Source organism: Triticum aestivum, chromosome 1D (genome assembly GCF_018294505.1).
Source record: "Triticum aestivum cultivar Chinese Spring chromosome 1D, IWGSC CS RefSeq v2.1, whole genome shotgun sequence".
NCBI lineage: Eukaryota > Viridiplantae > Streptophyta > Magnoliopsida > Poales > Poaceae > Triticum > Triticum aestivum.
This window is the reverse complement of record NC_057796.1, coordinates 455,576,168-455,648,256: the sequence shown is the minus strand read 5'-3', so window position 1 is coordinate 455,648,256 and position 72,089 is coordinate 455,576,168. Positions and strand designations below refer to the sequence as shown.

The 72,089-nt window shown below is 45.4% G+C and overlaps 1 protein-coding gene and 2 long non-coding RNA genes across 3 annotated transcripts; 1 reads left to right on the top strand and 2 right to left on the bottom strand.

Annotated features, from left to right (window-relative positions):
* Nucleotides 1-4,850: 4,850 nt before the first annotated feature.
* Nucleotides 4,851-5,991, bottom strand: LOC123174921 (ethylene-responsive transcription factor ERF109). The gene has a single exon (XM_044590111.1). It carries the CDS (start codon nt 5,865-5,867, stop codon nt 5,052-5,054), a length of 816 nt encoding a protein of 271 aa, XP_044446046.1. The 5' UTR covers nt 5,868-5,991; the 3' UTR covers nt 4,851-5,051.
* A 15,274-nt stretch (nt 5,992-21,265) lies between these two features.
* Nucleotides 21,266-28,974, top strand: LOC123182898 (uncharacterized). The gene is made up of 5 exons (XR_006492363.1): nt 21,266-21,504; nt 22,347-22,407; nt 22,977-24,297; nt 24,369-24,497; nt 28,541-28,974. It is a non-coding gene; the product is annotated as an uncharacterized lncRNA (long non-coding RNA).
* A 31,461-nt stretch (nt 28,975-60,435) lies between these two features.
* On the bottom strand, nt 60,436-65,217 carry LOC123182897 (uncharacterized). The gene is made up of 4 exons (XR_006492362.1): nt 64,818-65,217; nt 63,943-64,335; nt 61,344-61,415; nt 60,436-61,079 (listed from the first exon to the last, which is right to left on the bottom strand). It is a non-coding gene; the product is annotated as an uncharacterized lncRNA (long non-coding RNA).
* Nucleotides 65,218-72,089: the final 6,872 nt, after the last annotated feature.

Below are 72,089 nucleotides of genomic sequence, written 5' to 3'. Positions count from 1 at the left end.
ATCTACATTATATATGAACAAAAAATACATAAACTTTACTAATAAAAAAACGACAGCGGGCCGGGGCGGCGGCAGCTCACAGCGTGGGTGGCGACGGCGATGGAGGGGGCGGGGCAGGGCGCGGGCTCTGGGGCAGGGGCGACGACGACGATGGGGGCGGGCCGGGGCAGGGGCGACGACGACGATGGGGGCGGGCCAGGGCAGGGGGCGCGCGGGACGGAGACGGCGGGGGCGGGCCGGGGCAGGGGGGCGACGGCGATGGCGACGGCGGGGGCGGGCCGGGGCAGGGGCGCGGGCGACGGCGACGGCGACGGCGGGGGCGGGCCGGGGAAGGGGCGACGGGGACGGCGACGGCGGGGGCGGGCCGGGGCACGGGCGCGGGCGACGGCGGGGGCGAGCCGGGGCAGGGGCGCGGGCGACGGCGACGGCGACGGCGACGAGAGCGACGGCGACGGCGGGGGCGGGCCGGGGCAGGGGCAGCCTGGTGATACGTCTCCAACGTATCTATAATTTTGGATTGTTCCATGCTATATTATATTCTGTTTTGGACATTATTGGACTTTATTATACACTTTTATATCACTTTTGGGACTAACCTATTAACCGGAGGCCCAGCCAGAATTGTTGTTTTTTGTCCGTTTCAGAGTTTCGCAGAAAAAGAATATCAAACGGAGTCCAAACGGAATGAAACCTTCGGGGACGTGATTTTCGGAACGAACGTGATCCAGAGGACTTGGAGTCTACGCAAAGCAACGAACAAGGAAAGCACGAGGTAGGGGGCGCGCCTACCCCCTCCCCCCAGGCGTGCCCTCCACCCTTGTGGGCCCCTCGTTGCTCCACCGACGTACTTCTTCCTCCTATATATACCTACGTACCCCCAAACTACCAGATACGGAGCCAAAAACCTAATTCCACCGCCGCAACTTTCTATACCCGAGAGATCCCATCTCGGGGCCTTTTCCGGAGCTCCGCCGGAGGGGGCATTGATCACGGAGGGCCTCCACATCATCTCCAAGGCCTCTCCGATGAAGTGTGAGTAGTTCACCTCAGACCTTTGGGTCCATAGTTATTAGCTAGATGGCTTCTTCTCTCTTTTTGGATCTCAATACAATGTTCTCCCCCTCTCTTGTGGAGATCTATTCGATGTAATCTTCTTTTGCGGTGTGTTTGTCGAGACCCGATGAATTGTGGGTTTATGATCAAGATTATGTATGAACAATATTTGAATCTCATCTGAATTCTTTTATGTATGATTGGTTATCTTTGCAAGTCTCTTCGAATTATCAGTTTGGTTTGGCCTACTAGATTGATCTTTCTTGCAATAGGAGAAGTGCTTAGCTTTGGGTTCAATCTTGCGGTGTCCTTTCCCAGTGACAGTAGGGGTAGCAAGGCACGTATTGTATTGTTGCCATCGAGGATAAAAAGATGGGGTTTATATCATATTGAATGAGTTTATCCCTCTACATCATGTCATTTTTTAATGCGTTACTCTCTTCTTCATGAACTTAATACTCTAGATGCATGCTGGATAGCGGTCGATGTGTGGAGTAATAGTAGTAGATGCAGAATCGTTTCGGTCTACTTGTCTCGGACGTGATGCCTATATACATGATCATACCTAGATATTCTCATAACTATGCTCAATTCTATCAATTGCTCGACAGTAATTTGTTTACCCATCGCAAATACTTATGCTATCTTGAGAGAAGCCACTAGTGAAACCTATGGCCCCGGGGTCTATTTTCCATCATATTAATCTTCCAATACTTTGCAATTTCTATTGCCTTTTATTTACTTTGCATCTTTATCACAAAAATACCAAAAATATTTATCTTATTATCTCTATCAGATCTCACTCTCGTAAGTGACCGTGAAGGGATTGACAACCCCTTTATCGCGTTGGTTGCGAGGTTCTTGTTTGTTTGTGTAGGTGCGAGGGACTCGTGCGTGGCCTCCTACTGGATTGATACCTTGGTTCTAAAAAACTGAGGGATATACTTACGCTGCTTTACTGCATCACCCTTTCCTCTTCAAGGAAAACCAACGCAGTGCTCTAGAGGTAGCACCTGGCGGCATCGATGTGCTCGGCGTGGTCGGGGGCAACTGGTGTGATGAACTCTGCAAAATTTCTAAGTGCCACTTATATACCAAGAGCATTGGTGCCGGTTCGTGGCACCAACCGGGACCAATGCCCCCCTTTAGTCCCGGTTCGTGCCACCAACCGGGACCAAAGGTCAGTTTTCAGCAGCCGAAAGGGCGGGAAGTGGCGGCCTTTGGTCCCGGTTGGTGGCACCAACCGGGACTAAAGGGTGGCACTGGTCTCGGTTGATTCCACCAACCGGGACCAAAGGCCTTGTGCTGCCCCGCATCAAAAGTTTAGTACCACCTCGCTAGCTGAGAGAGCTCGAGAGTGGTTTACAAGCGCTGTTGCGCCCACCCTCTCGAGCTCCTCTCAATTGCAGGCTTTCGGGCCTAACCGTACGTTGTGTGCTTGTGGGCCTACGGGGCCTCCTGCGGGCCTGAATCCTGGCCCATATTTGGGTTTCTAGTCGTATTCAGGTCGTGTGGGCCCAGTAGGTGGCACTTTTTTGTTTTTTTGTTTTCTTTGTTGCTTTATTTATTTTATTTTGTTTGTACTTACAACAAAATACTTAATGTTGCTATTTTTATTTATTTTATTAAAGTTTATTTTTAATTATTTTTCTTTTAGGTCACAAAAGTTATAAACTTTCTGTTACTGCCATTAGTTTTCAAATTTGAATAGTTAAAATTTGAATTCTTTGAAATTTGTGTGAATTACTAGTTTGTGATTAACTTTACTATAAAAATAGATTTTGGAGTGATTCTTTTTCCTGCTATTTAATATTACTGTGTTTTATGATTCTATTCAAAAACAGATTTTGTTATTTTGTTACGAAGGGATTTCATTTTTTTGAACTTATTTGAACTCCATAGTTTTTATGTGTTCAAAATGCATCATTCAAAGGCACATCATCAATTTTCAACCCTTTCTGACTTCATTTGTTATTTTTCGTGCATTTACTGATTTTTTTCAGCTATAAGACCCTGAAATTGAAAAGCACTACAAATGAACTCTGAAAAGGTTGAAAGTTGGCATGTATCATCATTTCACCCACATAGCATGTGCAAGAAAGTAGAGAGTCTTATGGCAAAAACTGGATGCACTTCATGTACAAAACGGACAATCTCTTTCGAAGTATCAGGGTTTCATACGGAAACTCGTCTGTTACAAAGGGATTTCATTTTTTTGAACTTATTTGAACTCCATTGTTTTTTGTGTTTAAAATGCACCATTCAAAGCCACATCATTAATTTTCAACCCTTTCTGACTTCATTTGTTATTTTTCATGCATTTACTGATTTTTTCCAGTTATAAGACCCTGAAATTGAAAAGCACTACAAATGAACTCTGAAAAGGTTGAAAGTTGGCATGGTATCATCATTTCACCCACATAGCATGTGCAAGAAAGTAGAGAGCCGTACGGCAAAAACTGGATGCACTTCGTGTACAAAACGGATAATCTCTTTCGAAGTATCAAGGTTTCATACGGAAACTCGTCTGTTACAAAGGGATTTCATTTTTTTAACTTATTTGAACTCCATAGTTTTTCTGTGTTCAAAATGCACCATTCAAAGCCACATCATCAATTTTCAACCCTTTCTGACTTCATTTGTTATTTTTCATGCATTTACTGATTTTTTTTGAGCTATAAGACCCTGAAATTTAAAAGCATTTCAAATAAACTCTGAAAAGGTTGAAAGTTGGCATGGTATCATCATTTCACCCACATAGCATGTGCAAGAAAGTAGAGAGGCTTACGGCCAAAACTGGATGCACTCCGTGTAGAAAACGGACAATCTCTTTCGAAGTATCAGGGTTTCATACGGAAACTCGTCTGTTACAAAGGGATTTCATTTTTTTGAACTTATTGAACTCCATAGTTTTTCTGTGTTCAAAATGCACCATTCAAAGCCACATCATCAATGATCAACCCTTTTTGACTTCATTTGTTATTTTTCATGCATTTACTGATTTTTTTAAACTATAAGACCCTGAAATTGAAAAGCACTACAAATGAACATGGATAGATAAGTGACCAAATTAATAGTAGTTCATCATCACATTAAAACCAAAGTACATACATAGTTCAAATTGAACAACATATAGCTCTCTAGAGCATCTAGTTAAACCATACATTGAAACTATGTAAAACCTTTCAATGCAAGAACAAATGCGATCATAATCACAACTAAGGTAACAATTGATCCAACGGCATAATGATACCAAGCCTCGGTATGAATGGCATATTTTCTAATCTTTCTAATCTTGAACCGCATTGCATCCATCTTGATCTTGTGATCATCGACGACATCCGCAACATGCAACTCCAATATCATCTTCTCCTCCTCAATTTTTTTTATTTTTTCCTTCAAGTAATTGTTTTCTTCTTCAACTAAATTTAACCTCTCGATAATAGGGTCAGTTGGAATTTCCGGTTCAACCACCTCCTACATAAATAAAATCTATGTCACGTTGGTCGGCATAATTGTCATAAACAATAAATGAACCAAATAGTTATAAAAAGATAATATATACCACATCCGAATCATAGACAGGACGAGGGCCGACGGGGGCGGATACCAGAACCATCGCACTATATAATAACAATGAATAATAAAAGTAAGAAAATTAGACAAGTATCTATCTCAAGTAAGATTTTTTTTTATTTCAGAAAGAAGATAAGAACAAGAGGCTCATCACGATGGTGCCGGCGACGAGATCAGCGCGGGCGATCGACAGCGGTGAACAACATCATAGTGCCAACAAATAATCTAAAAATAGCATTCGTGTTAAGTACATACTGCATGAAAGAGGAGTATGGTTCAACACAACTTTTCCGTTGATCGGGTGCCTATTTATACAGAATTACAACCAAAGCTAGTACGTGTGCTAACCACGTATTGAACAGGATCTAGAAGTCGTGTACATGCGTGTTGATTGAGAGACACGCGCGCGCACTGCCACTGGTCTAACTGCTAGCCATGATACCCCCTAGATCGGCCCCTGGTCGTCTCTTTCCCGGCGCGTGAAACATTTCCAAGGTGTTGTTGACCGCCACCGGGAACAGTAAGCAAAGCTCGCTCTCGTCTAGCTTCATCAAGTCCTGCAAGCCATCCCAGAGCTGTTCCTCTGTTTCCTCCCCGTCCGGGCTGCGTGGCGAGGGCGAGGGCGAGCACGTGTCGGACTTGGCCGTGGCATTGCCGCTGCCGCCCAGCTGCTGCTGCTGCTGCTCGGGGAATGGGAAGTTGAGCTTGGCGCGCGGGCCGCGGAACTCGACGGCGGCGCGGTCGTAGGCCCTGGCGGCGTCCTCGGCGGTGTCGAAGGTCCCGAGCCACACCCGCACGGCGCGGCGCGGGTCGCGGATCTCCGCCGCCCACTTGCCCCATGGCCGCTGCCTGATGCCGCGGTATTGGGTCTTTTTGTTCCTCCGCCTCCTCTGCGGCCCGCCCGCCGCCGCCTTCGGTGCGTCCAATGCAGCCGCCGCCGGCGGCCTGGCCTCCGCGCCGATGAACTCGCACCCGAGGCACGCATCCATCCTGCACGCCGGGCACACCTCCTTGCTCGCCGGGAAGAAGAAGTCCGGCACCGGCGTGGCGTACCCTGAGATGACGTGCAGCAGCGCGGCGACCATGGCGCTATGCTCCTGCTCGGACGAGATCGCCCTGGCCGCGAACGGCGGCGGCGGCGGCTCGACGGTCGACGGGTCCTCGAACTCGAAGTGGCCGTCGAACCGAATCATGTACTCCTGGCTCGCATCCAGTGTCGGCGATAAGCCGAAGGTCATCTCCGCGTGTGTGTTCCTGCTGCCGTTGATTGAGCTGAGGGGCTGAGAGCTGACTGTGGGTGTTGTCTGAACTCTGAAGTGGGAGCTCCACTTGAGCTGTGTGATGGCCGTGGGTGTTGTTTGAAGTGATGGGGAACAAGTGAGGCGGGGGAGAAATATATACGCTCCGGTCGACGTCGCAGGGGACGCGGCGCATGCAGAACAGCGCGCTGTTTAAGGCCAACGGGGATGGCGTGCGAAACGTGCGCGTCCAGGGGCCTCGGGTTTGTTTGCTTACGAATCCCGGTTTTGCCCTCCAGGGACGGGACATGACCGATCGGTCGGGTGAGGGTGACGCCGGTAATGACGTTAGTGGAAATGAGGGTGGGATTTGGATGGGATGGGATCTGTACAGCAGATGACGTCGGTCCGTCCGTTGGTTGAAAGGGTCAAAGCGGGTCAAGGGACGTTGGTTCTCAGGGGGTTGGCCGTGAGAGGTCGGCTAGCTGGTTTTGTTGGAAGTCTGGTTCTTCTAGATGGTTTTCCTATTTTTCGATTGACGACCAATCCATTAGCAACTTCAACGGGCGACCCAAACGGGCGGCGCATTTGTCCGCTTTTTGTCCGTTTGGATCGGCCGTCCGTCCGGCATCCGCCCAGTTTTACATTTGGATCAACAGTGCGCTCAACGCGCCGATCCATTTCATGTCCGCATTCAACCTGTAAATAAAAAAGGCCCGCGGCCGATCATGCCAGTGGCCATGTCTCATGCCGGCACCAATGCCAACGCCGGCATACAATGCCGTCCTCAGAAAATATCACCACAGTTCTTGCTGGCGCACTCGCCAACAGGCCGGCACACATGCCAGCACACAAAAAAGGATGTGACTTGAGTTCGACCACGCCATCGCGGCTCCCGTGGTCATGCCGGCACACCTGCCGGCATACAAAAAAGATGGCGCTCGCCGCCATAGATCAATCGTCGTCGAACTTGAGCATGTCGGCCTGCATCTTCTCGAACCACGGCCTCTTCCTTGGCGACACGGTGTTGAGATCCACTTTCATGTTCTCCACCCCGGTCATCATGCTCGCAAGATCCACTTCTTTCGCCTTGGTCTTGGCATTGGCGGCCTCGATCTCTAGCATCTTGCCTTGCTTCTCCGCCTCGAGCTCGAACATCTTGGCTTGCTTCTCGGCGTCTAGATCAAGCCTCCTCCTTTGGATCTCCATGAAAGCATCCATTTGCTCCGCCTTGGAACAACGGCGCTCCTCCTTCCTTGAGTCCTTCTTATTCATCATGCTGTTCACGCTTGCGATCAAGGCGTTGGTGGCCGCATCTCGCTTGTCCTCCTTCTTGGAGTTAGTCTTCCCCCGCGGCCATGCCGGCTCGCCCTTCCCAACATCCTCCACGACTTTCTTCCCCCCACGTGCCTTGAGTGCGGCATATTGCGCCTTGAACTTCTCCTCGTTCTTGATGACCCGATAGCAATGGGAGAGGTTGAAGCACTTGTCGTTGTGTTGAACCTTGAATGCCTCCAAAGCTTGAAATGCCTACAAAATATTTCCATGCAAGCATATGGGCAAGTGATATGCAAATGAACACGCAAAGGATGAACTTGATGACACAAAAGAGGGCGGCTTGCTTGCTAGCATACCATGTCTTGCATGCCGATGCCGCTCACGGGGCGGGCCTTGACGCTCTCAAGAGTGGCGCAAAACTTGTTGCACTCTTGTTGGATCACCCTCCACCGCTTGGAAATAAAGACCCACCCGCACGTGCTCACAAATTGATAAGGTGGAAACTTCTTGCGCTCATGAAACTCTCGGTGGACACAAATCCAAAAAGTTGAATGCTTTTGCTTGGCGCCCGTCTTGGGGTCTTGTCCAATGTCTCGCCAGCACTCGCAAAGAAGTTTGTCCTCGGCCGCCGTGTACGCCTTCGTGCGCTTGCTCTTGCGCTTCGGCTTAGGACCGGCGGCTTGGTTGGCGAGCTCGTCCTCGAACAAAGGCTCCACTTCGATGTCGCACTCGTCCTCTTCCTCTAGCCCGTAGTCGTCCGGGAACTCGTGGTCGAGGGGGAAGCCGTCCAGGTCGATGCCGACCTGATCACGCATGAAGGCCGCCTGATCGGGATCATAGCCAGCGGCCGGCGTGAACGCCCCGCGGCCGTCCTGACTTTGTGTCTCGTCGGGATCATAGCCAGCGGCCGGCGCACCGCCGTCGAAGATGAGGTTCTGCATGTAGTCCACGTCGACGGCGGACAGCATTTCCTCGAACAGGTTGCGGGCGTCTGGGAGCTCGCCGGCCGGCGTCTGTCCCACGCGTTTCCTCGTGCCGCCGAATGACGAGCCACCGACCACCGGGGTGGCGTTGAGGTCGATGGGCGCGGGCGCGGGCGTGAAAGGCGCGACCATGCTCACGTCGGGCGAGCACTCCCCGGAGAGGCGGGAAGCCTGCGGGTACACGTAGAAGCCGGGGATCGGGTTGCAAGCCGATGCGCGGGGCGAGTCGGGCAGCACCATCGAGGAAATGCAGACGAGCCGGTGCTGGCCGCGGCGACGGCGGCTTGGACGAGGCCGTGCTGGCTAGGGTTTAACCCTAGCATGTAGAGCGCCTCCCTCGTTGCCGCCGCGACGCGGGTGTTGGTGACCTCCTGCTGCGTGGCGGCGACGGCGGCGGCCTGCGCGGCGGCCTCATCCCTCGCGTCCGCGGCGTGCCTCCGGCCCTTCGTCTTGGCCGACTCCCTTGCCCGCTGTTCGGGCGTCAGCGCCTTTTTCGGCTTGGTCGCGGCGGCGGTCTTGCGTGGGGCACGAGGCTTGCCTTTCCCGGAGGGGGCGGCGGCGCCGGACGAGGCGAGGGAGGCGAGGTCGGCGGCGGCGTCGAGGTCGATGACATCGTCCATGGCTGGTTGGGGACGGGAGCGCGCGCGGGCGGGAGTGTTTTTGGGGGAAAATGGGGGGGGGAATGGTGGTGGCTCCCACCGACCGGCGGGCCCGGGGAGAGGAATAGGCGCGCGCGCGTCCGTCTCGTGTCCGCGCCGACGCAAATCCGGTTCAAAATTGGGCCGGGAATGGGTCACCCGCGGACGAAAAACGGATGCGCGTCCATTTGGGTCGGCGTGTTGGGCCGACTTTTCTGTCCATAACGACCTAAACAGACGGCGGCGGACGAAATGGGTCACCCCATTAAAGTTGCTCTTAAGAACCTGTTCCGAACGAAGATATACAAAGAAATTAGGGAGTAGCAATAAAACTTACAGTATGAATGAGATTACACAAGAAACCATAGAGGAAACTGGAGGATGAAGCGTTCACATCAATGCGAAAACACACAGGAAAAGAAAAAAATCAATTTTTTATTTGGCTAAGCGGTATTCTTCTTTCGTCTACAACCTCAAGCGTCTTCTCTTGGTGATCTTCTTGCGTCTACAACCTCAAGTGTCTTCTCTTGCTGAATAACATTGGCTCGTGGCTGATTTTTTTTCAATCCTATGGAATCACCCGAAATCTGTATGGCCAAGGAAATCTCTACCTCCCTCGCAAAAAAGAAGGAAATCTTTACCGAATAATAAAGGGATATTGCTTCTGTCAGCACGTCACCGAAATTTCCCCAAAGTTTGCAAAATATTACCCATCTATGCCACCTATGCCGGCCCGTACAGTAGGAATGTTTTATACTACGCTCTGCGTGCTTGGAGAAGACACGGCACCCCTGTTTGGGCCAGCCCATGTCAAGGCGGCCTATTTTTATTTTTATTTTCTATTTTCTTCTTTCAACTTTAAATAATTTTGGGACTTAAAAAAAATTCCAAGAATAAAAAAATACGAATTTTAAAACAAAATATTTAATAATTCATAAATATTTGTGGATTCAGAAAGTGTGCATGATTTTTCTAAAAAATTCGAATATTAAAAAATGATCGTAATTTTGAAAGAAAATGTTCGTGAAATAAAAAAATGTTCATGATTTTATAAAAGTTCATTTATTAAAAATTGTTAATCAAATTGAATAAAATTTCGCCAATCGAAAAAATGTTCATGAACTGAAAAATATCCTAAAATTAAAAAGTTGTCCGTGACATACAAAATAGTTTATTTATTTATAAAATATTCACGAATTCAAAAAATGATCATGCATTTCAAAAAAATCATTAAATAATAAAATGTGTGGATTTGAAAAATTGTTCCCGCAATTTCCAAAAAAATGTTTGTCGATTCTAGAATTGTTCACCTATTCAAGAAAAATATTTTAAAAATGTTCACAATTTGTTTTAAAATGTTTGAAAAATATAAAATGTTCATAAATATAATGTTTCATGATTCTTAGAAAATGTTCGAAAATCTGTAAAAATGTTGACGAATTTGAAAAATATTCATGATTTCAGATATGCTCACGAGTTTAAAAAAATGTCATGATTTTCAGAAATTGGTGACGGTTCATGAAAATGAGAGTAATAGTGTTTCTCGGTGATGTGGCAATTTGCGGTCATGGTCATTGAAGATTATGATTTTTTTTTCTCCCGTTACAACGCACGGGTGGTTTTGCTAGTTTCCTTCAAAACATTGTTCATCTTTTATTGGTTCCGAACACCATGAAAGGGAAACTTTCGAGAGGACTGACTTTCCTATGAGACTCCTACGAATATCCTTTGAACGGAACGGGGCCTAATGTTCTAATTGAGAAAAGGCAATCTTGAACAGGCATATCAAAAAGCTCAAAGTGTGGATCCTTCCTATAAAGCTGTTGTGGAATATCTTGCCATTGTATTGACCATGGCGCTCGGCTGTGCTCCTGCTCGGGCGAGATGGCCCGAACGACGAATGGCTGCTGCGGCGGCTCGGCGGTCGATGAGTCCTCAAACTCGAAGTGGCCGTCGAACTGAATCATGCACTCCTGGCTCGCATCCATCATCGCCGATAAGCTGAAGGTCATCTGCGCGCGCGTGAGTGTGTGCCCGCTGCCGCTGAGAGCTGAGCGTGGGTGTGGTCTGAAGTGAGAGCGCTGCTGAGCTCCTCGTCTCTGTGTTGAGCTGGGTGATGTCCGTGGGTGTTGTTTGAAGTGATGGACTGATGGGGAACAAGTTAGGCGGAGGAGAAATATACCTCCTCCATTTTTGTATACAAGGCCACAAACTCGGATTACAGATATCAATGTAAAATTTGATGCTTACTTTACAAGTCAACTTTTCTTTCTGTTTACTGGGATCATTAATACTTCGCATGCATGCAAAGAAACTGAGTGGAGGAAGTAGTTGTCTGTCATTATGACTGCATGCATGCAAGTATTAAACAGGTTGCTAGTACGAGAAAATATCATTAATTTTGCCTCGATTACTATTGGTGACCTTGTATGGATACAAAATGTATATTTCAAAGTGGCCTTGTATATAAAAATGGAGGGAGTATATGCGAGTTGACGACGCATGGGACGCGGCGCATGCAAACCAGAGGTCACCGACATGCTCTCGTGCAGTTGTTTTGGATGGGGGCTAGCCGGCTCATCAAGAGCTGTCTAATAAGAAGGCTAACGGGGTTGGCGTGGGAAACGTGCGTGTTCGGGGGCCTCAGCCTCGGGGTTAGTTTGTTTGTTTATCCAGGTATCGCCCTCCCGGGACGGGACAACCACGGCGGCAACCTGTGGGCGTGACGGATCGGTCGGGTGACAGTAACGCCGGTAATGACGTTAGTGAAGTTATTATCAGGGAGTGAATCCGAAAATAAATCGATACGATCCACCTCACAATCCGTATTGGATTCTCAAATTTATTAAACAAAAAAGAGTAGTTCAAGAATTAGAGAAAGATATGCAAAAGGAAATTAAATCTGTAAACCGGAGACTTAATATTTCTATCGAAAAAGTTAAAGAACCTTATGATAGCCTAACATTCGTGCGGAATATATAGCTTTCCAATTTACAAAATAGAGTTTCATTCGAAAATGGTGGGGTCTGGACAGCAGATGAGGTCAGTCAGTCCGCCCCTCCCTTGAAAGGGTCAAAGCAGGTCAAGGGACGCTTTGGTTGTGTCAGCTCTAGCCGACATTAGCGTCGTGGAGTCACCTCCGCTCTAGAGCGGATGTGACCGACATGAATGTGCGGCAACTGATTCGCGTGAAGAGGGTTGTTGCAGTTGTAGCACTTTACTTTGAAGATGTCGCGCTTGCTGTTGTCCGTGCCGTCACGCACGCTGAAGATGCCATCACAGCTCCATCTGTTACCCGGTGCACGGAAGTCGTTGTCGTGCCTCTGTTTTTGCGGCTTCGGCCGCCAACGGTTCTAGCCATTTCCGCTGCCGCCCGAGCTTTGTCCCTTCTCGCACTCCCAATGGTGTGGATCCCACTGTTGCTATGTGAGGAAAAGCTGCCCGCCGCTGGGCTGAGGCATGTCAACCCCACAACACTCCTTCGGGTGTCCACAGGCGGCCAATCAGCTCCTCCACGGACACCGTGATTAGGTCCAGGAGGGTCTCGACCGCCACTGTGATTTGTGCATAATGGGAAGGAACGACTCGCGGAACTTTCAGTACCACACGTACCTCCTAAACGGTGAACCCAAGCGCGTGCAACTGGGTCACCAGACTCGTGATACGCATGTTGAATGCTCCGAGCATCTGCTCGAACTCCGTGCACAGATGTTGGCTTACACCTGTGCGCATGACCTTCAAGTTCTCCCACGCTTCCTTGTATGTCTTCTTGACAACGAGAGCGTTGAGCATCTCTGGCGGGACAACGCGCAGGATCACCAAGTGGGCCTCCTTGTCGTCGCGCACATTCAGCTGATTCCCCCAACAGCGTCCCAGAGCCCCCATGACTCTAGTGGACCTACATCACCAACAACCATTGGATGTAATTGGCCGAGATGAGTGTCGGGAACGAGGTGCCGGAGCCAGGCACTATCGACGTGCGGTCCTGGACCACCATCTCATGGACAACTACCTGATTGTCCCGACGGATGCGACTCCGCCCATGGCAATGCTGCCGTGTCCGCGACAAGGTGTGGGAGCGGGCAGGTGCACCCTCGACTGCTTTGAGGGTTGCCGTCGACGTGTGCTCTCCGGCGTCCGACATGGTCGCCGTTGAGCTAAAGGACTAACTCGCTCGTCACCACCTCGGCAAGCTGGGGTGGCGTGAGCGGTGGGACCACAACCCTTGTCCGGCGCCTCGCTCCGCCGCCTCAGAGTCGGACGCGTAGATCACCAAGGACCGCTCCACCTCTGGCAAGGAATAATATTTTTGAAAGATAGTAGTGAGCTGGCTGCAAGGATAGAGCATAGGGGGGCAAAGCACCCCCCCCCCCCCTCGCGCATTCCATATATTTCAATGAAACCAGAGCAACGAAGGAAGAAGAAGAAGAGGGGGTAGTAAGATACCCGCTAATTGATTGATGAAAGGATGCATATCCGCGATACGGGGTCGCAAGAGTTATGGTACGTAGTGAGTTACTCCGGTTAGGAATGGTACGCGATTTAGAATATTAGTTATCATATACCTACGGGAAGAGAGATAGTGCTCCTGGTTTATAATCAACAGGTTTTACATATTTGGTGGTCAATTAATCTGCGAGATTTGTTACCACACGTGGTATATGCCTGGTTAGCAACCTAAAAATAAACCATGCCGAGATATGATATGGTCCAGGTCAAGAAAAAAGGAGTTAAAGTGTGCGAGATTTGTTATCATACATGTATGGTCTCGGTGCACCAGGGTGGGATAGTCCCATGCGTGCAATCTGCCAGGTTAAACAGTTTTGCTAAATCATGTCTATATGTGCTCTAAGTATTGCACATCTAAGTCCGAAGCCATCGATCTTAGGCGAAGATTCATACGGCTATTTTATTTTCTACTTTTCTATCTTATTTAGTCTACTTGAGTCACTTTGATGTGCAATTGAATGTACCGTTAACAGACCCTTACTTTAGATCCTGATACTGATCGATGAGATTAGTTACCATCCACAAAGACAACTCATTGGGCCCAAAAAAGGAGGGAAGCTCAACAACCCCGCAATTATAAAAGACTAGTAGAACGTCCGTGCGTTGCTACGGGCTACAATGCATATATTTTAGGAAGCATTTCTGGTTTGAACTCTTAACCCAATTATGTTCCTCAATCTAGTCTGCTACACCTACTACTGCTTTGCAATGGGCTTTTTAAATTTTGATACATCTTCTAGTGATTCAACATCAATATTATGCTACATATATCTTACATCCACTATACTCTTGATGTTGCTAACATTTAATTTGATTTGAGTATGGACAGGGGAAAGCATGTAAAGTTTATTTAGTCAAGATTTTGGTAAGATCTGATTTGATTGAGTTAATGCAGGACATGATTTTGGAAATTTTTATTTTTATTTGTGCAACATGGGTTGGGATTACAAAAACCCAATTGAAAACCAAAGGGGGAGGGGGGCGTGGGGAGAAAAAACCCGAGAAGAAGGGGAGGCAACGGACAAAATCGCCTTACACATTCTTCCCCTATAAGGGCAATCAACTCAAGTCACCAAGTTTCTTTTCTCGCCACACACGCAAACATAATGCACATGGAAATTCACATGCATACAAGTATAGTCATATACTCCCTCCGTCCGGAAATACTTGTCATCAATATGAATAAAAGAGGATGTATCTAGATGTATTTTAGTTTTAGATACATCCCTTTTTGTCTATTTTGATGACAAGTATTTTCGGACGGAGGGAGTAGTATTCTAAACCAATAAGATCCCATTTCGACTTAAAATGTATTTCGACTACAACTATATCTCAACATCGTACAAGTAAAAAACACAACTAATTTTCTGTTATTACACGAGACATTCATTCACGATCAACTTGACAATTAAACAATTACTTTATTTTTGTTGTTGAACAGATTTGCAAATATGAGCATCATACAAAATAATAACTTCTCTTTCCAGAGCACACCGAGCAACTTCTTACCACTTGGTGGATGTGATGAAGATGTTGTCACGTCTTTGTCCTCCAGCCGCAGGTCCCTACCGCCATCCTCCCCTCTTACATCCTATTGCTACTGCCCTTTTTCCGCTCGCCGACCTCTTTCTCCGACAGCTAAACAAATGGAGTCAGAACCTGAACAATGGAAATTTGTTCAGAAATTGTGACACAAACTCATCTAATTACTGTCATAATTCTTTCCATATGTAATAGTACACTTGGTGTAGAACATCAGCTATTTCGAGAACACCTTCAACAACAAAACCATAATGTATCTTCGACAACTCCATTATTATCTTCCATCCCGAGTCACGCAACTCCTTCCAGAATTTGTGCAAGGTGTGTGAAAAAATTACTTAGTTAACCACTAATGATAATATAATATAGCATGTAATGAGGGGGTTTTAAATGACTATATGAAAATCAATCTAATACAGTATGCCATGATATTTTGAGGAGCACTTTTACTTGTATCAATTCCATGGACGTTTGGGGATTCATGTGTAGCTAACACGGTCAAATTAGCTATGGCAGGGCTTTTTCTTCCGAGGATGAGAGGTTCATGCTTTTATTGAGCTGGGATCAAGACCACTGATCAAGACACTAAGTATGGCAGCTAGTAGGCAGAGAGCAAAGGAAGCTCTTGGAAGCACACACGAGACTCAAGCATGTTCATTTTCTTTCTCCGTCGGTTGACCCCCACATAATTTGTTCTTGGAATCGTGCATGAAAACATGAGCGATACTTATTAATTACTTATGCTTCTCAAGGTGAATATAAGACAACACCGGGACACACTTAAGATGGAACGAAACAACTCTTGTCTAACACACACATCCAATAACTGAACTCTAAGTTATTACTGTATTTAATATGGAAAAAGTGAAAAAATCTGTCCGAAACATAATTCACACATGAATAAGCATGGTGAATTATATATCTTGAGAAAGAGGCCATGCCTCCAAACAGTAACAGGCCTATGTTCTTCGTTCGGCATAGCAAAAAGTCGCAAACTTGCAATCAGTTATCACATTCACTTCTGACCGCAATATGTTAACCAATCTAGAGAGAGAGAGAACTCGCCACACATATATCTCTACTCTTATAAAAAGCAGAGTTTGTGATGATGGTGTACCTGCCATCCTGCAATATAGCCTGTTCGATCTATATCTAACGGATAGGAAGAAAACTATGACAATTTACCCACACTCCTCTTCACATTTGTAGATAAGACCTTCCCTCATTTATCATTTTCTCCCACAAAATAAACTACTCATACAAATGCATCTTGATGTTCCGTGCAACGCACGGGCATCTTGCTAGTTTGGTAATAAAAACATCATTACATCCCAGTCAACAAAATTTGTACGTTCGTCGAGTCTAGCACATAAAGCCAATGACAAACATATAATCCAATTTTGTTTGACCTTTGAAATGAACTGTGAAGGGAGAACCTAGAAGAACAATATTTTTTTGGGTGAGCTAGCATATCGTATTAGCTAGCAGGAATGCCGTATGCTTCACGCAAATGATCTATAGTTCTATACTGAGATGGCTTGGAGATGATGCATGCGTGAGCATGTTGTATCCTTTCCGCTGTGTTAAAAAACATAGGGTCCAAACTAAAATATATTTGGAAGGGCTATGGATGTTATATAGGATAATTTAGAATGAAAAATTGTGGCTACAAAAAAATACAAATTACAATACACAACAAGAACTACATTTAAAATATAGGAGTATTAAATATATTAGGCAGTCAAAAACCATACTTGTGATGGATATGTTTGGACTAAGCACAATGTAGTGTCAGAGTAGTATAGGAGTACCTAGAATCCTCATCCTGCTTATATGCATGGCCCCTGTAAATCTGTAATCAACCGACACCCGTGAGTTGAATCAATAAAGAAATCAAAGGCTCGAGCCTTTGGCGACCTGGCCTGATCGTGTTCGTGTGTATGCGTGTGTTGCTAGCTATAGTAGATTGATCTATAGTGTGTGTTAGCCTGTTGGCTAGCTTTTGTACGTGAGATAGCTTCAGACAAAGCACCGGACAGTAGCGGATCAATCAGCAAACAAGTCGAGCCAGCTTTGCTTAGTCCTTGGAACTAATCGACATGGCCAACATGAATAGATGATGCACCATTGCTTTTCTTTGTTACTCCAACTGAAGAAGTACACATGGCGCATGGTGTACCTCACCAATTACAATGAATCTGAATTGCGATAGTGTGGGAGAGCTGCACGATGCCGATGGCCATGAGGCCTCGACCAAGAGAGACAAGGATGGCGGTCATCATCGCCACGAGAGCATGGCCCTAGATCGTCCATCAGCGCCAGAGGCGACCAGAAAACATGGCAGGTTGTTCATGCCAATCTTGGCATAGATGAGGCTGCAGCCACGCCGCCGTGCTGCTCCACCTCCTACGCAACTGCGCCATCGCGAAGCTGGCGTCCACCCGACGACAAAGCCATGTAGTGCTCGCCGGCGTTCGTGAAAGAGATCATGAGGAAGATGAAGGTGCGGAGAGTGTGTAGAGAGAGCGTTCCGCTAAGAAATTTTGAGAATTATAGATCGAGCATATTGGGCGCAAGAAATTTCGAGAGGAAGAGATTGATTTGGTGGGATAGCATGCAGAAAATTGGCGTCCTTAAATTATGTGATCTTCCCCGCAAAGAAAAATAATTTATGTGATCTGGCATCGTATGGCAGGAAAAATCGCTAATAAAAAACCAGATACCGGAGAAGGTGGGGTTTCTTATCTTAGGATAAAAATCGGTGCGGTGGAGGGACGTACAAACTCCCCTACTAGGAGTAGAGACATGTTGCATTCTACCTGTATATACTCCATATAGTAGTAGGACCCATGAATGTATATATCTATTTTAAAGAAATTAAACCTGAATTTATTAGATCTATCTTTGGAATCGATTCCTGCGTATGCCATCAACCCCTTTTTATCTTTTTGTAGCGGCTTGCTTCTTGCAACCAATTCTTTTATGGGAAGGCTAGCTTTATTAAAATCACACCAAAATTAGGATCAGCTGTTCTTATGATAAAGTTCCGCCTGTTCAGGAAATCACACCAAAATTGCAGCGAAATTATGAAATTCAGTGCTAGAGCATGCAATGGTAGAGCCGCCTGTTCAGGAATTTGTACCGGCTCCCTCGAACCAACTGCCTTCTCTGCCACCATATAAACCAGCATGTAGTCGCTAATAGTTAAGGGAGTTCCACTGGTTCCATGAATAAGGCTGGAAAGACTTATCACATAGGAAAAATTCAATAACTGCGGAGCCAACTCGGTTAACTAGAACAGCATCCGCCACTTCTTTCCCTGCACCGAGAGCCTCCCAGATAGATTTTGCGCGAGGGCACTTAAATAGTGCATGCATAATATCTTCAGCTCCACATGAACATATTGAGCACTAAGAATTGTTTCGCATGTGGCGATGTGCAAGGACAGATAACCATGGTATGGCATTTGGCAAGCAGCGCCATCGATTTTTTTTTTATCTTCCCTGGAAGTTTGAGGTTCCACAATCTCCTCCACACTGGGTGCAATGATCCACCATACCCAACAGTGCGCGGGTCCGCAACATAGGTTTCTTCCCACTGTTTGTAATACGCTGATCGAATAGAGAATACGCCATTCTTTGTCAAGTGCCAGGCTATATAATCTTCTGCCTCCGGATGGTGTATAGGGATCTGAAGAATACGATTAGCATCTATAGGCTAGGAATTCCCTTGAATAAGATCTTTGTCCCGCTCCCCCTAGGTGGGGCCAATCAACTCATTCACTCTTGAAGTAATCCGTTCCCACACACCGTTATAATCTTGCTTGATAAACTATTTGGAATCCAGCAATCATCCCAAATATCAATCTTCGTGCTATCACCGACTCTCCAGATGCTACCCTTCTTAAAAGTTTGAATTCCCGCCCATATACGTTGCCACACATAGGATGTTCCCTTCTTCAGCTCATAGTTTAATATATCTCCAGGAGGGTAGTATCTTGATCTCAACACTCTAGCACAGAGAGTCGTCACTATCAATGAGCCTCCAACATTGATTTGCAAGCATCGCTAAGTTGAAACTGTGAATATCGCCGAAGCCCATCCCACCTCTATCTTTGGGGATATATACACATCTTCCACCAAGCAAACCAGTGCACCCGCATTGGTTTTCATCATCATCCCACCAATATTGTGACACTCATCATCATCAGAGATCCCCTTACAAACTTTTTTCGGGAAATTGAAAACACTCATCGCATATGTTCGAATGGCTTAGGCCACCGCATTTAGCAAGACTTCTTTACCTCCATAAGATAGGGTTCTTTCCTTCCAACCATTGAACAAAATCTGAATTCTCTCAATGAGATGTCTAAAACAGTCTACCCTGTCCACTCCAATCATAGACGGGCCCCAAGTATTTATCCGAGAGGGATTTAGTCATAATATTGAAAACCCGACACATCTCTGCTTTCACCGCAACATCGATATTCGGACTAAAAAATATTGAATATTTGGCTCACTCACCATTGGCCTGATGCAGCCGAATACTAATCTAGTATTGTTCTCAAAGTATTAGCGTTTGCTATATCTGCTCTCATCAAAATTAGAGAATTGTCTACAAACAATAATTGTAATTTTTTTGGGGAATCTAGACACACTTGTATGCCGACCAGATTCCCTGTTGTTTCCTCATGGAAAGGGCATATAGACCTTCAACACAAAGAAGGAATAGGTACGGGGACAAGGAATCCCTTCATTATAATCGAATCTAACTTTGTACTTAATCTCTAAAAAGGTTTATATTTAGAAACGGAGGGAGTACTCAGTAGATGTCACCCATGACATAATAAGATGAATCCATACGTACGGGACCATGATGCTCGCTGCCTCACCGTTTTTGCAATGAGCACATGAGACTCGTGGCAGCTCGTGTTTCCCTCTCCGTGTGGACAATTCTAGTTACGTACTCCACGGTGGAACAGGAGCTGCGCCCGGCAACATGCATCTCGATCTTAGCTCGACCGGCCTCTGTGTCCATGCAGCAGCACGTGCATTTTTCTGCACGAAGAGTTGGCGCGACTTCTCGGCCGCATTTTGGCTCGGCCTGTTTTAAGGCGGCGCACGTCGGCGCACGACTATGTCTCGCTGCAAGCGAGAGAGAGTCAGCCCTCGCTGAAGGTGCCGGCCTAAATGGGCCGGCCCATCTCGTACGAGGCCACTGCCTTTTTTGTTTGTTTGTTTGAATTTTGTTTCTCTTTACTTCTTTAAAAAATTTCAACCATGTATTAGAAAAATATTAATCTTGTATTTTAAATTTTTAATAAAGCATTTGAAAACTTTAATCAAGCATTTTTAATCTTGTACAATTTTTTTAATCTTTTATTTAAAAATATTAATCAAGCATTTTAAAATTGTTAAGTGTTTATAGGAAAATGTTTACCATGTAATAAAAATATGTTGACCGTTTATTTGAAAAAGTGTTCAAATACAAGTATTTAAGAGAAATGCATATCATGTATTTTAAAAATGTTCGATGTGTATCAATAAAATGTCTCATGCGGACACTAAAAATGCATGTACACTGAGAAATCCTACATGAAACAATAGAAAAATGAAGAAAACCAAAATAAAACAAATTGAAGAAGCAAGTAAACCCAAGTCAAACGAAAAAAACAAAGAAAACCATTCAAAAATAAGAAAGTGAATTATAATGAAGAAAACTGATGGAAGAACAAAGAAAATGTAGTATGTGGAAGAAGAAAAACGATGAAGAAATAAAGAAAAATAGAAGAAAAGGAAAAAAGAAAAAGAAAACCAAAGTGAAGAACAACCGAAGGAAACCAAAGTAAAAGGCAAAAACAACTAGTGTAGAAAATCAATAGAAAATCCAAAAAACGTGAAGAAATAAAGGCAAACAAAAAAAGAGAAAAAAAAATGAGCGAGGCGAGCGAACCAGCGAACTTGCTCGATCGAACGAACTCAGCGAAGTAAAAATAAGGACAAAACGGGCTGGTTCAGTAGCTGCAGTACTGGATAAAAGCCTTCAGCGGGAGTATCTTCCATCTCGCATAACTGGTTTGCTACCAACATTTGGCATTGCCAATATTTGGCAAGTCAACATTTGGCAAAATCAAAAAATGCCAATGTTTGACAATTTTTTATGAGATTGACAGTGAGAATTAGCAAGCAACCAATCTCTAGTCAATATTTAGCAGTTGCCACATCAAACCAATTATGCTCATAGTTCTCGCGCGCACCTTGTCCTGCGGCGTCCAGGCCGGACAACCTGGGCCTTGGCCGGGAAAACATGCCACCCGCACGGCCTGCTCAGCCCGATGCAGCGGCGGACGCGTACGAGCCGTCCATCGCCGATCCGAGGGCTACCCCGAGTGCGCACGCGCAGCTTTGACCTGCGTGAGGCTCCGTCGGGCTGTGCCCGCCGTGGAGGAGGAAGGCAGTGGCGCCGGCGAGTGCCTTTCGCCGGAGTCCCGTGCGGCTTTGACCTGCGCGAGGCTCCGTCGAGCTGTGCTCGTCCGTGCCCTTTGCGAGGCTGGCGTGCGCGTGCGGGACGGCGACGACGACGAACGTGCGAGGGGGCATGGCCACCGGCCGGTGCGGCGGACGGCGAGGCCGCCCGAGCTGGCTCGCGGACGTTAGATGGTTGCCACGGCGGTGCCACAGCCCCAAGGTAAATGTCCGCCGCCCTCACGCTCTTTGATTTCATGGGTAAATTAGGGATTTGGCCTTCCAGGGTTTCGGATTTGGGGAAAAACTTAGGATTTGCAAAAATTTGGCTTATTCCCCTTCTCACACATACTTAAACGGAGAACCCTGTGGCACTTTAGCATGGTTTTGACAGAAAATAAGATAAATAGGGCTATTACTTAGGTACTTCAAGGCTAAAACATGAACATGAACAGCTTAAACATGAGCATGACTTCGAGCTTGCACAGACATGAACATGCTTGTAAGGAAAAGCATACAGGACACATGCTTAACAAAAACTCATAACCTTATAAAACTTGATGCATATGCCCGAAAACATTTAAGCATGAAAGGATCATGAAGGGTTCAATATTAGAGCTAGGTGGCTCTGATGCCATTTTGAGATGTTCTCAGGATCATCTAGCTCACTACTGAACCACTCTAGAGATGGGATTAGACACATACCTTCACTGGATGAATCTGCCATCTCTTCTTCCTTGGGCTTCTAGGACCTGCAGGTGTGATCTCCCGATGCTGCAGTGCTCTATGTGCTCAGATTTTTTAGGCAGAGAGCTGTTCCAGTTTGGACCTCTCCTTATATATATGTATGTATATATTGTTATTTTGTTAGACCCATCGGACAGTGATAGCTTGAGTGTTCTATATGCCTTCTTGTCTGAGGTTTCGCCCAAAACACGCTTGCTAGTATGTGTAGACTTGTTCGTCGAGAATGTAATAACAGGATAATTATTAATTAGCGGTCACAACCATTAGAACTGAAGAGGGTTAAATTACTGAGAACAAATCCTCTTTAAATGATTTCAGACTTGAGGAAATGTCGCCCGCAGGTTGTGTATGCTGGGAAGGCTGGTGATGCAAGATATCAGTAAGTAGTATTTCTTAAACCAAGTGTTGCAGACTTGCATGTCCATTTTGTGCTTTATATGTCCTGATGGAAACTAAGCTGAAGAAAAAAAAATCCTTGCAGCAATCCATCCTACTGTTACTGTGGACTTGCAGCAATTTTCGTAGTGCATACCTTGTTACTTCTAGTCTTCTACTACACAATCTTGTAGAGCATCATGATGCTCTGTCTTATATATTTTGTACTTAACTATTTCTGGAGAATCAACATTGTACACTGTTCGGTCAACAATAACTAAGGGTATATCATCCTGTTGAGTCCATCAAATTATTTTCATCTTGTTCAGTTTGTCGGACGTTTTTTTGCCATTTTGTACTCTCTACTATGCATTTCTTTTGTGTACCTTTGCGAAATTTAGGTATCAGAGTATTGCAATTTGGACTGCTTTCTTATCTGAAACACAATAGTGGTGATACCTGCTGCTAAATATGTTTCGTGCTTGCTTACTATGTGCTAATGTTTTCCACCAGTGTAATTTGTAGTACTATCAGGTTTCGTCTGATCAAAAGTACGGATGTTTTCTGATGCAGGGCGAATCCTCAGACCTCTTCTTATGGTTTAAATAAAATTTGAAAATGGAAGGGCTGTCTGTACTCATTTCAAGCACCAATGCAACAAGAAATAATCGACTTCATTGGTGTTGAAGAGGAGGTAGATATATCAGGCAGCTATTTAAGAGCAGTGGAAAGGAGGTTTCTGGTTATACTCACTGTGAGCTGTATCTTTCTTTTTTATTGGGATTAAGTTGTGGCCTTATCCCTTTTGCAAATCTCAATTTTGCTTGAGGAGTGATTGACCTGTCGGAAAACACTCGCAGCAAGCTATTGGATTCTCCACAATAAATCCACTTATCAGAGGTTATACTCTTTCCCATGAACTTTACTTCGCTCAGAGGCCCCTTTCCAAAATAGTTACAGCTAATGGCATTGGCAGATCAGATTATACTTTTGGAAGTAAAGATGACTTTGCTAGGCCTGAATATTTCAATGGACACGATGCGATAGTGGCAGTCAATGTTCATCAGGGATTTAACAAAGAGGATTCCCTGATCATGAAGAGTTTCTCTTGAATGGTGCATGTTTAGATTGAACTCATGCGGAGCTATAAGGCAGAAGTAGAGACCAAATGGCCCAAATAACGACTGGCAATGAAGGAAAATTTAGACTTTGGTAGAATTTAAAGCAAGGGACGAAGAGTTGACAATCTTGATGACGATGGATCACCACATGTGGGTGCAATCCTCAGAGTGGTGACACTGTCATTGGGGAAGTGGCAGAATCTGGTGAAGACCATAGGCTGATTCTTTTTCTTATGTGAGTGATATGGTAGAGAGAGGTGCATTCACTCGTACGCATGTTTGATCTCATGTTTGCGAGGCGCAATGGGCTAGTAGTTTTAAACCAACCGAACAGCAAAAACTTGCAAACATATTATAATAATACTTAGTTCTGGATATGTGGGTACTAAAGGGACGTGTTACCCTGTTATATTTTCCTCTTGAATATAGTGAATTGCCAAGGAACATCATGAATGATGTTTTTTCTACTCCTAGAAAACTGCATCGTATCATGTAGGATTGGAAATGGACAAAAATAGCATGAGAACAGAAATTCTGAGATGGATGTATACAGAACTCAACACATCTTTGATTTAATACACAGCCTAAGGGTTCCTGACACTAAAAGCCCCAACATGAGATCAAAGGCTGTGCCTCTGGTTCTATATTAACCATGTCTTTATATTTTGCATTTTTGTCAGTGACTAACCTGTGTGTGCTTTGGCTGGAAGAGTCATTGTCCAGTCCTAGTGCTTGATATGAGATGTCGGTTATCCGAAAGTCTGTAATGCCAGGTATATGCTTGTTGCCTGTCTGTTGCAGAGTCAAAATAGTACATTTTCTGAATGATTCTATTTTTTTTCAGAGAACAAATGAGTTTTCGTTGAAATATTTCTCAAGGCAGCTGGGCAACTGTTTCGTTTGGAGAAAACAATGCTGTCAACTGGAAAGGAAAAGCCACACAGACACACCGTCAACATATTGTGCATTGATGGTAAATCAGATACTTGTATTATGACACTTCATAATCTGGCAGTGTGGTCGAATACAAAATTCTATATTGGTATACAAGCGGCTCATGCTATTCTTGATTTACATAGATACACATCATAGTTTTGCATCCAACAATAAGTATACATGCTGCATGCTATGTGGAATATCACTCCTTTTTTAGTTCGTAGTGTAATGCTTCATAATGCCTAATGCTACAGATAAACCAGCATCCTAATATTTGTAGCATGTAATTGGTGCTGGTTTATTTAGCTGGTTTACTGTCCTCATCTACCGAAACAAGCATCTGCACAACATTTTCCATGGTAGGCCTTTTCCTACTATCTTTTTCTACGCATGAAACAGCCAACTTGACCATCATTTTTGCTTGCAAGTTATTGAACTGCCTGTTCAATCTGGAGTCAATGAAGTCAGCGATCCATAACTGTTCGCTGCCCTCCAACATCAGATTTTCTGCAAGCATCTTAATGACCCTTCGAAGGACCATCTCCAGTTCCTCGTCTTCATTTGGTGCCCAGTCTGAAACACGAGCCCCCTTGAGTAGCTCTAGGAGAACCACTCCGAAGCTGTAGACATCAACCTTTGCTGTTATTGGGAGTCCAGAAACCCACTCAGGAGCTATATAACCTCTAGTTCCATGGATCCGCGATACATTTTTATTTGACCCGCCTCTATTTAGAAGTTTTGCAAGACCAAAGTCGGTGATCTTTGGCTCTAAGTTCTCATCCAACAGTATGTTCTCTGGCTTCAGGTCACAGTGGATAACCCACTCCAAGCACTCGTGATGAAGGTAGGCCAATCCTTTTGCCACTCCTAGAGCAATCTGAAATCTTTTATTCCATTCAAGTAATATCTGTGAGTCTCTGCTAAACAGTATTTTATCCAACGATCCATTCTCAACATACTCTAAAACCAACATCCTGTGTGGTCCATCAGAACAGAATCCCCAAACCCTCACCAGATTCATATGGTAAATCTTTCCAATCACACTCAGTTCATGCTGGAATTCTTCTTCACCTTGGTTTATCTCTGCCAACCTTTTCACAGCTACTGCCCTCCTGTCTTTCAAGATTCCCTTGTATACGAGACCAGATGCCCCCCTCCCAATCAGATCCTTGAACTCCCGAGTAGCTCTCCGCAACTCATTGTAAGTGTATCTGCGGAAATGATTAGTTATCATTTCATAGCCAACCTCAGCCGGCCATACTCCTGTTAACTGCCTGTGCTCCCTTATCAAAATAAACCAGCATCCTAATGCTACAAATATCACCTCGACACAAAATATCGCTGATAAGAATCCGTAGAAATACGAATACTGTGATCCACTCTGACTGCTCTTACGCTTATCCAGAAAATCTACAGTGACATATTTGTTCTTTGCACTACAGTTAGGACCATATCTAGGGCCAGAAGGTTGCGAGTGAGGAATCGAGGACTTTGAGACTTGCAATGTCTTGGGAAGCTTGAGATAGATAGAACCAGGTAATTGTGGGTTGGCTACACCACCAACAAGGGATGACTTTGGGTAACAGCTTCCATCTCCTTGCCAGTATGAGAAACCATTGCATGTGCAGTCACTCAAGCATATCCGCTTGCAAGCAGGAAGAGAAACTGACTCAATCTTACGATCATAGCCTAGAAAGTCCGTGGAAGGTAGCTTCAAAAAGTACATCTCCTGCCCATGCCCACCACAACTGAGGTTGAACTTTGGCTTGCAACCTTTGCTCCGGTCACTTGGGTCGATGATCTCATGTCCAGGGGCACATGCACAAGCAGGCCTAGGTGTATACACACATATCCCATTCATACCACACAAACCACGTACAAAGCAGGTCTGCGGAAATGCCATCCATGTGACCGACCATCTTCCATTTGGCTTATTTAGACTGTATAATCTAAGGTTGCCATCATAATCCAGTGTTAGCCTTCGCATAACCCTGAGACCCCAATCAGCAGCCTTTATAGTTAAATTATCACTTCCAAGGAAAAAACCCCAGCTATCAAGGACCCCAATTGTGGTGGTATTAAATGAGTGTCTTTGCTTTGTCCAGATATTAATGAAAGGGTTTGGCCAATAGATAAAAGAGACACCCTTCTGATCATCAAACAGTGTAAGTAAAAGCTCATCATCAAAATGGAAGCTGTAGTGCCCAGGAACAAGTAGCCTATTACTAGATTCCAACCTTGAACCAGCAGTTATATTCTGATTGGGTAGCAATGTATCAGTAGGAGAATCAAAGCTTTGCCATAGAACTATATCACCTTGGCCCTTCACGATGAGATTTCCTGTGTCCAACAACTGAGCTTGTTCGGCATTTGATGAAGTGTTCACACCATTTTCCCAGACGGGCTGGCCATCATAATCTTTTACCACCATTCGGCCATCCCTCTCTAGCATGACTTGGGATCCCCAGGAGTACACGGGGTGAAGATGATTTGCGCTCCAGACGACAGTCTTTTCAGCTGTGTTAGAGAATCAAATAGAGAAGACAAAGGCATTTTGAGAAATGTTGTTGAAGCCACAGCTGAAAGTACCATCAGGTGAATGGAGCCTGTCCGAGCTATCCTCTACAGAGAGAAAGGAGCCCGGCGATAGGAATTCACGAGCCGAGGAGCGCAGAAGCAGATGAATCAAAGTTAGTAGAAGCAGAGAGGTAGAGTATGCAACCATATTTGCTGGAAGCTTGGGGCACTCTAGTTGATCTTTAGAATGATCGCAATTGTACACTATTATAGGAACCAACTAGTGGTAACACCCAAGATAAAGAAATATGCTTCTATAATATTATAAGAAATTGGTAGGTGCTTGTCCTTTTCTTGAGAGTGATAGTTTGCTCTGTTTCGTCAACAATTCAATCAATAGTTAGCTGTAAAGTCGCCTTTTCAAGTTTAAGTGTGGTAGAATTGTCTCTTGTTTAGCTGGCTGATGTGTACCCCTGAAATAAGTCTACAGACTAAGGCATTATTCAGTTTTGACCACTCGTGTGTGCATCATAGTCATCCATCACACAACAGATAAGTGAGAAAAATACTTGACTATTCCAATTGTGTGGTGAAAACGGTATACATAAGTAACAAATTTTGCTATTTCCTACAAAAGTTGCCGGGTCCAAACTTTTCGAGGAAAGAAGGGTCAACTTTGCATCATGGATTTCATTGTCGACATAGCCTTCTCTCGATAACTTCTTGTCCTTTTGTTGGGTGGTAAATTGTTCTATTCATACTATTCTGTGATGTCTTTGTCTTTCAAGGTCCAGCGCTGTAGAATTGTCCTTCGTTTCAGGCTTTCAACTGGTTAAAACAGTACCTGAAAAATCTAAACGTTGAACATGCAGACAGAAAAACAACAGTTTTTGGCTTAATGCATCATGGTATATGATTCAAACTGAACACACAACTGTCTATCCATTTGGGTTCCAGATGGATAATTATCAGAAGACTGGAGATTGGAGATTTAGCAAATTTATCTTCAGTCTACTGGTGGACTGAACTGAAACTACTGCAACAAGTTTTCCAATCACAATGCTACGTACCTGGTAGTACATGGCAAAGTAGGAGCTTCACCATGTGAATCCTCTAAAGCAACCTTGTGTATGTAGCATGCTACTTCCTAGACGTGTAACATGTCAGGCCCAATTTTCTAGCTACTCTTGCATTATAGGTATTCAGGTGGCACTGAAGGATACTAACCTAGGTTCCAGTAACTTGTTCTTAAATTCTTTGAAGCTTCAGCCACAGTAGTAGAGTTGTCATGTCTGTCAACTTATGGAGTAACAAGTATTTTGTTTGTTTGTTTGTGTATTTCCACTTTTGTGTGACGTGTTGGCATCATCCGCATGTCCAACAAAGCACTAGAAATTTGCTTGACATGTTTACATACACTAAATCAACTGGGGATTTAAATACATTATTTGTTAGTTGGCTTTAGAGTGTAGATAGATAGTCTAGCCAAATTCGCCTAACTTGTTATGGCATTGTACACATATCCTCTCAAAATTAACTAGTGGAGAATTATTGGCGACACAGGTTGGCATATTTGGCGGAACGCAGGCGGCACACACAAGATGTTACAGCAAAAAAGTTTCTGATATGTGCAAAGAAGAAGCGGGGCATCAATGTTTCAATAGACATTGCTGGACTCCACCTCCAGGCATGGTGCTACTCATTCTCAGGCTGACTTTTCTGAAAGATCATGTTAACAGCTTGACCTCTAACTCATCTCCATTAAGATGGCAAGGGGAATTGGGACACGCATTAAGGTGTATGGTAACATTGTTCGTTAGATTTATGTGAATAATTGTATTTACCCTTTTTTTCATTGTTGTTAAGAAGCATTATCTATCACTTCAAAAAAGAGAGGAAGCATCAATTATGTGTGGTAACAATGAGGTTTAATGAAGTTACACGTCAGGAGGAGCACCCCAGCCACCAGTCCATTTTATTCTCTTTATATTAAGTTATCTCCGTTGGTTATTAGCTGTTATGAGGTTGTTAACGGTCCATCTTGTAGCTAAGCTTGCTCTCCTGATGATGTGGTTGATCTCTGAGGAAGATGGATAGATGCTACAACGAGTTCCTATATTTGCAGCAGCTCATAGAGGATGAACTTGGTAAATATTTTTTTTACCGCTGGTGGCCGCTGTTGGAGGAGCAGGAGGAAGACAAGACAAGACCCATGGTCGTAAGAAACTCTTATCATGCCCACTGTTGGTAAGTTTCTCTTTACGGCTGGTGGTCACTATTGGCGCTGTGGTGGTTGCCAATTTTGTACAAAAAGCTCATTGGATCATGAATCAACCTGTTTGAGCAAGCTAGTGATGGTGCTGCTGTGGTGCTTTTATCATGCGAGAAAAGAGTTTGACGACCCTAATTCACTGCTGGAACGTCTCCATCATAAGGATGAACTGGATCATTCGAGCACTTCAGTTGGTAATGCTGCTAACTTTTGGTTGAATCGATTTATAGATCCGTTTGATAATCAGGTGACCCAAGTTCTTGAGGATTCATCCTCTGTTAATCCTGTTCGGAAATCTGTACGTGAAGAGCCCTCTGGTTCAGTTTGTTCATATCCATGCGTTCCCTGGTGATCCGATCGTTTTTTGGAAACTTGGAATTCCGTTAGAGTGCCTATTGTGATACAGCGGCATAAGGGCATCTCTAATCGAACCATCAACTCTCCAAACGCCCCCTCAAACCTTAACTCCTCATTGAACCCTTTAACTCACCAAACGCCTCCTCAAGCACCTTCAATTATAGAGTTAAAAAACCTGAACCTAACTAACTCCTTACAACTTAGTAACTCCCTAAAAGAATTTTGCACACAAATTCATTTAGGGCACACTTCACTAGTTCATACAAAAGACATTTTTTTGATATAGATACAAAAGACATTTAGGGCAATGGCAACATGGTATCTCTTGAAACAGGCACTACTACAAAAACAGCTATAGCCAATATGGACACGAATGGCGCACTATGCATGTGGTGCGCCATTACTAAATAGTAATGGCGCACCATGTGTTGGTGCGCCATTAGTGTGCAAATACTAATGGCGCACCACATCCACGGTGCGCCATTAGTAATTTTTTTTATTTTTTCAAAACTACTAATGGCGCACCAGAGATAGTGCGCCATTACTATTTAAACTAGTAATGGCGCACCACTCCCACGGTGCGCCATTAGTAAATATGTTTCAATTTTTTTTTCAAATTTTTATTTTATTTTATTTTTTAAACTACTAATGGCGCACCACACCCACGGTGTGCCATTAGTAATTTGGCCCAAACATTCCCCCGAATGCACACACCACCACCCCCCCCCCCCGCCCCCCCGACCGCCTTTTCAGTTTAAAAGAAAATGATAGAAATGTAAAAAAAAAGAAAATAAGATTCCCATGTGATATGTGGTCTAGTTGTTAGCAAAATTTACAAACATGAATTTTCGACTTTTTTGCAAAATCTCTCGAGAATTTGTAAAATGGGTATAACTTTTGCATACGAATTCGGATGAAAACGTTTTTTATATGAAAAATCATCTACTCGAAAAGTTCCGAATTTAACCGGGGGTACCCCGTTAAACATTTTCAAAATCCTAAAAAACCTAACAGAAAAAAGATGCGGGGCTTTTAAGATCTGGAGAGGCAAAAAAATTCAAAAAAAAAATTCAAACTTACTAATGGCCCACCTGCCCATGGTGCGCCATTACTATCTTCCCGCCTTCAAAATTCAAAATAAATCAAAAAAATAAAAAAAAGTTAGTAATGGCGCACCTGCCCACGGTCCGCCATTACTATGCCGTATATATGGCTGGGCGTGGTCCTCTCCTCCTTACCTCTTCATTCTTCTCCTCCACTCCACCTCTCCTCCACTCCATCTCCTCCTCTCCTCCACTCCATCTCCCCTTCTCTCCTCCACCATACTCCGCTCCTCCTCTCCGGTGACCTCCTCCTCCCTCCTCTCCTCCCCTCCCCTCACGGTTTCTCCTCCCTCCTCTCCGGTGATCTCCTCCTCCCTCCTCTCCGGTGAGCTCCTCCTCCCTCCTCTCCTCCCCTCCCCTCACGGTTTCTCCTTCCTCCTCTCCGGTGCTCCGGTGAACTCCTCTCCGGCGACCTCCTCCTCCTCTCCGGCGATGTAGGCGAGCGCCTCTCCGGTGACCTCCTCCTCCTCCTCTCCGGTGACCTCGGCCCTCCTCTCCGGCAAAAGAACACGGCAAAAGAACGTACAAGATCCAAAAACGAGAACAAAATTTGAAAAAATTTCATGCAAAAAAAAAAGCAAAAAATGGGCAAAAAAACCGCGATCCAGATCCAAATTCAAAATTCAAAAATAGCAATGGCGCACGGTGGGGGTTAGACGGTGCGGCACTACTATTTTCCCGCCTTCAAAATTTAAAAATACTAATGACGCACCGTGGCCTATACTAATGGCGCACCAGTGGCCTACACTAATGGCGCACCGTGACCTATACTAATGGCGCACCAGTGGTGCGCCATTAGTATTTAATACTAGTGGCGCACCAGTAGTGCGCCATTAGTAGGCAAAACTGGTGCGCCACTAGTAGGCCTTTTCCTAGTAGTGAGGCTTCCGCCTCGCTTTATATACTACTCCCCGTTTTAAAATAAGTGTCTGAACCTTAGTACAACTTTGTATTAAAGTTAGTATAAAGTTGAGACACTTAGTTTGAGACGGAGGGAGTATAAAGCAACAATCGAACAAAGTACTATATGGCAACATAGTGTGACAGGTGATTTCGTAGGACCAATGATTTCGATCTTGACGGCGCATAGTTGTCGCATTTTGATCAATTGGATGTAGATGGTCAAGATAAGGAATTTGAGCAGTTCCATCCCTCCGGTTTGTCGAGGAAGAAAGTGTTTCGGGCCTCAAACTACACTAGGATGACATTATTGCTCTTAGAGAAAAATTCACATTACAACCCTGAACTAATCACGTGGTTTAATATTTAACCTCAAGCTTCAAAACCGGTCATTCTACACCCCCGAACTAACCACATGGTTTACAATAAACCCTCCTCTCAATTTTGACTCAGTCAATCGGATTTGACCGGGCTGACTGCTGACTGGGCACTGCCATCAGCCATGTCACCTCTTTTTGAAAAGAAAAAAAAACGCAGTCCTGCACTCCTGCTCCCAAATCCCAATCCCGCCAGAGACTACGCCTCTGTCTGCCGCCGGTGACGCTTCACTCCTCCTCAGCGCGGTCTCCATCGACTGCGCTGCCATGAGCTGCTCAGGCAAGTCGTGCACACACACCCTAGCGACACCTGACACCGGCAGCCGTGTCCGTGCTCACTCCCCCTAGCGACACTGGCATCATGCAGCACGCCAGCCTGCCTAACAGAGTGGGCCGCATGTAGAAGCACTGCCCGGACGAGCTGGCTCCGCGCAGCAAGAGCTCGCTCCGAACGGGACCCGCAAGCGCCGCCGCCGGGCACTGGTACGCGGACAGGCGGGAGGCCACGGGCGGCGACCTCGGATGCGACTGCCCGGGAGAACATGGTGAATGAGCCAGCGACGGAGGAGGGGTGGCACGTACGTAGCGCTGGACGTGTGCGCGCGCTTCAATCTGGCGACGCCCTTGCTCATCGAGGAGCACCACTCTATGCGCTGATGAGCAACCCAGTACCTCGTAGCACTGTGTGGCCGTGGAATGGCTGGATCCGATGAGGCTCTGTGAGGACGGTGACTACGCGGCCATGGAAATGCAGGCAAATCGTGGCCAACAACAACGGTGGCCACGAGACGGCTAGCACGCCGGCAGCCACCAGGTCCTCGCCCGTATGACTTTTGCGATGTTTTTAGGGCACCACTGCTCACCGTGCTGCTGAGCAGCTTCTATGCCACCGCCGCCGCTCACTACCACCATGCTGGACTTCGCGCTGACCCACTGTGTTCAGGCGCAGTGCTCATGCCGGTGACGTCCATGAGAATGGCGAGGGAGAGGGAGCAGTAGTCGATCGAGGGAGGCCGCGCTGGGGTGGGGTGGAGCGGAGCGTCAGTGCCGGCAGACGGAGGCGTGGTCTCCAGCGGTAGCGGGATTGAGATTTGGGAACAACGAGAGAGGGGAAACCAGTTGAGTGTTTTTTTTCTTTTCAAAAGGTGACATGGCAATGTCTAGTCAGCAGTGAACCCGGTCAAACCGGTTGACTGGGTCAAAACCAAGAGGAGGGTTGATTTCTAACCACATGGTTAGTTTGGGGGTATAGAACGAGCGGTTTTGAAGTTCAAGGTTTAATATTAAACCATATGGTTAATTCAGGGTTGTAATATGAACTTTCTCTTTCTTGTGAGGGGATGGCAAGATATCACTCTCAATGCGGAATCTAGGAAAGATGAAACGAGTGCAAAGTATTGGAAGCGCATCGAGGTAAGTTTCAAACATCGCCTTGGGAGTCAAATCGAACTATACCCTCAAATCCCACAAGCCGATGGGGTTCGAGTCGAGAGATGTGCAACCGTTGGGCGAGTCCTTTGGACCAAGTGTAGCACGCTCCTCCTAGCAGTGTCGCCATTATCAATATGCAAGCAATCTTGTTGTCTTTTGATTGCCACATTTGCATCATTCTTTCGCATTTATATGTTTTAGAATAATATAGCCCAAGAGAGGCACCGACAAATGGTCAAGTCGAAGCGAAAATCGTTTGACCTCCAACATTGTTGTTGGAATCTGTTGGAAGGTAACGAGAAATGAAAATCGAGGAATGATGAGGCTCCTCCAAAAAAATGGCAAGTGGAGCAATTCATCTCCGGGAGATGGACGGCGACAAAAAAGATGATAGTGATTGAGAGGAAAGGGTGTCGAAGTTGAGAAAAAGGGTTCCCCGCTTTATATTATAAAGCAACGAACCAAGCATCCAACACATCAGTACACAGTACGAACAAGGGACACTGTCATGCTGGGGGCACAGCGGAACAAGCCCCAAAGAAAGCTAAAAGAGAGCTAATCCGGCTCGGGGGGTGGTGGTGGTGGAGGTGGCGGTGGAGCGAAAGCCGATGCCGCGGAACGAAGACCTGCCATGATGTTGTCGATGGCGCCATGATCATGCCGCTTGCTAAGCGGTCTCCAGAGCTGTAAGAAGCCACATATTTTATAGATTACATCAGTCACACGGCACGAAATGACACGCTCGATGACTAGTTTATTGCGGGAACACCAAAGGGTCCAAGCAAGGGTACCCAAAGCCACCCAAATTGGGGGGCGGCTAGGACCGGGGAGCCTAAGGACCTCCCCAAATAGGTCCGGCAGGTTGTCGTGGCACCAATTGCCGCCAACTACCTCCCGGAAGCAGCTCCATAAGAACTGCGCTACAGGGCACCGGAAGAAGATGTGGTTACAGTCTTCCGGGACCAAACAGATGGGACAGAGGCCATCCCCTGGGCCATTACGTTTTCTAACCTCCGTTCCCGACGGGAGACGGCCTCGGACCCATTGCCAGAGAAAGATGCGTATCTTCAAGGGGAGTTTGATCTCCCAGAGGACCGATAGTTCCACCAGGCCAGGGGTGGGAACAATCGCCTGGTAAAGAGATTTAGTCGAGAATTTGCCATTTGGCTCGAGGCGCCAAGATAGCGAGTCGGGCTCAAGGGCAATACTCTCGAGAATTTCGTCCCATTGTTCAAGCTCCACCGCCCCGAAGGTACGGCGGAAGGCAATGACGCCTAAGTCAACTAAAGCCACAGCTACAGAGAGCTGTGGGCGGACACAGATCGAGAATAACGCGTAGAAATGTTCCTCAAATGGGCGAGCCCCAGCCCACCGATCTAGCCAGAATAATGTGCCGGCCCCGGAGCCCACTGTAATAGAGGTCCCAATCCGTAAGACCGGCATCAAATGGATCACCGACTGCCAAAATTGGGAACCTCTAGACCTGGGAGCAAAGGCCAGTGGCTGACCGCGAAGATATTTTGCGTGGATCATCTCAAGCCACAGGCCTCCCGCATCGGTCTGAATACGCCAGAGCCATTTGGAAAGTAGGGCAATATTCATCCGCTTGGATGAGAGGACTCCCAGGCCGCCTTGGTCCTTAGGCTTGCAGATTTTGGACCACTTCATCATGTGGTACTTCTGTTTATTGTTTTCTTCCACCCAGAAGAATCTAGACAGGAGTTTAGTGACCTCATGATGGAGGGATTCATGCAAATTATAGAATCCCATTATGTACATCAAAAGGCTAATAAGGGAGGAAAGGGTGTCGAAGTCCACCACTCAATTCAAAGTTCATTCGGGCATGTTACATACATATACCAAACCACAAAAGGCATTGCCGAAATTGTGCACGCAGCCTGCCCACCACTCAATTATTCACTGCCTAGTCATGCACTGACTTGAACTAGCCGCTAGATGGAAGGCTGGAACGATTCAAAGTTCATTCACTGCTCCCGACCAATCGCACTCTGCCGCATGCTGTAAAGCCATGCATGCATTTAGAGTTCTCGTTCTCTTGTAGTGCTAGTCTTTATATATATACATTTCAAAAGTTCAATTATATTATAAAAGTTTGTGGGAACTTGTATTTCAACTTTTTGAAACAAAATTTGAGGTCTTCGATTTTTATTGTTGATGAAAATTAATTTGAAAATCATTGAGGTAATATTATTCATTTTTAACGGGTGGCTTTGGTCTATCAATACCAAATACATTTGGCACATATAAATTGTATTGGGATATTGCTAAAGTAGTCACCAATCTTAAAGCATATGTGAATGGGCGTTCCTACCAATACTAAATAGCAGAACCGTTAGAGATCTGAGTTATGTGCTATTTTATTTTTACTTTTTAAAGCCGAAAAGACCCACTGATTCTTTAAATGTCGTGTCAAAAGGATTCAGGTCTACAATAAAGGTTCACGAGAAGTACAAACGAAAGATAATCAAAATTAAATCGAGGTCCCTGAACCACTGACCGACCACTATCACAGCCAGAACGGGCCGCCGATGCGCTCATAAGGACTGGGAGCTCTCGTGCATGTGCCCTTAAGGACCAACGCCATTAAGCCTTTGTCATCCCGTTGAACCCTTAATCGATATGAAGAATTGGACATCAAATCTCGTGATCGCGTAAGCACGACGAGAAACCTTAACCTCGCTACCCCAAGGATCTGGTAGGAATCTATGCCGGAGCTTTGTCAAATCCGTTCTGACGGACAAACTCGAGGAGGAACGAAGCCCGAAAGACCGACTCGAAGATGAAGCGCCCCCATCCGCCTGATCGTCGCCCTTGCAAGGACTAAAATCCTAACATATCTATTAGATGGAGCCGAAGCACCAAGATCCCCTGTCAATGACCGTTGGAGCGACATGTGGAAGGGAGGCGAATCCATAGTCTCGTCGGCGGAGATCGAGGAGAGGAATGCTTTGCCCTAGTCGCCTTGCAATAAGGAAATAAAAAGATAAACTTTTCTGCCCCTTGATACATTGTAAGCAACAAAGCATAATTTCACAATGACAACACTAGAGGTCGTAACTAGTGTAGCAACCAGTTTTCAGCGATACATGCGAATGAGTGGCAACAAAGAACAATAACAAGCCTAGAGATGAGTAAAACCTAGATCCAAAACGAGCTAGTGTGACCCCCCCCCCCCCCCCCCCCCCCCCAAAAAAAAGTTTTGAAAGAGGGCTTACATGAAAAAATTGGCCTTTGGCCTCCCCTGTCCCCCAACACTCATGGTTTTCTTTTGCCCTTACAGAATACGCACTTTCTCATCCCGTCCCCTACGCAGCCATTGGGGTTCAGTATCATTCCCCACATCTACCAGAATTACATGCAGAAACAGAACAGGAATCCAAAACTGAAACTGTCTTACGACCACCCACAATACTCACATACCTAAACTTAGGCAAGATCAGCTCGTCGCGTATGACTTGAGCACTGTTGCGCTTCACGCAGCTAGCAGCAATTTTCAGTTGTGATTTTCGTTTCCCCCGGCCACATTTTGTAGTTATCTTCTTCGCGTAGATGAAAGCATCACCTAGCGTTGTCAGCCGCCGACCAACCAACTCCTGCTCCAAATCATCTTCAGCAAGATCATCCTCATCTTCATCCAAATGATCCAGTGCTAGTACTTGTGCGGGGACATGCTGGTACTTGTCCTAATGCTAAATTGTGCAATGAAAAGTAGTACTAATTTGAGTGCAACAAGACCAATAAATCGTTCGTTGCCAGCTTGCGATTAACTGGGTGACACGGCTCGTAGTAGTAAATGTTTCTTCCACCGGCACCGGCCGCGCATAATTAAACCGGTTCTAAATAAACAACTCAAATGCTTAAAAGTGCAGCTGCACTATTCCGTGAAACCGAGCGCATGCACAAGAGTCGTCTGATGTGTGCATGTACTGACGCATGTGACTACTTAACATAAGATGGTGCCAGTGTGTGTGGACCACGCCTGTGTGCATGAGGATAGCCATCGCATGTGCGCATGCATGTGCTGACGTCGTCTATTTATTCCATTACATTTTTTTTCAAGAAGCTACAACTTTCGAACCGAGTGTCAGAATCAAGAACCATTTTCATCGTTGGGTTCCTCGTGACGAGCTCTTCAAAACTAGATCCCATATGTATATGCTTTAATGATTATTTTCAAAAGCAACTTTGATGATAGATGAGGCAACTTTAGTACTAAACATGAGCAACTTTGATGCTGGATGAATTGCATTGTGTGCTATGAAGCACCGATACGGCGACACCAATACGGCGATACGAGTACGGCAATACGGGATATGGCAATTTCTAGAAACGTCAATACGCTGATACGGCGAGTATATATACATAATTAATAAAATGGCATGTAATAAAGATAAAACATACTAATATAATGCGTGAGATGAGAACAAAATGCTGCCCCATTGGTTGCCTCATGCATCTTTTCATGTCGTGAATGGTCATCGATGTCCTCGATCCTCGTCCATTAGCTTGCTGTCATGCCACCTCCCGCAGATTACATGGTGATTTGAGTATTTCCCTCTGTGCCAGTAGGCAGTAGCAGGAACATCAGCAAGCACCAAGCACATACGGCAAGCGCGCGCACACACACACATAGCAGCAAGCAGCCAAGCACATACGTGGGCCTCTAATGGGCTCGAGGCTGCATGGCCGTGTCCTGCCCGTATCCCGAGCGTGTCCCCAGCGTATCGTCATTTTTTCCTTTTCTTTTTAATCGGAAATCCTGATACGCCTGGGATACGAGTATCGCGGCTGTATCATGTGTATCGCCGTATCGGCGACGTGCGATACGCGGACACGCCAACTTTTGACGTATTGGTGCTTCATAGGTTGTGTGTATAAGTCAATTCGTCTAATAGCCTCCTAATTAGTTGTGTGCAGCAGTATAATAGGTGGTTGCCATGGTTTCTAAATTGCATACATTAGAAACTAAGTTGCAGATAGTTTAGTTGCCTATCATACTATGAAAGTTGCTCACCGTAGAGTGAAAACTTGTCTAACATGACTCCTAAGTTGTCTATCCTCGAAACTAAGTTGCGTACGTCACTACGAAGTTGCCTATGAGTGATACTCAATTGCTTATATTACTATTGAAGTTATCCATTAAGGGACCTAAGTTGCATACAATGTCAAAAAATTGTTGTGGGATCAAAGTATTCTATCATGATTTCAATTATTTTTAATTGATGATTTAAAATTTCGAAACTATGTGCAGATGGAGGTTATGAGATTCGTGTGCTTTACTTTTCTAGGGGAGTCTTCCCACCAACGCTACCAAGCAAGCGGGTGTTGGCGAGCCAGGTCGCGGCGAGCTCTTCAAAACTAAACCCTACATGGATATATTTCGATGATTTTTTCCTTTCAAAAAGCAACTTTGATGCTAGATGACACAACTTTAGTGTTAAACACAAGCAACTTCACTCCAATTAAAGTAACTAATTACCAACAATAAGCTACTAGCTAGTAATAGAGAACAACTTTAAAACAGAGATAGATAACATCACATCACCTTCATAAGCAACTTACTTTCTACTAGAGGCAACTTTAGTGCTAAAATTAAGCAACTTCACTACATTTTTTGTTCTGGTTAATTTTGTCTAACATTCTCCTAACTTCCTCACATATACTTTGAAGTTGCCTATTTTTCATGCACATACATCGTTGTTTATAAATTGCCTATAATATTATGAAGTCGTCTACCGTTGATACTCTTGTGTCTGCTATTTCTAGTTATGGTAGCAACTTGGTGGTGAATCTAGGCAACTTAAGAGTGTTTGTAGGCAACTTAAGAGTGTTTGTAGGTAGCTTAGAAAAACAATGGTAAACCACTTCAAAATATTGTAGGCTTGCAAAGTTAGGCCACCGAGTATCAATCATAGGCAACTAATTACCAATAACAGACAACTGGCCATCAATGTTAGGCAGTTTATAGTATTTATAGGCAACTGAATATCAACCGTAGGCAACTAACCATTAAATAATAGGCAGCTGAGCAACTATGATAGACAAGTTAGGATAATGTTAGCGAAATTCATAGGTATACATAGTACAGTGAAGTTGCTTTGTATGTAGCACTAAAGGGGTCTTATGTTCTGGGTGATTTTTTCGTTTTTACGCAAACCAACCTAATAGGCAACCCTACTAGGACAAAAAGAAGAAGTTGCTTCCCTTTAGCATGATAGTTGCCTCCGTCACACCCAAAGTTGCCCTCAATTTTTTTTGACAAAACATACTAATATGAGATCTAGTTCTGAGGAACTCGTCGTGAGAAACCCAACCGTGAAAACGGAACTGGATTTCGACGCTTGAATCAAAAGCTATGGCTTTTAAGATTTTTGAAACCATAAATAAATGCACGTGAGGATAAGATCTACACATAATCGCGTAACATGATCACATGACCAAGGAAAGGTGGTGGCAGGGACCAGGGACCTTCCTTTTTTTTGAAGGAACACAACGCATTCCATTAATATATTAAAACGCTGGACATATCGCCAGCTACAACATCTGATACAAACTTGGGAAATTGGCCTAGCCAATTTTCAGAACATCCAGCTTCCATACAAACACCCTGTGCTGCTAAAGTGTGAGCCGCTATATTACATTCCTGTTTACAATGTACTATGGAAACATCACTTAAGCCCACATGTAGGAGAAATTTAATCTCTTTAAACAATGTGCCCCGAGTTGATAGGTCATATTCATCACTAAGCAAAGCTTGCATCAACACCATGCAGTCTGTTTCAAACATCACTTTTTGGCAGCCCATTTGAATAGCAGCATGCACAGCTTGTTGAAAAGCTAAGAGTTCAGCATGTAATGGTTCTGAAACATACTCGAGGTTACCTGCTCCTGCTGCCAGCAACACGCCTTGGTCATTCCTAAGTGTGAAGCCCCATCCACCTGATTTTGTTGCTTCAATGAAGGCCCCATCAGTATTTATTTTCAGGATTCCTGCTGGTGGCGCCTTCCACTTTTGGTCTGCTTCCTTTGCATGGTGGTTGCTCGCCTTTTTTACCTTCAAGCAATATGACAAATGATAATCAATAGAGGAAACTATGTCTGATATATTTCTCATCATATCCTCATTATTTACTTTGTTCCGTTCGTGCCACCATAACCATAAAAGAAGGTACACTTTCAGACACTCCTCCAGTTTTAGTTTAAAAATTTCTTCTAACACCATTTTTGAATCAGAGCATAGGAGAAGTTTTAGTCTAACATGTTCCAGTAAAGATATTCTCCATAATGCCTTGACTCTTTTGCATTTAAGAAAAATATGCCCTTCATCTTCATCTAATCTAAAACACATGGGGCATCTAGTATCCACGGAAATACCTTTTCTTTTAAGCTTCGTTCGCACCGGGAGACTATTTGGGGCCAGCCTCCATAGAAAATGCAATACTTTATTTGGAAGAGGGAGCGCCCAAAGTTTCTTTCATTTGAAATCTGACATCTCCCCCTCTGCATTAGAAGATGATGTTAGTCCGGAGGATGATTCTCTGGCTGCATTGTCAATTGCCACCTTATATGCAGATTTAACAGAAAATAGGCCTTTTTTTTTATCAAAATGCCATGCAAGGAAATCACCTGTATCGTCTTGGAGAGGAATCTGAAGAATAACCTTTGCATCATCGGCCCAGAAGGTTTGCTGAATCAGATCTTCATCCCACTGATTTGTTATGGGGTTAATTAGTTCAGACACCTTGGAGAGCAAGTTGTTTCCTTTTGATGATATTATTCGCCTTGTACTACCTCTCGGGATCCAAGGATCCAAGGGACCTTCCTTTTTTGAAAGCGTGTATAAAGAGACCAGTTGCATTTTTCATATATGGTAGGGGCGCTGGATGGCACGGACAGACGCCCGAGCGCCCGCTAGCCACGTCCAACAAACAAATTGAGAATGCCTGCTAATCCCATCGTTTTTCTAAATGGGAGACCATCGGTTGTGTTTTCATAGCTGTTACAAATATGGTAGTGTTGTACTCGTATTTACCAGTTCCCCCATCCGAAAAAAGATTCTTCTTCTCGGCCTCCTTGATCTTAATTATGGCCTGCCTGAGATTAAGTGCAACGGAATGTCTGTACTCTCAGTGGGCTGGCCTGTGCATACGTAAACAACATATACTCCGCCGCTCGTTGCATGGGCTGGCCTGTTTTTCATTTTTAACACTTTTTTCGTTGTTTTGTGTTTGTCTTTTCTGGCTGCGTTGTAAGAATTCAAAGAGGTAGTCCGCTTTTATTGCCCAGACATTCGACATCTCAATTTTTGCTGTCCCGTTTTTATCTTCTTCTTTTCATACTTCTTTTTATTTTCCAATTCACGATTTTTTAGTATGTGAAACACTTTTGGAAGTGTGCGAACACTTATTAAAATCCACCAATTTTTTTGGAAATAGTGAGTTGTATTAATTAAGTAGAGAAAACATAGTTCATACAATCGCACAAGGCTACGCTCAACACGCAGGTTGGCACTGTACCTTGCATAACCCCACCACGCAACTCTCTACACCTCAACTGGGCAAGACTATAAGCTAACCTATTGTCCCTTCCATCTACTTTGCAAACTCTAAATTCTCTGTTCCCTTTGATGGCTTGAAACTCCTTTGCAATTGCTCCAACTTCTGATCTATCAATAGACGAGAGGATGAGCGCCTTTGTCACCAACACTACTGGAATCAACTACTTTGCCGTCTGCCACGGCAGACGGCAAAGGCAAGGATGGCGGACGGCAAAAGGCTCCGGCAAAGTAGGCATCGGCAAAGAGCTTCTTTGTCGTCAGCTTTTTGAAGCGGACGGCAAAGGGGCCTTTGCCATCAGCGGCGGACGGCAAAGAAAGCCGAGGGCAATAAACTCGATGTTAGTCCGTTAGGCGTCTAACGGCAGCCTTTGCCGTCCGCCGCTGACGGCAAAGAGCATCAAGTCTTTGCCGTCTGCCACTGTAGGCAAACTGACCAAATGGGTCAGCTGCCAGGAAGCACAGGTGGTTGCCACGTGGCTTCTTTGCCGTCCGCCGCGGACGGCAAAGAGCCTGCATTGCCTCTTTTTTCTGTTTTTTCTTATACCCAACCATTTTCACAGCAAATAGATGATACATATATATTTTTCACATGGTAAGTTCACAGCAAACATATGAGATATCCAACACATATAATTTCATCATACATGCATAGTTTCATCAACCATACATAGCAAGTTCCACATACATGCATCCAACCATACATATTACAATAGTGTCATCCTACCATACATACATAGTTCATCGATACAAAAGAAACAAAGTTCATCCAAACAAGCACTCCATCTATGCAAGCTTCCGTGAAGCGAATGAATTCTGCAAAATGAGAAATAAGAAAGTTAGAAGAAGAAGAAGAAGAAGAAAATGAAGAAGAAGAAGAATATATGACATTTATGAGCTAATTTAGGTGAAATTGATCGTTTGTGAGCTAACCTAGGTGAAATGGATCATTTTAGAGCTAACCTAGGTAAGATGGGTCATTTTGGAGCTAACCTAGGTAAAATGGGTAATTTTAGTGCTAACATAGGTAAAATGGATCATTTTGGAGCTAGTCTAGGTAAAATGGGTCATTTTAGAGCTAACTTGGGTAAAATTGATCATTTATGAGCTAACTAAGGTAAAATGGGTCATTTTAGAGCTAACTTGGGTAAAATGGATTGTTTATGAGCTAACTAATTATGAGCTAATCTAGGTAAAATGGGTCATTTTAGAGCTAACTTGGGTAAAATGCATCATTTTGGAGCTAACCTAGGTAAGATGGGTCATTTTGGAGCTAACCTAGGTAAAATGGGTAATTTTAGTGCTAACATAGGTAAAATGGATCATTTTGGAGCTAGTCTAGGTAAAATGGGTCATTTTAGAGCTAACTTGGGTAAAATTGATCATTTATGAGCTAACTAAGGTAAAATGGGTCATTTTAGAGCTAACTTGGGTAAAATGGATTGTTTATGAGCTAACTAAGCTAATTATGCTAAGTCCAGGTCATTGTGGTAAGCATATTGGAGGAAATAAGGCTAAGTCTAGGTCTTTATGCATTTGTTAAGCAAAACACTAGAGAAACTTACCATGATCATGGAGGTGTAGGAGCGGGCTGGCTCGTGCCGGTAGCTGGAGAAGGATCGTGCGATGCTTGTCTGGAGTTACGCTGCACCAAAGATCATTTCCAATGTCTCGTTAGTATGATGACACTCAAATGTTAAGACTAGCAAGTAATGTCCATTCAAATTAAACTCACCGTGGTCCCAGGAGCAATCACTGGCATCGGCGGAGCGGTCTGACCGATCTTCTCGCACACAGACTGCACATTTGGTTTTGACGACCCAGTCATACTAGTTAGTAATGAGACAAACACTACATGAATGTTTTGGCTAATCTGCAGAAGAAACTTACCACAAGGAGCTCGTACATGGCCCTTGCCTGCATGTCATTCCGTGCCCTCTCCTTCTCCAACATCTTTGTCGTCCTCTCCTCCAACTCCCGCTGCCTCTCCGCCGCCTCCGCCAGAAGATTCTCCGTTCTATCTCTCTCACTCTGTATAGCATCCTGCAACACCACTCCTCGTTACCATTTGTAATCATTGATGGAAGCACACACAATGTAATGGAGAAAGATAGTTGAGTACGTATAACTAACCTTGATGGCGAGTTGGACTGGCCGTTCACGAGGCCTTATCTCAGGAGCGGAGCTCGAATGGCGCGCCTTGATCTCCGGGAGAGTGCTAGGACAACGGATAAGTCCATCTCCAATGGCTATGGAGCCAAGGGACCTCCCGCCACCAGATATCATCACCAGCTCTGGATCAATGGGACCCTGGCTCGGGTTAAAGTCCTCCCCTTTCCTCGCCTTCCCCTCATCTCTATATTTCACGAGCTTGTCGTGGGAGGAGATGTTGGTGAAGTTTTTTGCATCATCGAGGTCAGACGGAGAGAATGCCTTGACTTTCTTGAAAGAGGCAGTGTGGGCCATGGCATACAGGTCGTACACCTCTGGCACCTTATTCTCCTTATTGTAGCGTGCCTGAAAGAGAGAAACAAAGTAAATTAGTAATTAAAGGGCTCAAGCTAGCATGATGAATGAATTGCATGAATCATGAAGCAAACCACATACCCAGTTCCGCCCGAACTGATATAAGTTGGAGCTGCCTTGATGGTGTGGCACACCTTCCATTTGGGCACGTTTGTCCTTGGCCGCGTTGTGGACGGCTAGCCATTTTTTTGAGCACCACTCATTGACCAACACCTCCCAACAATCCATCCGATCCGCACACCATCTCGGAGGCGCCTAAGTTAGCAAATAGAAACTTGAGCGCTACGGCTATGAATTACTAAATGAAGGAAGTAAGTACAAGGCCTTAAGAATTACCTTCAAGTACTGCTCCTTACTTAGGAACTTATCGCGGCACGCCGGCTTGGGCTTCTTGATACCACGCAAGGCGTAGTAGTCTCGAGCAGCCTGCACCCGAGCCTCGTGCCGTAAGTTCTATAGTAGGCGCTTGCAGACGTTCTCGATAACATTTGTCGCCTCCTCCTCGTATCCCTCCTCACACCTGTAGAATGTCTGCAATCAAATGAGACAATATTGATTAGTACAATTAATAACTAGCTAGTTGAAGATTTTTAAATGTGTAAAGGAGAAATTACCCAGAACTTTCTGATCACCACGTCTGCCCTCGTGCCGCACAAGACACCATCGATAATCTCACCCGGCGGGGCCGGGGCAGCCAAGTAGTGCTCCCAGCTCAATCCAAGCTCTGGAAGCCGACCCTCACCAGGCAACGTGACAAACCCCGGGAAGTTTTGCCGGCAAAGCACTCCAAGGACGGAGTTGGGCCGGCGGACACTATGATGGTGGTCCCAACCCCTACAGCATGACAAGGCCAACGCATTAGATATTTGAAGAAACGTGAATGCAGAAGGTACAAAAAGATTAAATGCACTTACCTCTCCCCATCAGGTAAATCAACCACCTCTGCTCGCGGGTCGCCGGCACGGACGGGAGCCGTGTACAACCACGCTGGTAGACGGTGCCCCCCTCCTCCTCAATATCAGTCGGCTCCCCGCCATCACAGCATGGCCACTCGGCCCCTCAGGCTCATCCGGCCAGGTACCCCATCCAGACGTGTGCTCCTCCGGGGTCTCGTGGGCCGAAGGCCCGTCGACCCGAGGCTCGTGGACCGGAGTCCGTGTAGCCTCCTCCTCGGACGAGTCCACCCTAGCAGTCACGTGCTCGGGTGAAACAGCTGGGGGTGGCGGCGAGGAAGGCGCCCTAGCAGTCACCCTACCTCCTCTCCCGCGACCACGTGCTCCTCTCTTCTTCCCTCCCTTACCTCGTCCCCTGCTGGGCACCGCTGTCGACGAAGAAGGGCCCGGCGGTGTCGCCATACTGTCCAGCAACGCTCGGCGGAGAGGTGCGTGTGGAATGGAAGACCTCCCACCACGCGCTGACGAAGAAGGGGCCTCGGAGCGCTCCCGACCAGCGCCCACCATCTTTCAACACCTGCCATGACAAAGAGTAAATGAAATTAGTACAACATAAAAAAAATACCGACATGAATAATAATATATGATGTTTTTCATAACAAAATCAAAAAATATATATGATGTTTAAATCTACCCGATCAACACAATTATATATGATGTTTCTCATAATAAAATCGAAAAATATATGATGTCAGGGTGTCGGGGGTCGGGGTCAGGGTATCGTGCCGGGGTGTCGGGGTGCCGTGTCGGGGTCGGGGTGCTGTTTCGGGGTCTGGGGGTCGGGGGTCGGGGTTATGCATACTGATGATTCAAGACAGATATATAGCTAGCTATCAAGTTTCATCGGCACGAACACCGGAAGAGAGCAAATAATTAAGGGGGGAGGAGGACATGTCATTTGTGCTCACCCACAAACGAAGGGGCAGAGCTCGTCAAACGCACGGGGAGGTCGTCGAACACCAAACCTCGCAGCGATGAAACAACTGCACATTTAAATCTACCCGATCAACACAATTATATATGATGTTTTTCATAACAAAATCGAAAAATATATGACCTAACTCATAATTCACAAATATATGACCCCGTCGGCCTCTAGAAGGCCAAAGAGCACCTTTTTGGGAGGTGTCGGGGGTCAGGGTGTCGTGTCGGTGTCGGGGTGCCGTGTCGGGGTCGGGGTGCTGTTTCAGGGTCGGGGTGTCGTGTCGGGGTCAGGGTGTCGGGGTGTGGTGTCGGGGTCGGGGTGTCGGGGTCAGGGGGTCGGGGTGTCGGGGTCAGGGTGTCGGGGTCAGGGGGTCGGGGTGTCGGGGTGTGGTGTCGGGGTCGGGGTGTCGGGGTCAGGGGGTCACGGGGTCGGGGTGTTTCCTTCTCTCCTTCTTCTTCTCTCCTTCTCTTCTTCTTCTTCTTCTTCTTCTTCTTCTTCTTCTTCTTCTTCTTTCCTTTCTTCTTTTTCTTTTTTCCTTCTCTTCTTCTTCTTTTATTTCTTCCTTATTTTCCTTTTTCCTCTTCTTCTCATCTTCTCCTCTTTTTCTTCTTCTTCTTCTCCTCCTCCTTCTCCTCTTCTTCTTCTTCTTCTTCTTCTTCTTCTTCCCCCTTCTACATATTCTTCTTTTCTTCTTCTTCTTTTTGCATCTTTTTTCTACTTCTTATAATTATATAACTAATTAACTAAAACCCATGCAGTAGTCTAATCTAATATAATCCAGCACTAAATCTAACACTAACACATATCTAGTCTAATCTAACAATTAAACAGCAAAAGAGAAAAAACAGAAAAAAAAACTCACCGGAGATGGCGTTGGCCGGGGCTTCGCAGCGGCAGGGTGGCGGTGGCGACGGGGGCCGCAGGGCTTCGGGGGCGACGGTGGCGCTGGGCAGGTGGTGGGGGCGGCGGGGCGCCGCGGCGGTGGGCTGTTCGTGCGGTGGGGCGGCGGGGCGCCGCGACTGTGGGCCGTTCGGGCGGCGGGGCGACGGGGCGGCGGGGGCGACGGGGCAAGGGGGCGGCGGCGGGTGGTGGGTCAAGGGGGGGCGGCGGGTGGTCGGGGCGACGGAGCGAGGGGCGATGGGTGGGCGGGTGGCGGGGCAAGGGGGCGACGGCGGGTGCTGGGGGCGGCGGCGGGGGCGGCGGGTGGCGGGTGGCGGGGCAAGGGTGCGGCGGCGGGTGGCGGTGGTTGTCGGGGAGGAGACAGAAACAGAGAGATGAAGGGGCGGGGTGGGGCTCGGCCGATAGTTAGGTTAGCTCTTTGCCGTCCGCCCCACCTTTGCCATCCGCTTTTTTTCTCTTTGCCGTCTGCTGGCAGACGGCAAAGAAGGGGGCCCGTTAAGTTTTTTATGATCAGCTCGTTAGCGGGGGGCACCTCTCTCTTTGCCGTCTGCCAGCTGACGGCAAAGATTCTTTGCTGTCCGCTAGCAGACGGCAAAGAATTGGCCTATGGCAAAGACCTTCTTTGCCATCAGCCAGTTCGTTGCCGTCCGTTTTCCTGAAGCGGACGGCAAAGACCTTCTTTGCCGTCAGCCAGCAGACAGCAAAGAACTGTGAGACGGCAAATAAGCTAATTCCAGTAGTGCAAGCTACAATCTGTCTCGATGGTTAAGGGTAGATCCGTCCCCGACATTACCTTCCGTAGTCCTTCTACGCAAGCCATGGCTTCCGCGCAGTCCGCTCCATTGCACCGCGGTATATAATCCCAAGCTGATAAGATAATTCTTCCATCATGGTCTCGAATCACAGCGCACCAGGATCCACTCCTACTTTCCTCCAGAAAACTTCCATCAACATTGACCTTAGCCCATCCGAGCTCTGGCTTTTGCCATCCTTTTTCCCTTGTATTATCATGTTGTTGCACAGTTAGTAATTTAACCATCGGACTTTTCCCTTTTCGATCTATCTCAAAAGTTCCGTCCACAATCAAGCGGAGGTTTACAAGGTAGTTTTGCAGAAAATGAGGAGAGTGAGAAATGTCCGCTTTACCTTTTGCGAAGATCGCGTCATTTCTATGGTGCCAAACACGCCACCAAAATAGCATAAATTTGTTTCATATCTTCACTCACCTTATCTAGTAGGATCAGGACCCAATCCCTTCCAGTGTATTCTATTTCATGCTCAGGGGAAGGTTCCATACATCCTTGCGTTCATGCCACATGGCCCTTGCAAATGTGCATCGTTGTGCCATATGGAAACATGTTTCATCACCTAGCCTGAATCAGTAATTTATGACCATATGTACTTCAGCTATACATCAAGATAATGTTTGTGTATATTGGAGGTACCATTTTTTATGTATAAGAAGAAATACCAATAGGTATTCCCATTTGTTGCATTTTTTTTGTCTTACTGGTGACTAACTTGCATTCATGACATAGCAATTGAAAAACATTTTCTCAGCCTTAGCCAACCAAAAGTAGACACATTTCACTGAGCTTTTAGACTGGTCATTAACTTACAACATTAAGAGGGAAAAAACATATACAACAATAAGAAACATAGCTAGTGCGATGGGAACATACCACACAAAGAAAAAGCACAGTGATCGTAGTATAAACCAAGTAGACCGTGCATACAAATCTTGATTCGTGAACTAAGTTTTTTTTCTCTCCAAAATATGCACTCGGAGAGAAAAGTAAGCTTTCGAAATCATATACTGGGAGAAAAATGTAAGATGCCTGTGTAAAGTTGGTGTGCTACAGAAAATAATGAATACTGAAAATGGCAACTCACAACAACACATTGGATTATCGTGTTGACATGGTGAGCATTTTAACAGCTAGAACATGATAGTACAAACTTTGCATTTTTCATATGAGTAAAATCTGGCTCCGAACCTAAAATATGCAGCAGGTCAAGAGGGCCATTAAAATACATTGTGTTGTTCACCTTCACAAAAAATAGATGAGAGGATGAGTGCCTTTGTCACCGAGCTGCAATCCGTCTCGATGATTAAGGGTAGATCCGTCCCCAACATTGCCTTCCGTAGTCCTTCTAGGAATGCCATGGCTTCCACGCAGTCCGTTCAATTGCACCGCGGTATATAATCCCAAGCTGATAAGATAATTCTTCCATCATGGTCTCGAATCACAGCGCCCCAGGCTCCACTCCTACTTTCCTCCAGAAAACTTCCATCAACATTGACCTTAGCCCATCCGAGCTCTGGCTTTTGCCATCCTTTTTCCCTTGTATTATCATGATGTTGCACAGTTGGTAATTTAACCATCGGACTTTTCCCTTTTCGATCTATCTCAGAAGTTCCGTCCACAATCAAGCGGAGGTTTACAAGGTAGTTTTGCAGAAAACGAGCATAGTGGGAAATGTTCGCTTTACCTTTTGCGAAGATCGCGTCATTTCTATGGTGCAAAACACGCCACCAAAATAGCATACATTTTTGTTTCATATCTTCACTCACCTTATCTAGCAGGATCAGGACCCAATCCCTTCCAGTGTATTCTATTTCATGCTCAGGAGGAAGGTTCCATACATCCTTGAGTTCGTGTTCTTTTTAGTTGCCTTATATAGATTTTTTTAAGGCATTTTGATGAAACGCCTCGAAAAAGCAAAGGTTTTTCTCACATGCCTTAAGTGAATGGAGGTGTTTTGGCATTTTAGAAAATATCTCCACGGATGGCAGGAATCCTACATTTGATAATTTTATATACTTATAGAAGGTTGAAGTCATAAAGGTTATTTCCCCTCCTGTAACCATAAACTATTGTCTAGCTGGTCGCCAAGTTTTTTACAAGCTCTATTATTCAGCAAACCTTTTTCTTGAGATGTCCAGATTGATGGGCTGATGGACCGGTCTTGCGCATCGGCCTGGTATGTTCTTATATAGTTTGTGCTATTTTTGGACAAGGTGAAGAGTTCGATTTCTTGTGCGTACAATCTCTCTTTTCGAGGATTTTTACATCCTGCTTTGTTGAATGGCAAGTGGCCTAGCGCCTGGTGGGCCGGCCCAGTTGTGCGTGGGTGCTTGCGTGCCACGTACCAAAGGTCTCGGACAACGTACTTTCAAAAAAGACCATCATACCCATCCTTATGAAGGGGTATAGGATAATCACGGTCGTTGATGTGTTTAAGGGGGTCTACGGAAGCGAAAGTGTTTTGTCTGATGATTATGGGTGTTGTTTTACCTCAGGACCACCTTGTTTGTGGCTTATAAAAAGTGAAATATTCTCATTTTCAGGCGGAAATAGTTGTATGATGTATATATGTTTTTCTATGTTATGTATGTTCTTCAGAGAAGCCCCCGTTTCAGCTTCGTCGGTTGACTTGCATTTACCAGTGTCTCGGCAGACTAATAGGAAGACAAGCCCTCGAGCATCCCTAGCTATCCCCTGTTTCTTGGATGTAGGAGGCGTCAGAGTTGATTTTCAGCCAGCCCTGCGCCGGAGCAGCCCACTGCCCAACTCTTCCACCCATTTGGCTCGCTCGGTTCAGGGATGTGTTTCCACATAACTCAAAAACTCTATCAGTGGCACTAGCAATTGTTCCTCTGCTTCTTAATGCATTCTGTTTAGCAGTGAGGGGCTGAGTAGCTACACGCCATCCAAAAATGATGTCCCAAATAGGTCTCTCGCCCGGCCGCGTCGTTCCCCGTGGAGGATGCAGCAGCAGCAGTCCTCCTGTTGATCATATCGGCTAGATTATAAGCATTTTTAATTGTGAATTAACCAGCGGATATACAGATCTGCTTGCACACTCAGATTCCTCGCAACGTTCAGGCTTACGTCGATGACGTCGTTGTGAAATCGGCTAAGGGACTCGATCTCTTAACTGGCCTTGATGAGACGTTTGCTAACCTCAGAAATTACAACTTCCGACTGAACCCGAACAAGTGCGTCTTCGGAGTTCCTGCGCGAATGCTTCTCGGATTCCTCGTGTCTGCATGAGGGATCGAGGCAAACCCAAAGAAGATTGACACGATTCTCAATACAAAGAAGGCGAAGGAACTGAAAGATGTCCAAAGACTGATCGGATGCTAGGCAGCACTCAGTCAATTTATTTCCAGACTCGGGGAGAAAGCTCTTCCTCTCTACTGACTAATGAAAAGTCAAATTCTTCTGAGCGGACACCCGAAGCTCAGTCAGCCTTTGACGATTTGAAGCCTTCCGAATGACCTGAAGTACTCAAGCCCTCGCTGATTTTGTTGTGGAATGGACAGAATACCAAGACCCTCCTACACAGCAACACTCGGATAGTTGGACCATGTACTTCGATGGATCTAACTAGCATAGCTCGCGCGGCGACACGCCGCTCCTGTCGATACGTTGTATCCAAATGAAGTGTGTTTACTATTTACAACAAATGTTACTTGACTAAGATAAAAGAACCCTGCACGAGGAAGATAAAGTGAAAAGAGGCATATTATTGGCATCATGCATGCTACATGTTGCTATAAACGGGGGAAATACACATTAGTACATCTCTAATAAGTCTCGTTTATTCTCACCATGCCATTCTATAAGACAAAGGGTATGCTATGATGGTAACTTTCTTTCATTAGTTTCAGTATATGAAGGCACTCATTTAAAAAGAAAAGTATATGAAGGCACCATTAGCCGAGGGAGTGTCATATAAGTAGTTAACATGATAGAGTTCATACATGGGGCAAACAATGTGCTTGAACCTATGCCTGAATCAGTAATTTATGACCATATAGACTTCAGCTATACATCAAGATAATGTTTGTATATATTGGAGGTACCAATTTTTATGTATACGAAGAAATACCAATAGGTACTCCCATTTGTTGCAGTTTTTTTGTCTTACTGGTGACTAACTTGCATTCATGACATAGCAATTGAAAAACATTTTCTCAGCCTTAGCCAGCCAAAAGTAGACACATTTCACTGAGGCTTTTGACTGGTCATTATCTTACAACATTAAGAGGAAAAATATATACAACAATAAGAAACATAGCTAGTGCGATGGGAACATACCACACAGAGAAAAAGCACAATGATCGTAGTATAAACCAAGTAGACCGTGCATACAAATCTTGATTCGTGAACTAAGTATTTTTTTTTCTCTCCAAAATATGCACTCGGAGAGAAAAAAAAAGTAAGCTTTCGAAATCATATACTGGGAGAAAAATGTAAGATGTTTGTGTAAAGTTGGTGTGCTGCAGAAAAGAATGGATACTGCAAATGACAACTCACAACAACACATTGCATTATCGTGTTGACATGGTAAGCATTTTAACAGCTAGAACATGATAGTACAAACTTTACATTTTTCATATCAGTAAAATCTGGCTCAACCTGAACCTAAAATATGCAGCAAGTCAAGAGGGCCATTAAAATACATTGTGTTGTTCACCTTCACTAAAAATTAGGGTGGTCCAATCGATATAAAAATATATTTACATCACAAATACAACATATGAACATACTAGCAGAGGCAGAGTTATGTGTTAAGATGAGGGGGTCAATGCCACCCCCCCCCCCCCCACACACACACACACACCAAGGAGACGGGCAAGGAGATCGTGCGGATGCATAGGCATACTGGGGCAGGAGGGACCGAAGGCTCGTTGGTGTTCCCCTTGTCCGAGGCGGCGGGCACCGGAAGCTCCTCGGGGATCTTCAACTCCGAGGCGGCGGGCACCGCGGTGATTTCCGACGCCGAGGCGGAGTGGGGCGGTGGAGCGCACCGGACGAAGGGCGTTGTTCCGCCGCTCACGCCACCTCGGCTGGCCGAGGGTGTGCCGGGCGAGATAGTCCTCCATCTCGCGCCGCTGCCGCTCCTCATCACGTCGCCGTCGCAGCGCGAGGCGGCGGCGCACGCAGCCGGCTACCGTATAAGTAGCACCGTCGGCTACGAGCAGGCTGAGGCCGGCGAGCCCCGCGACTTCCCATCCGTCGACCATTGCTCGATCGGGTGTCACGGGAGCAGGGGCGAGGCGCGAGATGAGAATGAGAGGGGAGGAAGATGAGAGTGAGAGGGGAGGAAGATAGGGCAGTTGGACGATGACGAGTGGGCTCCAGTAGCATGCAGGATTATTTGAATTTGATTCAAGTCAAAGCCAAAGCCAGTTCAAGTTCATGCAGACTGAGTACATGTACGTCTACCCCGCAAAAAAAAGTGTACATGCAGTGGCGGAGCTACACAAAAATAGTTGGGCGGGCCACGCAAACGAGTGCACATATTTTTTCAAAATTACAATGAATCGGCTACCTTATTCGGCATTAGTCAGTGCCCAACAATTTTTTTTAACTAGATCAACAGATTTATATTGTCGGTGCTCGCACGGCAAGGTGTTGACCCCTTGGCTGTGCGATGGATCATGCTGGCTAGCTTTTGGGTACTGTTGCGCTGCTTGCTGTGCCGCTGCTGCTCGGCTGCACCTTGTGGCACATAACTAGTGTTCCATGATTGGCGTCGTGTGAATCTCTCATACTGAATCAAGCTTAAAGGAGATTAGGTGCGTTGGTGGTGGTGTTTGCTAGTGAACTGGGGTAAATTATGGCCTAGCGATGCATATAAGGAAAAAACACACAGATCCTGGGCGGGCCACGGCCAGTTCGGCCTTGCCGTAGTTCCGCCAGTGAGCATATGTACATCTGCACCGTCTAAAGTATATTGTGTCCTCGGTACTATTTTGTCTACGTACCGAGTAAACTACTCCCTCCATTCCACAACGTAGTGCGTTCGCGATTTTTAAAATCTAAGTTTGACCATAAATTTAACCAACGAGACCCACTACAATCGGAGCAAAAATTATAGCATTAAATTCTATTTTCAATATGAATTCAGTGGCATAATTTTTGCTCCCGCCGCAGTCGATCTTATTGGTTAAATATATGGTTAAACTTCAATCTCAAAAAGCACATGCACACTACATTGTAGAATGAAGGAAGTAATTAACTACAGTCTCTGCACCGTCTAGAGTATATGTACGTAGACTGAGCGTTGATTTTTTTTTTCTTTCAAAAAAACAAAGTTGGCGTGGGAGATTGGGAGATTGATCGTTGCAACAAACCGAGTAACAAAATTTTACTGAGAGAGATGCAGCCAGCGTACGAACGTGGAGGCCTCATGCCCGGCCATTGCCTTGCATAATTGCGTTGCCATTTAGGGCGCTGCCTTCTTTTCTATTAAGAAGTAATCACTGGCAGTCATATAACTTGCGCTTAATATTCAGTTTAGTGCTAAAACTTTAAAGAGGTAATTACACCACAGGTGTCTGAACTTGTGATGGATGTTCACTTTAGTAGCTGAACTTGAAAAATACATTGAACTAGTTTCATAATTTGGCATGGACGTGCACATACGGTTCAAATCATAAATGAAGAAATTTATTCTAGGAAAATAATTGTCAGGACAATGATTCGAAATGCACCCTAGGCTATTCATCGGCCAAGATGCCAGTCCAACCCATGACATATAATATTACAAAGGATAAATATCTTTTTTTAGGATCTGTAAACCTTTATTAAATCTTAATGTTCATAACGATACCGAACAAAGGATAAATATCTGTTCATAACATGGTGAGCTCGTGTAGGTAAAACGGACCACAGTGCGGCCCATCTTTAATGTGTTAGTTTTTCCAATTTTAAATATTTGTAAATATACGTAAATTATAATCGTGTGTTGTAAATAATATAGAAATAACTAAAAAATATAAATTTTATAAAATATGCACACAATAATTTAACAGAAATAAAATCATTAAATTATCAATTATGAAAATATTTTACAATTTTAGAAAGTTCTCGCATTTTTAATAAAATATTAAAGTAATTTAGAAAGTTTTATATATTTAAATAACTCTTATATAAGTTTATCATTTTCCATGTTTTTAATAAAATATACATGTAGTACATAAATGTATTCCGTCTGGTGTATATAAATAATATGAATCCTTTCATCCTACTCCCTCCGTTTCTAAATATTTGTCTTTCTAGACATTTCAAATGACTGCCACATACGGATGTATATAGACATATTTTAGAGTGTAGATTCACTCAGTTTGCTCCGTATGTAGTCACTTGTTGAAATGCCTAGAAAGACAAGTATTTAGTAACGGAGGGAGTAGCATATTTCAATCGGTCGACTGACTAGCAACGCGTGCATGCCAAAAGCTGGTCGCGTGTTCGAACACCCACCAGACCACTAGTTTTCATTTTTATTATACTATATAAATGTGTGTTGTTTCTCTTTGAGGTCCTACTTGTAAGAAAACATTATTACAGGGGCTTTTATGAAAAACCTGGCCACACGCCAACTTTTCTGGCGACCAGTCACTGACAGCAGACCCCATGCCACGCTGGAAACACCTCATCAGCCACTAGGAGAAAACGGAGTTTTAAAACCGGTTCGTAAGGGCCTTCAGTGCCGGTTCTGCAACCGGCACTAAAGGGTGGAGACTAAAGACCCCCCTTTAATACCGGTTCGGCACGAACCGCCACTGAAGGCCTTTTTGGAAAATTTTGGAGAAAAAATTTGATTTTTTTTCGATTTTCAATTTTCTGAATTGAATTATTTGATGATTTAGTCTCTAATGACCCCTCTTAACTGCTCAAGTGTGGATCACTCATTTCAAATCGTCTAACTTCCCGGCCGGTCACCCATCCTCTCACTCCCCCAACCTGAGCACGCTTAACTTCGGAGTTTTATTCCCCCTACTTTCCAAGTCTGCACTTGTTGTTTTCCTGACAAATGTAAGCTGTCAATCCTATTAACCCTCAGCAGTTTAGGTTGAGCATTAGGTCACACGTTTCACCGTTTGAGTTTGAAACTATTATTCTAAAAAACAGTAATTATTTCGTAACACTAATATTTCTTGAATAAGTTTGACCATAGTTTGACCAGATTTGACCAAAATTCAAAAAATTGAAATAATTAGTTAGTAACACTAATATTCTTGAATAATTATGTAGTAACATTAATACTTCTTGAATAAGTAGTTTGACCGTAGTTTGACCAAAATTAAAAAAAATGAAATTTGAGCATATCTTTTTTTCCTTTTGGAATTTGAGGATTCTAAAAAATTGCAAACATGCCATAGGCTGTCAAAATCGGATGCGGATTTTCGTGCTGAATTTTTTGATATATTATACGTTATTTCCGGATATCGTATGCAAAAGTTATAGCCGTTTTACATTTTCCCTACACTTTTTGCAAAACATATCCAAATTTAAGTTTTCAAAATTTCCTATCTAGTAGATGTAGTAATATAACTACCTCTCGAAGGATTTTATTTTCTGAAGTTTTTATCATTTTCTTTTGATTTTTTTCAAAACTGAAATGATGATACGCGGCGGGGGGGGGGGGGGGGGGTTGGTGGTGGTGGTGTTAAGGCGCGCACCACGTGAACCACCTCGACAAATGACATCTGATGTTTGGATAACTACAATTTACTAGTAAGCAGGCATGTGCAAATGCACGTCTTAACTAATATTACAAACATATGTGAGAATCAACATACACTAGAAGATATTTTGATTGTGCTGAGAAGTTTGCATGTGCAACGCACGTCTCGCTAATGTATAAATCTAAAATTTGTTAAAATAATTGCAAATAACTCATATCTAATTATCAAGCAAATAATCATATATTTCTGAATTATTTTCATCTAGCTTATCGGAAAATATTATTCCCTTACTTTGATGTTAGCAAGACACTGGTGCTAATTAAAATATGGTTTTCAGATCCTTTGCATAGTGGGGCTTCTGAGAGCTGAAAAACCACAGCGGTTAACCATTGAACATACGATGCATGCATAGACAAAACATCAAAAGGTTGGCCTTCGATGCTTGATATGCAGGCCACTCTGTCACTACTAGAAGCTTATCCCCAATATCTTTACCAGTGGCGCACCATGATGAGAATCAGGTGCGACATTGCTATGTTTTTACTAATGGCGCACTACATGAGCAGTGCATCATTGCTATTTTTTTGAGGTCCATCCCCCCTCCCCCACCAGACATAGCAATGGCGCACCACACCTAGGTGCGCCACTGCTATGCACATAGTAGTGGCGCACCTAGATGTGGTGCGCCATTGCTATGTCTGGTGGGGGTGTGCCTGTGTGTATGTGAGACGTTAGTAATGGCGCACCCTCCCTGGTGCGCCATTGCTACCCTAGCAATGGCGCACCAGGGAGGGTGCGCCATTACTAACGTCTCACACACACAAACACCCTTGGATCGCCTTTTAGGTTTTAAAAAAATAAAAGATTCAAATTTTTTTTATATAAACATGAATTTTGAATTTTTTATAATTGTGTGAGACGTTAGAAAAATTAACAAACATGAATTTTGAATTTTTTTGCAAAAGGCCGTCGTGTTTCGGTAAAATGGCCGTAACTTTTGCATACGACCTCCGGTGAAAAAGTTTTTTATATGAAAAATCATCTACTCGAAAAGTTACATCCGAATTTGACAGGCTATGCCCGTTATCGATTTTCTAGAATCCTCAAAAACCTAATAGAAAAAATGTTACGATGCTTTTAAGATCTGAAGGCAAAAAAATAAAAAAAATTAGTAGTGGCACATCGTGGGTGTGGTGCGCCATTAGTAATTTTCCCGCCTTCCAAATTCAAAAAAATAAACAAAGTTAGTAGTGGCGCACCATGGGTGTGTTTTCAAAACTAGTAATGGCGCACCACACCCATGGTGCGCCACTACTAAGTCTGTAACGCCACAACCACTATATATATTACCTCTTCTTCCTCTTCCTCCTCCCCTCCATCACTTCTTCCCTTTTCTACCTACCTCTTCCTCCTCCTCCTCCCCTCCTCCATGCCCCTCCCTCCTCCTCATGGCTCTCCGATGACCTCCTCCCTCCTCCTCACGGCTCTCCGGCGACCTCCTCCTCCTCTCCGGCGACCTCCTCCTCCTCTCCGGCGACCTCCTCCTCCCTCCTCCCTCCTCCTCACGGTCTCTCCTCCCTCCTCCTCCTCCCTCTCTCCTCTCTCCTCCCTCCTCCTCCCTCCTCTCCTCCTCTCCTCTCTCCTCCCTCCTACTCCCTCCTCTACTCTACTTCCAGCCACATGTGGAGCACCCCGGCACAAAGAACGTACCAGATCCAGAACAAAATTCGAAAAAAATTGCAAAAAAAAATCAGCCCAAATCCAGATCCAGATTTCAAAATTTTAGTAGTGGCGCACCTGTTCATCTTACCAGTGGCGCACATGTATGGTTAGTAATGGCGCACCAGGTGGTGCGCCACTACTATCTGGATTACTAATGGCGCACCAGAGGTGCGCCATTACTATTTGTTACTAGTGGCGTGTTAATAGTGACGCACCATGGATGCGCCATTAATAGCAAAAACAGGTGCGCCACTAACAGCCTTTTTTCTAGTAGTGTGTCCAGGTAGAAAATCATCTGGAAATGTCAACCTCATTAGTGAAATCCTAAAGAATAAAAATTGCACCACATGAACCATCACATTTTGTGTTGTGCCTATATGGTCACGCTTACAACAGAGCATAGTTAGCTGCTTGAGCTAAAAGATTGCAAAATCCTAAGCATGTTGACAGAAAAAATACTAAGAGCAACTCTAGCAGACCCCGCATCCCGTCCCGACCCAGAAAATAACCACCAAAATGCGGGTCGGGGCGGAAAAACCTGCCAGATCAGACCCCGCATCCCGCCCCGGCCCGCATAAAATTTTGAGGGGCGCGACAAAATCCTGACCCCAACCCGGGAAAACGCGGGTTTCCCCCTCGCGGCTGCGGTGCCCTGCATATAAGCGGAAGCGGTTGGTGGGGGGACATTTCAGCCCGCGCTTTGCCCCACCAACCACCTCCACTCCCCCCTCGCGCCGCCGCCACCCCGCCGCCCAAGATTCCGGCGAAAGCAGCCGGCAGCAGCTCGCCGAAAGGCCGCCACACACACGAGGCCTCCTCCCCCCTCCCCCTGCGCCGGCGCGCCGCCCGATTTGCGGATCTGCGGACCTTCACCGCGGGGCCGCCGGATTTGGCTTTTCCGGCCACCGGTGGCTGCCAAGCGATGGAGTGGTCGGGGAGCATCTCCCGCAGCCTCGGCAAGGGCGCATCGCCGCATGCATGTACGGGCTCGTCCTCCCGGCACCGCCGACGATTTGCGGGCATGGATTCGTCCGGCCGTCCACCGGGCTCGGCGCTCGCGCAGCGGCTCTGTGGCTCGCCGTTGCCGCTCATACAGTGCGACGACTGCCCGCGGACAGTGCTGCACCTAACTTCGGGCACGCCGAAGCACCCCGGATGGGTGTTCTTCAAATGCGAAAACGACGGGGTATGTGCACTTGCGGTAGCTCATTTTATAGCTCATTCTTTGGTTCAACTAGAGGATCCTCATTTCAAACATGCTCATTCATGTATGTAGGAAGATGGATGCTTATTTTGGTTTTGGGAAGGCGAATACATTGATTTATTGATAGAAAGAAACTTAATAGACGCCCGTGCATTCCTTAGTAGAATCGAAGGCAATGATGCGGCTGCATTTGCAACTAGAGGGGAAGCAACGTCTACTTCTTTTGAACCAAAGATGAAGAATGAAGAATGCAAGATCAAGAATCCGTAGATCAACAATGAGTGCATGGAGAAGACATTGCATCAACTAGTAAGATCAGTTATGAAAGTTGGAAATCTTCTAAAATGCATACTTGTGGTTCTTGTTTTCTTTGGTCTTGCTATTCTAGCAAAGATTTGGTGATGTCTTATGTATCCAATGTTGTTGAAAAAGCAAAAAAATTGCATTATACTAGATCAAATTAAAATGCAAATTTAGGTTTTCTGGGCTGGGAGGAGCTGCGCCACAGACCCCGCAAAGCCGATCCGCAAAAAAGCATATTCCGCGAATATCCTTTTTCACGGGTCCATTATGCGGGGTCTGCATCTGCGGCCGTGCGCGTAGGCCCGCAAACGCGTTTTTCCGCAAACTGCAAACACGTTTTGCGGGCCGGATGGATGCAGGGTCTGCTAGAGTTGCTCTGACACATCGAACCGGAGATAAAGGGGGCAATGAGGGTGACAGACGACAACTCCAAAGGCATTGGCCGATCTTTATTAAGATAGAAAAGGAGAGTTACAGGAAGCTCCGCCACACGGAGATGATGTTGCTGACGACTACAAATACAACAGGAGCAGAAATTACACAAACTGATAGAAACAGCCAGCAGCTAGGCACATCCTAAAATCCTATAGAATGACTTCAAAGACCTTCTGAACAGAGCTAGAGACACCATTAAAGATCCTCGTGTTTCTCTCTTTCCACAACCTCTAGTGCACCAGGATCGTCATTAGTGTCGAAATCCTTCCTCAAAGGCTTTGGGCGCAGCCTTTCTTGCTTTGATCCACCACTTCTCCGTGCTAGTGAAACCGCCCCCTGGAATTGGAAAATCAGCATTCGCCCAGCCACGCAGTCGGGGATGTCCGGCGAAGTGATCACCTCTGCGATAACGTCCCAGAGGAAATATTGGGCCAACGCCGGCTCAGAGAGGCCTTGATGTCTCTGATATACAGTTTTTGTTGGACAGGACGTAGGCCACCGTGCGACATCTCTTGGGCACAAAATTGAGCAGTGTTGGTGCCAGGTCCTAGACGGAACGCCCACCCGGCAACCATTTGTCCTCCCAGAAATTGGCCGTCGTCCCGTCACCCAGCTTTATGTAGGAGCAGGCTCTGAAAAGGTCGAATGCCACACCGTCAGGATCAGCCGGCACCAAATGCCATGGGTATTATCATATTTCTCCAAAATTAAGTGAAATGGTGCACTGGGATCCATACATGTTCAGAGCCAAGCGCATTTTCAAAAAGCAATTTTTGGTATGCTTTCTAGATCACAACAATGTGTGAATGAAACTGACAAAGTTGAAAGTGTCTTTTCACTAATCGAAGTTCAAGTCCAGGAGACGTATTCATATATGCATATGTATTGTTGACTACCTCAGACTTAACTTTCAGGAAAACTGCATGCACCTCCATCTTGAGTGATTGACACAGTGGATGTTTTGTTTCCTGGAAACCATGAAACCAATGAGAAGTTGAGAACTAAAGTGGATGTTTTATTTTGTAGAGACCATGAAACCAATGAGAATTCAACAAAGCATGCTTGAAACAGAATCGAGATTCAAGTAAAGTAAGATTTCAGTACAAGTATGAAACTGCATAAGTGATAATCCTGCATCATACTCATAAAGGAAACTATGTTTTCCCTCTTTCATTCTCACCAAGCATCACAAAATTCTCAGAATAAGTGAATTCATCATTGTGCTCACTTGTGCTCCTGGTTAGCTAAGACCCTAAATGTACTTTCAGTCTGAAGTATGGCAGGACCAGTGAAATTTAATCCTAATGGCTTTTAGTCTGAAGTATGGGCTGGCAGCTCTCTGTTTCCCTTTATCTAGTGGTTCATATGTACAACAGAGCAACAACAAGCTTGTCATTACTCATTGTCCTCATCTTTACATTTCAGAACTCGTACACCTGATAGATTTGTTTTCGAAACGAGGCAAAAGATTTGCCATTTTCATTGATTAAGAAGAAGGGAATTGCCTGGTTAATTGACGGAAAACCGGGCTAAAACCGATACAAACTCAACCCACATGGCATGGGCACCACCGGCCAACCTGGCCACCGACATGGGACAAAGCCACGACGGCACGTGCCACCGGATGGCCACATGCGCAAGCAACCGACAGCTCCGACTTTGACGACGAGCCTCACCAATGAAATATGCAGGACTTGCGCCGACCGTGCCCTAAGAGCACCTCGGACACGCCGGGAAGAACCGACTACCGAAGTCCACGCCGCGACCCGAGCTCCTCTTGACGCCATCATCGTTGCCAAACAGAAACCAGCGCCCCGCCTCAGCAAACCACACGGCGAAGATGCCGCCATCCACGGCGAAGATGCCGCCATCCACCAGTCTCTCAGTCGTAGCCGGCTCCGAGACGATGCCCCCAAGGAGGAGAAAGACGCGAAGACGCCTCCATCGCCCGATCCAGCAGATCTGAGGTTTCCCTCCGAAGCCCAAGCCGTGGGGAGGAGCATACCTCCACGACGACGCTTCCAAGAAAGATCACGGCACCCGCGGGCGCCGCCGTCGCCGGCTCCGAAGAAGGCCGGAGCAAAGATTTCTCCCGGAGATGCGCCGACCACCTGCCACCACCGACCGCCGCCCACCCGCCACCACCTGCTAAGGCCGACCTCATTCTGGCCGCGGGATCCCACGATCCACCGCGACCAGACACGCACCACCCCCTGGCCGAAGCCGCCGTCCACCACCGCAGCACCACCGTAGCCACCACCACCGCAGCGACCAAAGCCACATCGCGAAGCGCAGCATCCAGATCGATGCACCTCGCATCAGATCCAATCGGAGTTGCACAGGCGAAGCAGCAGAGCAGCGAGCAGGAAGTCCCTCCACAGCACACCTCGCACCCTAGAGAAGCCCACCCGCCACGCTCAGCGATCACTGCGCCCGCCGCGCGCCTGCCGTCGTCGCGCCTGGCCGGTCACCGCGCCCCACGCGCACTAGCCGGATCCGAGCCGCCACCGGGCGTACGCACGCCGTCCACGCCCAAGCCACGCTGGAGCCCGGGCCGAGGCCGCCGCCCCGGCGTCCCTTCCGCCGTCCGCAGCCGACGCCAGATGCGCGCTGCCGAGCCATCACCCCACGGCGCCAGAGCCGCCGCTGCAGGCCGGCCACGCCTGCACACCACCAGATCTGGGCGCGAAGGCCCCGGATCCGTCGCCCCCGCCGGAGCAGACGAGCTCCAGCCCGCCGGCGTAGAGCTCGCGACGACCATGCGCTGGCGCCGCACGAGCCAGCCACAGGCCACCCGCGCCCTGGAGAAGAAGCCCCGCCGCCGCCGCTGCCACACAGGCTTTGCCCGGCGGTGCATTCCGGCGGCGGCGAGGGGGGGAGACAACGGCGGAAGCGGCTGTCGGTGGTGGTTTGGGTCGCCGCCCGTGTCGCTCGTGCGGAGCGACGCGGGGGCCGTTTGGTTTGTCCCCACACCTGATAGATTTGTTATGCCTTGTGCTAATAACGAACCCAATTACTTCTATCACATGTGAGATAGTAGAGGCGATAAAGTATACCTTCCCTCTACTCTACGACAAGCTCCATCTCTAGCAGGCCCCTACTCCGGCTTAAACTCTGATGCTTATGCGCTGGGTATAGTAAAACAAATTGAAAGGAAGGCATATCAAGTTGGAAGTTGGAACCAGCAGTTTCACCTAAAAAGGTAGAACCATTATTCAAGAAAAACAACCTCGAGAAATTTCAGAAAATGCAAATTAAATCATCACTTCCTTTTTTAGAACTGTAACAAGGGCACAGGGCAATACCATTAAAATATTGCTTAGTTACCATGTCAAACCATCCTACTAAAATATAAAAGAACATGCCAGTCTGAGGCACGATGAACCAAAATCCAACTACAATATACAAGTTTTGGGAATATTGCACGGAGGTAATAATGATCTATATATAAAATTAAAATAAAAATCTGAAAGATAAGATGAAATTAACATGTACCTTAGTCCTTATCACTGTAGTTCTCAAGGATGCATTATACCTTCTTGGCTGCAAAGAGAAAAATTAAATAAAAGAAGACAGTACCAGATACATCCATCTTCCTTCCTTTGTAAAAGATTCTAGTTGTGGCACACATCAGTTCAGAATTCCCCAAAAAAAGTTATGTACATCAACTTTGTCCAGCTCAAAACGGGTCAATCCCACATAGTTGGACCAATTTAGGATGTTCGTTGGTATAATCCATGGCTCCATGTCCATGACCAGGAGATCAAAATACTGCCCCTTTCCAAATCCTCGATGACTGAATAATGTTAATTTCCTCAATCCTCATAATTGAATGTCATGTGTCAGTATGTCGCTCGACTCCCTCCCTAGCCAGCAGAGCAGCAACATCTGCAGCTCAGCAGCAGCAAGCAACAACGTCAATATAGAACAAGGATTACCTGCATACAAGATACATACACTATACAAAAATATACAGCAAAGCAGCAGCATCAGGCCATCAACAGCCGAGCACCCAGCAGCAAGCCAGGCACGCACGCACGCACACCGTTGGGCATGTGGGCATGTGCACGCACGCACGAACACACGCTGGCTAGTCGGGCATGTGGAAGGTGACACATAGTTGCCCCTTGCCCCAATTCCTTTCATGGCCGATCTTATACTTTGTATAGAGATAATGTGTCAGAAATCACTACTCAACATCCTGAAGATAACCGGGAAGCATGCGAATTGTATTAAGCTAACAACCGAAGATGCAAAACAAATGAGTAGCGTTATGCCTAATGGCACTGTGACAATCGAGAGGCCCTCTACTCAATCTTGTATAGATGAATATAGACGAGGAAAAATAATAAGAGACCAAGATGGCTGACCGGAGAATTCAGTTTGCGTGTCCAGCAGGCAGCAACATCTGGACCGGAGGCCTCGCCGTCGGAGTCGGCAGTAAGCAACCCCAACACCAACCCCAGGGCACCGCCGGCAATCCCAGGCCGAGGCGTCGGTCGGTCGTGGGCGTGCTGCCGCGGCCAGGCCCCCCTGCGGGAGGCGCCGCTCGGCCGTCGGCGCCGGTCGGGGGCGTCCCGAGCCTCTGCGCACGGCGGCGTGGAGGGTGTCGGGGGCGTGAAGGGGCAGCGGCGGAGGCGGGGCGGAGCAGGCGCGGCCGCAGCAGGTGCGGCGACGGGGCGGAGGGCAGGCGCGGAGCGTGAAGGGGCGGCGGCGGGGTCGAGCGGTTGGGGGAGAAGGGGCGTGCGTGCGGTTTTTCTTTTTGTGAGAGTTTCGTTAGCCAGGGGGGATCGAGCGAGGGAGAATTCAGTTTTTGTTTACGGTGATTTTAGGCCTTTAGAGCGTAGATTAGACGGCTAATATGCTGAGTTGGATTTGCCTTCTATTTTTTTACAGGGGTAGTAGATTCTTTTTTTTTTGTGAGACAATCTTGCGAAGCTTTTATTAAATTGTCACAATGTTTACGCGGACGAAAGAAAGATTTTCAGGATGGCCTAACCAAACATAACGGCCAACCTCTAGTGAAAGTGCATGCTTCGCTAAATTGTGAGCCTCAAAATTTGAGCTCCTAAATTCATGGCTAAACTTACAAGAATCAAAAGACGACGAGTGATCTATTATTTCATCAACATTGTATCTTCTGTGCTGAGGTACAGTAGCATCAACATTTACTTTTGCACTGTTTGCGACCGGCGGCTGCTAAACAGTAGGTCTTGGGGCCTTCGTTAGCACCGGCCTCGACGACACTGTATTCAACACTTATAGTTCGGTCAAGTATCGTGTGATGAAGCTGTGGATTGACAATGGTGACTGGAAAATATCCTCATGGATTGCTTTCCTTCTCGCTCCTCAGATTGCTCATGAGGTGACAACAAGCCGTACAAATTCTTCCTTATTAGTATCTCATGTAGTGCAAAAAGCCAGTCCTTCGGGCTCTCCTCTTGTCGATCAACCAGATGTTGCACAAGCTGTTCAGGAGCCAACGTCCAAACACTGCTGGACATCGGGCAAGTAAGTAGCGCATGCCTCCATGTGTCCCTTGCCCCACAAAGATTACATGTATCCTCCGTCGACATATGACGGTGCATCAACAGCTCGCCAGTAGGCATGGACTGCCTAGCTAACCTTCACACAAACATCCTAAGCTTTGAAGGTACTTGAATGTGCCAGATGCTGCTCCATTGCTTGCTCTCATGCTAAACGTACGACGATCCCTCAGCCTCATGCAACCACGCCTCTTTATTGAATTTTGTCCTCAAGATCATACGGTACGCCGAGCGAACGCTAAAAATTCCACGTGGTTCCTCATGCCATGCCCAGAAGTCTGATACTGTGCGTGTACATAGTGGTATTTTGAGAATTTCCTCAGAGTCAAAGGGAGTGAAGATAGACCGAACTAGTCCTTCATTCCAAGACGCAGTAGAAGCATTAATCAGTTGAGCAACTCTATTCGGCGGATGCTGTATCAAAGATGTTATAGGCCTTTTAACACTCTTCCTCGGGATCCAGTTGTGTTCCCAAATGTCCGTGGTTTCTCCATCTCCAATCCTTCTGATAATGCCCTGCGCCAAAATGTCCCGGCCATCCAAAATAGCCCTCCAAATCTGCGACGGATGAGATCCCAACTCAGCATCTAGCAAAGAGCAGTTTGGAAAGTAAACTGATTTGAGGATCCTTGAGCTTAGTGAGAGTTCTGGTCATTGTCCGCCATGCCTGACGCGCCAGAAGTGCCAGGTTAAATATCTCCATGTCACGGAAGCCGAGGCCACCCATATGTTTCGGTCTAGTCATCACGTCCCATGCCACCAAACTGGGCTTCCTTCTTCCCTGCTTACTGCCCCATCGGAATTGCCTTATGATTGATGTGATGTTCTCGCAAAGCCCTCTTGGCAATCGGAAGCATGCCATGGAATAAACAGGTATCGCTTGTGCCACAGACTTAATCAGTACTTCTTTTCCAGCTGAGGACAACAGCTTCTCCATCCAACCTTTAACCTTTTCCCATACTCTATCTCTCAGATATTTAAACGTTCCGTTCTTTGAGTGACCAACATCAGTTGGCATTCCCAGATAACGATCAGACAAAGACTCATTTTGGACCTGTAGAGAATTCTTCACCTCTGTTCTGGTGGGGCCTGGACACCCTTTGCTGAAAAATATAGAGGATTTATCATGGTTTATCCTCTGCCCTGAAGCGTCACAGTATTTCTCTAGCAGGTTTGACACTGCAACTGCTCCCTCTACACTCGCCTTGAAAAGCAACAGGTTGTCATCTGCAAATAGAAGGTGGTTAATGGTTGGAGCCGTGGGGGCCACCTTGATACCTGCTAATGATGACTAAGAACTGGATTTCAGGAGGCACGAAAGGCCCTCTGCTGCAATCAAGAATAAGTAGGGGGAGATTGGGTCTCCTTGCGGGATTCCTCTAGTTGGTTTGAAAGGGTCAAGTTTCTCACCATTGAAAAGAACTGAAAATGAGACAAATGATACCTGCTACCTCTTGAGCACTGCGTTGGTTTTCCCTTGAAGAGGAAAGGGTGATGCAGCAAAGTAGTGTAAGTATTTCCCTCTGTTTTTGAGAACCAAGGTATCAATCCAGTAGGAGGCTACGCGCGAGTCCCTCGCACCTACATAAAACAAATAAATCCTCGCAACCAACGCGATAAGGGGTTGTCAATCCCTTCACGGTCATTTACGAGAGTGAGATCTGATAGATATGATAGGATAATATTTTTGGTATTTTTATGATAAAGACGCAAAGTAAAATAAAAGCAAAGTAAAAAGAAAAGGAAATAAATAAGTATTGGAAGATTAATATGATGAAGATACACCCGGGGGCCATAGATTTCACTAGTGGCTTCTCTCAAGAGCATAAGTATTTTACGGTGGGTGAACGAATTACTGTTGAGCAATTGACAGAATTGTGCATAGTTATGAGAATATCTAGGTATGATCATGTATATAGGCATCACGTCCGAGATAAGTAGACCGACTCCTGCCTGCATCTACTACATTACTCCACTCATCGACCGCTATCCAGCATGCATCTAGAGTATTAAGTTCATGAAAACAGAGTAACGCCTTAAGCAAGATGACATGATGTAGAGGGATAAATTCATGCAATATGATAAAAAAAACCCATCTTGTTATCCTTAATGGCAACAATACAATACGTGCCTTGCTGCCCCTACTGTCACTGGGAAAGGACACCGCAAGATTGAACCCAAAGCTAAGCACTTCTCCCATTGCAAGAAAGATCAATCTAGTAGGCCAAACCAAACTGGTAATTCGAAGAGACTTGCAAAGATAACCAATCATACATAAAAGAATTCAGAGAAGATTCAAATATTGTTCATAGATAATCTTGATCATAAACCCACAATTCATCGGTCTCAACAAACACAACGCAAAAAGAAGATTACATCAAATATATCTCCACGAGAGAGGGGGAGAACATTGTATTGAGATCCAAAAAGAGAGAAGAAGCCATCTAGCTACTAACTATGGACCCGAAGGTTTGAAGTAAACTACTCACACTTTATCGGAGAGGCTATGGTGTTGATGTAGAAGCCCTCCGTGATGGATGCCCTCTCCGACGGAGCTCCGGAACAGGCCCCAAGATGGGATCTCGTGGGTACAGAAGGTTGCGGTGGTGGAATTAGGTTTTTGGCTCCATATCTGATCGTTTGGGGGTACGTAGGTATATATAGGAGGAAGGAGTACGTCGGTGGAGCAACAGGGGGCCCACGAGGGTGGAGGGCGCGCCCTGGGGGGGTAGGCGCGCCCCCCTACCTCGTGGCCTCCTCCTTTGTTTCTTGACGTAGGGTCCAAGTTTCCCGGATCATAATCTTCCTAAAAATCACGTTCGCGAAGGTTTCATTCCGTTTGGACTCCGTTTGATATTCCTTTTCTGCGAAACTCTGAAATAGGCAAAAAACAGCAATTCTGGGCTGGGCCTCCGGTTAATAGGTTAGTCCCAAAAATAATATAAAAGTGAATAATAAAGCCCAATAATGTCCAAAACAGTAGATAATATAGCATGGAGCAATCAAAATTTAGATACGTTGGAGACGTATCAAGCATCCCCAAGCTTAATTCCTGCTCGTCCTCGAGTAGGTAAATGATAAAAACAGAATTTTTGATGCGGAGTGCTACTTGGCATAATTTCAATGTAATTCTTCTTAATTGTGGTATGAATATTAAGATCCGAAAGATTCAAGACAAAAGTTTAATATTGACATAAAAATAATAATATTTTAAGCATACTAACAAAGCAATCATGTCTTCTCAAAATAACATGGCCAAAGAAAGTTATCCCTACAAAATCATATAATCTGGCTATGCTCTATCTTCACCACACAAAGTATTTAAATCATGCACAACCCCGATGACAAGCCAAGCAATTGTTTCATACTTTTGACATTTTCAAATTTTTTTCAATCTTCACGCAATACATGAGCGTGAGCCATGGACATAGCACTATATGTGGAATAGAATGGTGGTTGTGGAGAAGACAAAAAGGGAGAAGATAGTCTCACATCAACTAGGCGTATCAACGGGCTATGGAGATGCCCATCAATAGATATCAATGTGAGTGAGTAGGGATTGCCATGCAACGGATGCACTAGAGCTATAAGTATATGAAAGCTCAACAAAGGAAACTAAGTGGGTGTGCATCCAACTCGCTTGCTCACGAAGACCTAGGGCATTTTGAGGAAGCCCATCATTGGAAAATGCAAGCCAAGTTCTATAATGAAAAATTCCCACTAGTATATGAAAGTGACAAAATGAGAGACTCTCTATTATGAAGATCATGGTGCTACTTTGAAGCACAAGTGTGGTAAAAGGATAGTAACATTGTCCCTTCTCTCTTTTTCTCTCATTTTTTTATTTGGGCCTTTTCTCTTTTTTTATGGCCTCTTTTTTTTTGTCCGGAGTCTCATCCCAACTTGTGGGGGAATCATAGTCTCCATCATCCTTTTCCTCACTTGGGACAATGCTCTAAAAATGATGATCATCACACTTTTATTTTCTTACAACTCAACAATTACAACTCGATACTTAGAACAAAATATGACTCTATATGAATGCCTCCGGCGGTGTACCGGGATATGCAATGAATCAAGAGTGACATGTATGAAAGAATTATGAACGGTGGCTTTGCCACAAATACGATGTCAACTACATGATCATGCAAAGCAATATGACAATGATGGAGCGTGTCATAATAAACGGAACGGTGGAAAGTTGCATGGCAATATATCTCGGAATGGCTATGGAAATGCCATGATAGGTAGGTATGGTGGCTTTTTGAGGAAGGTTTATGGTGGGTGTATGATACCGGCGAAAAGTGCGCGGTATTAGAGAGGCTAGCAATGGTGGAAGGAAGAAGGGTGCGTATAATCCATGGACTCAACATTAGTCATAAAGAACTCATATACTTATTGCAAAAATCTACAAGTTATCAAAGCAAAGTATTACGCGCATGCTCCTAGGGGGATAGATTGGTAGGAAAAGACCATCGCTCGTCCCCGACCGCCACTCATAAGGAAGACAATCAATAAATAAATCATGCTCCGACTTCATCACATAACGGTTCACCATACGTGCATGCTACGGGAATCACAAACTTTAACACAAGTATTTCTCAAATTCACAACTACTCAACTAGCATGACTCTAATATCACCATCTTCATGTCTCAAAACAATTATCAAGCATCAAACTTCTCATAGTATTCAACACACTCATAAGAAAGTTTTTACTAATCTTGAATACCAAGCATATTAGGATTATTTAAGTAAATTACCATGCTATTTAAGACCCTCAAAATAATCTAAGTGAAGCATGAGAGATCAATAGTTTCTATAAAACAAATCCACCACCGTGCTCTAAAAGATATAAGTGAAGCACTGGAGCAAAACTATATAACTCAAAAGATATAAGCGAAGCACATAGAGTATTCTAACAAATTCCAAATCATGTATGGCTCTCTAAAAAGGTGTGTACAGCAAGGATGATTGTGGTAAACTAAAAAGCAAATACTCATATCATACAAGACGCTCCAAGCAAAACACATATCATGTGGTGAATAAAAATATAGCTCCAAGTAAAGTTACCGATGGAAGTAGACGAAAGAGGGGATACCTTCCGGGGCATCCCCAAGATTTGGCTTTATGGTGTCCTTCAATTATCTTGGGGGTGCCATGGGCATCCCCAAGATTAGGCTCTTGCCACTCCTTGTTCCATAATCCATCAAAATCTTTCACCCAAAACTTGAAAACTTCACAACACAAAACTTAACAGAAAATCTCGTGAGCTCCGCTAGCGAAAGAAAACAAAAGACCACTTCAAGGTACTGTAATGAACTCATTCTTTATTTATATTGGTGTTAAACCTACTGTATTCCAACTTCTCTATGGTTTATAAACTATTTTACTAGCCATAGATTCATCAAAATAAGCAAACAACACACGAAAAACAGAATCTGTCAAAAACAGAACAGTCTGTAGTAATCTGTAACTAACGCAAACTTCTGAAGCTCCACAAAATCATCCAAAATAGGACGACCTAGACAATTTGTTTATTGATCAGCAGCAATTGGAATCACTATTTTATCACGTTCTGGTGATTTTTAACAATTATTTTCGTGAACAGAAAGTTTCTAGAAATTTCTGCAAGATCTAATAACTATCATCCAAGAAGATCCTATAGGTTTAACTTGGCACAAACACTAATTAAAACACAAAAACACATCTAACCATAGGCTAGAACAAATATTTATTCCTAAACAGAACTAAAAAGCAAAAAACTAAAAATAAAATTGGGTTGCCTCCCAACAAGCGCTATCGTTTAATGCCCCTAGCTAGGCATAAAAGTAAGGATAGATCTAGGTATTGCCATCTTTGGTAGGCAATCCATAAGTGGCTCTCATGATAGATTCATATGGTAATTTTATTTTCTTCCTAGGGAAGTGTTCCATGCCTTTCTTTAATGGAAATTGGAATCTAATATTCCCTTCCTTCATATCAATAATTGCACCAATCGTTCTAAGTAAAGGTCTACCAAGAATAATAGGACATGAAGGATTGCAATCTATATCAAGAACGATAAAATCTACGGGCACATAATTCCTATTTGCAA

What these genes read in the sequence shown, in the direction of transcription:
- LOC123174921 (XM_044590111.1), bottom strand. Translation starts at nt 5,867, where the DNA reads ATGACCTTCGGCTTATCGCCGACACTGGATGCGAGCCAGGAGTACATG.